Source organism: Ranitomeya variabilis, chromosome 1 (assembly GCF_051348905.1).
Source record: "Ranitomeya variabilis isolate aRanVar5 chromosome 1, aRanVar5.hap1, whole genome shotgun sequence".
Taxonomy (NCBI): Eukaryota; Metazoa; Chordata; class Amphibia; order Anura; family Dendrobatidae; genus Ranitomeya; species Ranitomeya variabilis.
This window is the reverse complement of record NC_135232.1, coordinates 608,065,317-608,137,405: the sequence shown is the minus strand read 5'-3', so window position 1 is coordinate 608,137,405 and position 72,089 is coordinate 608,065,317. Positions and strand designations below refer to the sequence as shown.

General features: G+C 45.6%; 4 protein-coding genes and 1 long non-coding RNA gene across 7 annotated transcripts in view; 3 read left to right on the top strand and 2 right to left on the bottom strand.

Moving 5' to 3' along the window:
- TMEM79 (transmembrane protein 79) overlaps positions 1 to 2,977 on the top strand; it is a 12,224-nt gene extending 9,247 nt beyond the window's left edge. For 2 of the 3 annotated variants that reach the window (XM_077260406.1, XM_077260397.1), the window contains exons 3-5: positions 474 to 1,634; positions 1,790 to 2,003; positions 2,202 to 2,977. In XM_077260406.1, the coding sequence (XP_077116521.1) occupies positions 608 to 1,634; positions 1,790 to 2,003; positions 2,202 to 2,370 (1,410 nt within the window). In that variant the 5' untranslated portion in view covers positions 474 to 607 and the 3' untranslated portion in view covers positions 2,371 to 2,977. The remainder of the gene's footprint in view (positions 1 to 473; positions 1,635 to 1,789; positions 2,004 to 2,201) is intronic. The other variant, XM_077260416.1, reaches the window with a different exon arrangement.
- Positions 2,978 to 29,255: 26,278 nt separating this feature from the next.
- LOC143770627 (uncharacterized) lies at positions 29,256 to 37,197 on the top strand. Its single transcript, XM_077260439.1, has 3 exons — positions 29,256 to 29,628; positions 35,244 to 35,609; positions 35,944 to 37,197. The coding sequence occupies exons 1-3, from the start codon at positions 29,502 to 29,504 to the stop codon at positions 35,991 to 35,993; spliced, it is 543 nt and encodes a 180-aa protein (XP_077116554.1). The 5' UTR covers positions 29,256 to 29,501; the 3' UTR covers positions 35,994 to 37,197.
- A 234-nt stretch (positions 37,198 to 37,431) lies between these two features.
- On the bottom strand, positions 37,432 to 44,157 carry GLMP (glycosylated lysosomal membrane protein). The gene is made up of 6 exons (XM_077260427.1): positions 44,002 to 44,157; positions 39,677 to 39,934; positions 39,386 to 39,589; positions 39,075 to 39,293; positions 38,698 to 38,975; positions 37,432 to 38,475 (listed from the first exon to the last, which is right to left on the bottom strand). Exons 1-6 carry the CDS (start codon positions 44,080 to 44,082, stop codon positions 38,307 to 38,309), a joined length of 1,209 nt encoding a protein of 402 aa, XP_077116542.1. The 5' UTR covers positions 44,083 to 44,157; the 3' UTR covers positions 37,432 to 38,306.
- Positions 44,158 to 44,307: 150 nt separating this feature from the next.
- Positions 44,308 to 61,367, top strand: LOC143770633 (uncharacterized). The gene is made up of 3 exons (XR_013214682.1): positions 44,308 to 44,471; positions 45,383 to 45,690; positions 60,405 to 61,367. It is a non-coding gene; the product is annotated as an uncharacterized LOC143770633 (long non-coding RNA).
- CCT3 (chaperonin containing TCP1 subunit 3) lies at positions 51,225 to 59,018 on the bottom strand. Its single transcript, XM_077260372.1, has 14 exons — positions 58,863 to 59,018; positions 56,535 to 56,596; positions 56,414 to 56,464; positions 56,281 to 56,343; positions 56,095 to 56,191; positions 55,901 to 56,018; positions 55,610 to 55,796; positions 55,385 to 55,534; positions 54,758 to 54,890; positions 52,488 to 52,569; positions 52,226 to 52,406; positions 51,852 to 52,097; positions 51,645 to 51,776; positions 51,225 to 51,566 (listed from the first exon to the last, which is right to left on the bottom strand). The coding sequence occupies exons 1-14, from the start codon at positions 58,888 to 58,890 to the stop codon at positions 51,459 to 51,461; spliced, it is 1,638 nt and encodes a 545-aa protein (XP_077116487.1). The 5' UTR covers positions 58,891 to 59,018; the 3' UTR covers positions 51,225 to 51,458.
- Positions 61,368 to 72,089: the final 10,722 nt, after the last annotated feature.

Sequence of the window (72,089 nt, the reverse complement as noted above, 5' to 3'; positions counted from 1 at the left end):
AGTTATATTCTTGTATATAGAAGCAGTATTATAGTAGTTATATTCTTCTACATAGGGGGCAGTACTATAGTAGTTATATTCTTGTACATAGGAGCAGTATATTATAGTAGTTATATTCTTGTACATAGGAGCAGTATATTATAGTAGTTATATTCTTGTACATAGGAGCAGTATTATAGTAGTTATATTCTTGTACATAGGGGCAATATTATAGTAGTTATATTCTTACACATAGGGGTAATAGGTACATTTTGGTATATAGGGGGGAATGTTGTGGAAACATGCTGAGAGGAGTCGCCCTATGACTTCTTCTATTATAACCTCTGCGCTCCTTCTTGTCCTATCATAGTAAGAACATTCACAAGCAAACCTGATAATATCAGCTGTCACTGGAGTTGGTGCTTGATGCCATGTTGTAAATTAGTTCATGTAATTCAGGAATATCTAATTATTTCCTCTTTTTTTATTGCCAGTTCAGCTGCTGTGAAGAAATCATTGAGAATTGGGACATAATAACCTTTGGGAATTGTCCTAGGACATGTCAGATGTGTCAGCACTTGCGGTGTAAATGTCTTTATGACCTGCCGTAAACATTAAGAAGAAAAAAATGGCCGAAACTCAGAATGTCATCCCAAAGCTGGACTCTATAGAGGAGAGGGGGGTTGATTCTGTAGACTTTCTGACTTTGCAAAAGACTCCAGAGAAAAAGGTTCGAAGTGTTGGCTTTTATGAACTGGATGTCCTAAAGAACACGTCTGAAGATGGAGACCCCACCGCCAATACGAAATCTGAACTTACAGAAGACGAGGAGAAAGAAACCCCGGAAGACAAAGGTGACAGGGATGATGTGCAGGACAGTCAACATCAAGAGAATAACGACCCACCTACCAACTATTTAGACAAGACTCTGCCCTCGGCACCGCAAAATTGTCGAAAACAGAGCAATCCGACGTGTCTGTGCAAGGAATGTGTGGAGAACTACATGAATATGTGCGAGAATGGTACAGAGATGGCACTGGATGAGGAGGAGAAGGAAGATGCCGATGTCACTAGTGATGATGAGAAGTCTGTCAGAAGTGGCTCAGAGACTTCAAGACGCACAAACTTCTCTGAAGACGATTTTGTGGGCACCAAGTATGAAGATGCCCAGGTGACCCTGCCCTACCCTGATGACAAGCGAGCACCTGAGTGTATCGCGAGGTTGAGCAATGCTGGCTTGTACGACCCCAGTGAAGACCTTAAGGAGAAGCAGGAGGAGGATAATACCTCACAGGTGGTCATCAGAGCGGCTTTTTTTGTAGAACACCCACCTTATGAGGAGCAGAAGAAGAATGTCAGTATGGATCTGTGTGAAAATGTGGACGTGGAAAAAGGAGATCCCGAGAGTGAGCCCTTAATTCGTCTCACCCGGAGATCTGTGGAGAGGGAGCCTGAACATCCAGGGCTCTGCCTGTGTCACTTGACCTGCCTGAAAGTTGTAGGATCCTTTGTCCTGTCCATGGTTATTTTCCCGGCCTTGCTGTATGCGGCGTATGCTTGGCTGCCCTTCGATGCTCCGCTCATACCAGATGTGCCGTCCAGACTCGTGTACACCTTACGGTGCTCAGCCTTCGCCTCATTCCCCATCATTCTGGGTAAGGAAATATTCCTGCCAAATATTCTTTCCACCAATGGTTATATTCTGAACACACAAGGCTGTGGTTACACTCTTTTTATTGCCTTTGTATTGTGGCATTATTTCTCCACGAAGACCATAAATTGTCTGTTTTGCCATCTCTTTCCTCTTCAGGTGTTATGATCCATGGGGTTTCGCGTCTTTGTGCTTCTTCTTATGATCCATTTAAACCCAAGGAGCGAGAAGTAACAATACACCGGCGGTTTGTGAAGCAGAGCACCTTTCTTTTTGTCTTGTTCTTCTTCAACCTCTCGGTGCTGGCCACCTACCTGCCCCAGCAGCAGCTGAAGTTCATACCGCTCCTCACCTGTCTCTTCTCTTTATCCCAGTAAGTCCTTTCCCTTCTAGACACATGGGTGACTTACATTCATTGTCTTTCCTGGTTATAATTAGGAATGTAATTAACAATAGCCTATTGATTGAATTGTGTTGTAAATTGATGACTGAGTCATACCTTTATTTTTCTGTACAGTTGAGCATAACTTATTAAATCTTTTACCCTTTTTGTTTTCTGTCCATGTTACAGGCTGATTTACTGGCTCTCCTTTGCCATCGGGCGATCCTTCCGTGGCTTCGGTTATGGCCTGACGTTCCTGCCGCTGCTCAGCATGATGATCTGCAATCTCTATTTCATGTTTGTTATTGAGCCAGAAAAAATGGTCTTTTTGGGTAACAGAGTTGTACCCCAGCATTGATGGCACATCCATGGTCACTATTTAGATGTTTGCCATGTCATCTTCACAGCTTCCTCACCTTAGGTGGCGAGGATGATGGCTGATAGTAAGTCTTTGACTAATGAACGCTACTGCAGGTTTTAAGACATTTGGATAGGGATTTCCTACAGTCACTGCCTACAAACACTTACACATAGTCTTCCTTAAAAGCAAGATGGCACCATCTAGACACTAGTAAAATGCTCTGCCACCTAGCATGACTTTCCTAATGGGTAAATGGATCTTGAACGGGTGGTTGCGGACATCTCATGACCAGTTATGTATGCTGACTAATTCACAGCACTTCGGATTTTGGGATTTGAAGTGTTAAAAAACTTAAAGAGAATTGCAGGTTACGACAGTAACTAACACTTTCACTGAAGGCAACTGTGTGCTCTGCCTACCAGCCTGTTCTGTGGTGGTCCTGATGCTCTGGCATGCAAGGTTTGCGGTGGTCTTTCTCCCATTCTGTAGTAGATATTGCACTAGTTTCATATAAATTAGAAAATTCTCTTCAGACGAAATCACTACAGTTATTTATTAGGAGCCTTCTGATCATTTGTTAATAAAATGTTATTATAATTGTCATGACTGAGTGTTATTACTATCCAACGGAATGTGAATGCCAGAGATCAGCATTGACATCACTGAGAATGCCCCCTATCCATCACTAGTGATCAGCAGTGACATCACTGAGAATGCCGCCTATCCACCACTAGAGATCAGCGGTGACATCACTGAGAATGCCACCTATCCATCACTAGGGATCAGCGGTGACATCACTGAGAATGCCTCCTATCCATCACTAGAGATCAGCGGTGATATCACTGAGAATGCCTCCTATCCATCACTAGAGGTCAGCGGTGACATCACTGAGAATGCCTCCTATCCATCACTAGAGATCAGCGGTGAGATCACTGAGAATGCCACCTATCCATCACTAGAGATCAGCGGTGACATCACTGAGAATGCCCCCTATCCATCACTAGAGATCAGCGGTGACATCACTGAGAATTCCCCCTATCCATCACTAGAGATCAGCGGTGACATCACTGAGAATGCCTCCTATCCATCACTAGAGATCAGCGGTGACATCACTGAGAATGCCTCCTATACATCACTAGAGATCAGCGGTGACATCACTGAGAATGCCTCCTATCCATCACTAGAGATCAGCGGTGACATCACTGAGAATGCCTCCTATCCATCACTAGAGACCAGGGGTGACATCAATGAGAATGCCTCCTATCCATCACTAGAGATCAGCGGTGACATCACTGAGAATGCCTCCTATCCATCACTAGAGACCAGGGGTGACATCAATGAGAATGCCTCCTATCCATCACTAGAGATCAGCGGTGACATCACTGAGAATGCCGCCTATCCATCACTAGAGATCAGCAGTGACATCACTGAGAATACCTCCTATCCATCACTAGAGATCAGCGGTGACATCACTGAGAATGCCTCCTATCCATCACTAGAGATCAGCGGTGACATCACTGAGAATTCCCCCTATCCATCACTAGAGATCAGCGGTGACATCACTGAGAATGCCTCCTATCCATCACTAGAGGTCAGCGGTGACATCACTGAGAATGCCTCCTATCCATCACTAGAGATCAGCGGTGACATCACTGAGAATGCCTCCTATCCATCACTAGAGATCAGCGGTGACATCACTGAGAATGCCTCCTATCCATCACTAGAGGTCAGCGGTGACATCACTGAGAATGCCTCCTATCCATCACTAGAGATCAGCGGTGACATCACTGAGAATGCCTCCTATCCATCACTAGAGATCAGCGGTGACATCACTGAGAATGCCTCCTATCCATCACTAGAGATCAGCAGTGACATCACTGAGAATGCCTCCTATCCATCAGTAGAGATCAGCGGTGACATCACTGGGAATGCCTCCTATCCATCACTAGAGATCAGCAGTGACATCACTGAGAATGCCTCCTATCCATCACTAGAGATCAGCGGTGACATCACTGAGAATTCCCCCTATCCATCACTAGAGATCAGCGGTGACATCACTGAGAATGCCTCCTATCCATCACTAGAGATCAGCGGTGACATCACTGAGAATGCCTCCTATCCATCACTAGAGATCAGCGGTGACATCACTGAGAATGCCTCCTATCCATCACTAGAGATCAGCGGTGACATCACTGAGAATGCCTCCTATCCATCACTAGAGGTCAGCGGTGACATCACTGAGAATGCCTCCTATCCATCACTAGAGATCAGCGGTGACATCACTGAGAATGCCTCCTATCCATCACTAGAGATCAGCGGTGACATCACTGAGAATGCCTCCTATCCATCACTAGAGATCAGCAGTGACATCACTGAGAATGCCTCCTATCCATCAGTAGAGATCAGCGGTGACATCACTGGGAATGCCTCCTATCCATCACTAGAGATCAGAGGTGACATCACTGAGAATGCCTCCTATCCATCACTAGAGATCAGCGGTGACATCACTGAGAATGCATTCTTTCGAGGTCCGGTGTTAGTGGGAGTAGAAGTATTTAGGCTCTTAAAAAAAACTCAAAACGCATCTCCAACTGGAGCATGTGGTTTGTCATATCCTAAGACATCTGGCGCGTTTCATTCAAGGATCGATTTTTATGACTGATTCCTCAACTCATTTGCGTTAGAATTAAGGCTTCAACAAAGTGGGTGAGATGGGGTTGTGGTGACCGTCGCCTGTCAAATTCATGAGGAGCATCGGTGTTTTTTACTCCACAAACCTTACTCCAGCAGGGACTGGAGGATTTAAAGCAAGGTGCATACCACTCATGTGATGCTCCTGAGTGAACAACACTGATCTTGATGAATCTGGTCTGTTTTAGAATTGCTTCTTCTAATAGGCGGTGCTGGTGCAGCGCCCCAGGGTCCTGGTCGTTGCAGTAATGTCATTCTTCCACCAGGGGGAGTGATGTTACGTCTGAAGGCAATAAAGGAGATCTCTTTACCAGGTATCATAAACCATGCAACACACTTCACACTCCAGTCCACCAGTGGGAGCCATGCTCCTATTTATTAGGGCACTCTTTACAATTAGGTAAAACTGGTGGTCTGGATAGGAAGTTAGTCAGAAGCTGGCTGAGCTTCACTCAGTCAGCACCTGTCAGACAGACAGGGAAAGGAGGAACATCGAGAGGTTGCCGACAGGGTGGCCCCTGACAGTGGTGGGATCCTGTCAGAGGCCTAGACTGAAAGGCCACGGAGCTGCGTCGGCCCGACGTACGGCAGCATCCTAAGAAAGAGACACAAACAGCGAATTGTATTGTAGTGGGTGAGAAACGAAGTCATAGCAAAAGGAGAGGAAACCAGGAGTTCTGCCCTGCAAAGGCTGCATCCTGAGGCGCAGGATCCGGTAGCCAGAACACCGAGGGAGCAACAGTCTCTATGCCTTGCTCCAGAGACCGGCAGGACAGTCAATTCCACGTTGGCTGCCCAACCTTATACCCAGGAGGCACGGTGGCAACTTGTGGGGGCTGGGGCGTGTTAGAGTCCCTGTAAAAAGCCTCAGGCCACCAGTCATATGGGTTTGTCCTATCCTTACCATCAGAGGGACAGAAAGAGACATAACATCTAGAACATCTACAGTTGTGAGGACCTTATGAGAGGCTCAGCAGTAAGGTACTACAACACCCAGGCGCTAGAGGAAGGCTACTGATTTCCACCTGGATTAGGGGACTCTGGAACTGCCTTTGGACCGGCCGGACTCTGCCTGCCCTGTGGTCTATACCCTGGACTGTGGATGCTGAAGCCTTCAGTAAAAAGGTAAAGAGACTGCAACCTCGTTCTTCACTGCGCCATTCACCATCTACAAACTGGGAAGCCCTGGGGATACACTTCACCTGTGGGAAGGTATACCATCTAGCTGCCATAACATCACCCCAGTGGACCCCTTAAAGCTGCGTCGGTCACCCTGACTGAATACCACAGGTGGCGTCACGAACATCATCCCTTTAAAGACCTTTCCCCCTTTATTCACAGACGTCCCTAGGGCCACGGACCGGGTCAGCCACCGTGACATCCCCCTTGAGAACCGAAGGACCCTGTACTGAGTACCCCACAGCCCTTGGGGGCGCTCCACTATTGTTCAAATCTTCATCATCTCCGTTGGGACAATTTGCAGATACTTCCCAGAGGAGCATTGCATGGACTAAAAGTCTCGTTATGACAGGCTGACTCCATAAGAACAGATGTTACCTCTTGAACCTTTGGCTCTCCTAGGGATGTGATGTTAACTAGACTGGCTCCTAGTTTCACTTTAGGTGGTAGCCCAGGTCTGATGCTGAGACCAAGACTGGGTATCCATGGCTTATATTGTAGGAGCTCCATAGTTCCTTGTTCTCTCTGGGGCCGTCTGGCTCGGAGGAAAAGGCATGGTTTATAGGGGGCCGTCTTCTATTGGAGTGTGCTGTGATTGACTGCATACTTATTAATTATGCAAAAGAGAATTTGTTTCTTTATTTCCTAGAGGAGCTGTGCTTGGCCTATAAGTCTCCTTATGCTGGCTTTGCATACTTCACAAGGAGGGATATCTTTTAAACTCTTACTGGAGGCACACCATTCAGCCAAATGAACTCTCTTGCTTTGCACCGAGGATGGGCAGACACCATTAAATCAGCCAAATCAGACCTTTTGCTTTGCACCGAGGAGGGTCATATACCCTGAAAGCTTCTTCCAATAGGTGGAGCTAGAATTCAAGTAATCTTTCTTTCTGAAGAGGCAATTTGCATATATAATTTCCCAGAGGAGCATTGCATAGCCTACAAGTCTCCTTATTCTAGTTTGAGACTCTTCATCCCTCTTAAACCCTAGTTGGAGGCAAAGTCAGACCTATTGTTTGTTGAGGAGGAGTAAACACTCTGAAACAGTTGTATTTAGGCAGCGGCCCATTTGTATGTGAACAAGATTTAGTCTCCTTCAAGGGGTTTTCCCACAAACAAAAGTTCATTTTAATCAATAGATCTTGGAATAATAATAACTTCCACAACTGGATGTTTTTAAATAAAATGTTCCTGTGCTGAGATAATCTTATAACTGTGTCCCTGCTGTGTACTGTGTAATGGCTGTGTCTCACCATGCAGGAATATGGTCTGATCATACCACAGCTCCTGGGCAGCGGAGGAAGCAAAAGAGTATACAGACATGACATAATGAGATCACAGCTCCTGGGCACGGGAGGAAGCTAAAGAGAATATACAGACATTATAGCGTGAGATCACAGCTCCTGGGCAGGGGAGAACACAAAAGAGTATACAGACATTACAGAATGAGATCACAGCTCCTGGGCAGGGAGGGAGCAAAAGAGTATACAGACATTACAGTATGACATCACAGCTGATTCTTTCTGTGAGATAAAACATTTCTCTCTTCTTGTTTATATGCAATGTTTTACCTCACAGAAAGCGTCAGCTGTGGTCCCATACTGTAATGTCTGCATACTCTTTAGCTTCCTCCCATTCTCAGGAGCTGTGATCTCATACTGTAATGTCTTTATACTCTTTTGCTTCCTTCCATGCTCAGGAGCTGTGATCTCATGCTGTAATGTCTGTATACTCTTTTGCTTCCTCGCTGCCCAGGAGCTGTGATCTCATGCTATAATGTCTATACTCTTTTGCTTCTTCCCCTGCCCAGGAGCTGTGATCTCATGCTGTAATGTCTGTATACTCTCTTTTGTTTCCTCGCTGCCCAGAAGCTGTGATCTCATGCTGTAATGTCTATACTCTTTTGCTTCTTCCCCTGCCCAGGAGCTGTGATCTCATGCTGTAATGTCTGTATACTCTCTTTTGTTTCCTCGCCCAGGAGCTGTGATCTCATGCTGTAATGTCAGTATACTGTTTTGCTTCTTCCCCTGCCCAGGAGCTGTGATCTCATGCTGTAATGTCTGTATACTCTCTTTTGTTTCCTCGCTGCCCAGGAGCTGTGATCTCATGCTGTAATGTCAGTATACTCTTTTGCTTCCTCCGCTGCCTGTTATGGTTCTGGTGGTAAGAACACATGAACTGACCTGATAGGTAAACCAAAACATAGGACAAGCTCTGGGGATGTGGGAACTTTACTGACCGCAATCCTGATCCTATCAACACACACACTATAGGCAGCAGTGGAGCGTTCCTAACTCGGCCTAGACGCCTCTGCACAGCCTGAGAAACTAGCTACCCCTAGAGAGAAACAAAGCCTCACTTGCTTCAGAGAAATTTTCCCCAAAGTGAGAGCAGCCCCCACAAATAATGACGGTGAGTTAAGAGGAAAACACAAACATAGAAATGAAATAGGTTTAAGCAAATGAGGCCGGCTAATAACTAAATAGTCAGAGGATAGCAAGGAATCAGTGCGGTCAGTATAAAATACTACAAAAATTATCCACGCAGAGAATACAAAAGACCCCCACACCGACTCACGATGTGAGGGGCGCAACTCCGCACCCCAGAGCTTCCAGCTAGCAATCAAATAGCATATAAGCAAGCTGGACTGAACTCATCATATACTGAGAAACATTTTCAAATAGCAATGAGCAAAAATAGACTAGGATGAACTTACCTTCTCCACGAGGAGACAGGTCACAAGGGAAGTCCCAGAGAGATCTGAGCCAGTACTGAATACAACGACAGCAGGCAACAAGTAAAGGTCCAGGTGGAGTTAAATAGGCAGCAAGCCTAGCAGAAAACGAGGCAGCTGGAGTCCAGCTACAGACCAGCCGTAACACTAAAAGCCACCAGAGGGAGCCCAAGAACAGAACTCACAAAGTACCACCCATGACCACAGGAGGGAGCCCGAGAACGGAATTCACAACAGTACCCCCCCCTTGAGGAGGGGTCACCGAACCTTCACCAGAGCCCCCAGGCCGATCAGGACGAGCCAAATTAAAGGCACGAACCAAATCGGCAGCATGGACATCAGAGGCAACAACCCAGGAATTATCCTCCTGACCATAGCCCTTCCATTTAACCAAGTACTGAAGCTTCCGTCTCGAAATACGAGAATCCAAGATCTTCTCCACCACATACTCCCTCCAATTCTCCCTCGACCAACACCGGAGCAGGAGGATCAACAGAAGGAACCACAGGCACCACATACCTCCGCAACTATGACCTATGGAACACATTATGAATGGCAAAAGATGCTGGGAGGTCCAAACGGCATGACACAGGATTGAGGATTTCTGAAATTTTATAAGGACCGATGAAACGAGGTTTAAACTTAGGAGAGGAAACCTTCATAGGAACGTAACGAGATGACAACCATACCAAATCCCCCACACGAAGTCGGGGAGCCACACAGCGACGGCGATTAGCAAAGCGCTGAGCCTTCTCCTGTGACAACGTCAAATTGTCCACTACGTGGTTCCAAATCTGCTGCAACCTATCCACCACAGAATCCACCCCAGGACAGTCAGAAGGTTCAACCTGACCTGAGGAAAAACGAGGATGAAAACCAGAATTACAAAAAAAAGGCGAAACCAAAGTAGCAGAACTAGCCCGATTATTGAGGGCGAATTCAGCCAATGGCAAAAAAGTCACCCAATCATCCTGATCAGCAGAAACAAAACATCTCAGATAAGCTTCCAAGGTCTGATTAGTTCGTTCGGTTTGGCCATTTGTCTGAGGATGGAAGGCCGAAGAAAAAGACAAATCAATGCCCATCTTAGCACAAAAGGACCGCCAAAATCTGGACACAAACTTGGATCCACTGTCAGACACAATGTTCTCCGGAATACCATGCAAACGAACCACATTCTGAAAAAACAGCGGAAACAAATCAGAGGAGGAGGGCAACTTAGGCAAGGGCACCAAATGGACCATTTTAGAAAAACGATCACAAACCACCCAGATGACAGACATCCTCTGAGAGACTGGAAGATCCGAAATGAAATCCATGGAAATATGCGTCCAAGGCCTCTTCGGGACAGGCAAAGGCAAAAGCAATCCACTGGCACGAGAACAGCAAGGCTTGGCCCGAGCACAAATCCCACAGGACTGCACAAAGGAACGCACATCCCGCGACAAGGAAGGCCACCAAAAGGACCTGGTCACCAGATCCCTGGTACCAAAAATCCCAGGATGACCCGCCAACACCGAAGAATGAACCTCGGAAATAACTCTACTGGTCCATCTATCCGGGACAAACAGTCTCTCCGGTGGACAACGGTCAGGTCTATCGGCCTGAAATTCCTGCAGCACCCGCCGCAAATCAGGGGAGACGGCAGACAAAATCACCCCCTCTCTGAGGATACCAGCCGGCTCAGAAACTCCCGGAGAGTCAGGCACAAAACTCCTAGAAAGGGCATCAGCCTTCACATTCTTTGAGCCCGGAAGGTACGAAACCACGAAATCAAAACGGGAGAAAAACAGTGACCAACGAGCTTGTCTAGGATTTAACCGCTTGGCAGACTCGAGATAAATCAAATTCTTGTGATCCGTCAAGACCACCACGCGATGCTTGGCTCCCTCAAGCCAATGTCGCCACTCCTCGAATGCCCACTTCATTGCCAACAACTCCCGATTACCAACATCATAATTCCGCTCGGCAGGCGAAAACTTTCTAGAAAAGAAAGCACATGGTCTCATCACCGAGCCATCAGAGCTTCTCTGTGACAAGACAGCCCCTGCTCCAATCTCAGAAGCATCAACCTCGACCTGAAAGGGAGAGACATCAGGCTGACGCAAGACAGGAGCCGAAGAAAACCGACGTTTCAGCTCCTGAAAGGCCTCAACGGCCGCAGAAGACCAATTCGTCACATCAGCACCCTTTCTAGTCAAATCCGTCAAAGGTTTAACCACACTAGAAAAATTAGTGATGAAGCGACGGTAAAAATTAGCAAAGCCCAAGAACTTCTGAAGACTCTTCACCGATGTAGGTTGAGTCCAGTCATAGATGGCCTGGACTTTAACTGGATCCATCTCGATAGTAGAAGGGGAAAAAATAAAGCCCAAAAAGGAAACCTTCTGGACTCCAAAGAGACATTTAGAGCCCTTCACAAACAAGGCATTGGCACGCAGGACCTGAAACACCATCCTGACCTGCTTCACATGAGACTCCCAATCATCAGAAAAGACCAAAATATCATCCAGGTACACAATCATAAATCTATCCAGATACTCTCGGAAGATGTCGTGCATGAAGGACTGAAACACGGAAGGGGCATTAGAAAGCCCAAAAGGCATCACCAAGTACTCAAAATGACCTTCGGGCGTATTAAATGCTGTTTTCCATTCATCGCCCTGCTTTATACGCACAAGATTATAAGCTCCTCGAAGATCTATCTTGGTGAACCAACTAGCCCCCCTAATCCGAGCAAACAGATCGGACAGCAGAGGCAAAGGGTACTGAAATTTGACCGTGATTTTATTTAGAAGGCGATAATCTATACAGGGTCTCAGAGAACCATCCTTCTTGGCCACAAAAAAGAACCCTGCACCCAAAGGTGACGAGGACAGACGAATATGCCCTTTCTCCAAAGACTCCTTTATATAAGTCCGCATAGCGGTATGTTCTGGTACAGATAAATTAAAAAGTCGACCCTTAGGGAACTTACTACCAGGAATCAAATTTATAGCACAATCACAATCCCTATGAGGAGGTAGGGCACTGGATTTGGGCTCATCAAATACATCCTGGTAATCCGACAAAAATTCAGGGACTTCAGAAGGAGTAGAAGAAGCAATTGACACCAAAGGAATATCGCCATGTACCCCTTGACAACCCCAACTTGACAAAGACATTGCTTTCCAATCCAGGACTGGATTATGAACCTGCAGCCATGGCAGACCCAACACGACAACATCATGCAAATTATGTAACACCAGAGAGCGAATAACCTCCTGATGTGCAGGAGTCATGCACATAGTCACTTGAGTCCAGTACTGAGGCTTATTCTTGGCCAATGGCGTAGCATCAATCCCCTTTAGTGGAATAGGGAATTGCAATGGCTCCAAGATAAAACCACAGCGCCTGGCAAATCCATCAAATTCAGGGCAGCGCCCGAATCCACAAAAGCCATAACAGAGTAGCATGACAGAGAGCAAATCAAAGTAACAGACAAAATGAATTTAGGCTGTACAGTACCAATGGTGACAGACTTAGCGAACCTTTTTGTGCGCTTAGAACAGTCAGAGATAACATGAGTGGAGTCACCACAGTAAAAGCACAACCCATTCTGACGTCTATGATTTTGCCGTTCAATTCTGGTCAGAATCCTGTCACATTGCATAGACTCAGGCTTCTGTTCAGAAAAAAACGCCAGATGGTGCACCGGTTTGCGCTCCCGCAAACGCCGATCAATCTGAATGGCCAAAGACATTGACTCATTCAGACCCGCAGGCATGGGGAACCCCACCATAACATCCTTAAGGCTTCAGAAAGACCCTTTCTGAAAATCGCTGCCAGGGCACACTCATTCCACTGAGTGAGCACAGACCACTTCCTAAACTTCTGACAGTAAACCTCTGCTTCATCCTGACCCTGAGAGAGAGCCAGCAAAATCTTTTCTGCCTGGTCCACTAGATTAGGTTCCTCATAAAGCAATCCAAGCGCCAGAAAAAACGCATCCACATTTAGCAATGCAGGATCTCCTGGCGCCAGGGAGAATGCCCAATCTTGAGGGTCGCCACGTAACAAAGAAATAATAATTTTAACTTGCTGAGCAGGGTCACCAGAGGAACGAGGTCTCAGAGAAAGAAACAATTTGCAATTATTTTTGAAATTCAAAAACGACCTATCTCCAGAGAACAGCTCAGGAATTGGTATTTTAGGTTCTGACATAGGACTGTGAGTTACATAATCCTGAATGCTTTGTATCCTTGTAGCGAGCTGATCCACACAAGAGGACAGACCTTGAATGTCCATATCTGCAGCTGAGTCCTGAACCACCCAGAGATTAAGGGGAGGAGAGAGGCTAAACACACTGCAGAGGAAAAAAAAAACCAAACCTCAGAGCTTCTCTTATCCCTCTTTTGCGATGCATTAACACTTTACTGGCCTGCTGTACTGTTATGGTTCTGGTGGTAAGAACACATGAACTGACCTGATAGGTAAACTAAAACATAGGACAAGCTCTGGGGATGTGGGAACTTTACTGACCGCAATCCTGATCCTATCAACACACACACTATAGGCAGCCGTGGAGCATTCCTAACTCGGCCTAGACGCCTCTGCACAGCCTGAGAAACTAGCTACCCCTAGAGAGAAACAAAGCCTCACTTGCCTCAGAGAAATTTTCCCCAAAGTGAGAGCAGCCCCCACAAATAATGACGGTGAGTTAAGAGGAAAACACAAACATAGAAATGAAATATGTTTAAGCAAATGAGGCCCGCTAATAACTAAATAGTCAGAGGATAGCAAGGAATCAGTGCGGTCAGTATAAAATACTACAAAAATTATCCACGCAGAGAATACAAAAGACCCCCACACCGACTCACGATGTGAGGGGCGCAACTCCGCACCCCAGAGCGTCCAGCTAGCAATCAAATAGCATATAAGCAAGCTGGACTGAACTCATCATATACTGAGAAACATTTTCAAATAGCAATGAGCAAAAATAGACTAGGATGAACTTAGCTTCTCCACGAGGAGACAGGTCACAAGGGAAGTCCCAGAGAGATCTGAACCAGTACTGAATACAACGACAGCAGGCAACAAGTAAAGGTCCAGGTGGAGTTAAATAGGCAGCAAGCCTAGCAGAAAACGAGGCAGCTGGAGTCCAGCTACAGACCAGCCGTAACACTAAAATCCACCAGAGGGAGCCCAAGAACAGAACTCACAAAGTACCACTCATGACCACAGTAGGGAGCCCGAGAACGAAATTCACAACAGCTGCCCAGGAGCTGTGATCTCATGCTGTAATGTCTATACTCTTTTGCTTCTTCCCCTGCCCAGGAGCTGTGATATCTTGCTGTAATGTCTGTACAGGTCCTTCTCAAAAAATTAGCATATAGTGTTAAATTTCATTATTTACCATAATGTAATGATTACAATTAAACTTTCATATACTATAGATTCATTATCCACCAACTGAAATTTGTCAGGTCTTTTATTGTTTTAATACTGATACTGGGGGTTTTGAGTAATGAACCAGGCAGGGAGTTTTTAAAAGCCTCAGGTATCTTTTGCATGTGTTTAGAGTTAATTAGTTGATTCAGAAGATTAGGGTAATAGCTCATTTAGAGAACCTTTTCTTGATATGCTAATTTATTGAGACAGGTTTTTTGGGTTATCAGGAGTTGTATGCCAAAATCATCAGTATTAAAACAATAAAAGACCTGACAAATTTCAGTTGGTGGATAATGAATCTATAGTATATGAAAGTTTAATTGTAATCATTACATTATGGTAAATAATTAAATTTAACACTATATGCAAATTTTTTGAGAAGGACCTGTATACTCTCTTTTGTTTCCTCGCTGCCCAGGAGCTGTGATCTCATGCTGTAATGTCAGTATACTCTTTTGCTTCTTCCCCTGCCCAGGAGCTGTGATCTCATGCTGTAATGTCTGTATACTCTTTTGTTTCCTCGCTGCCCAGGAGCTGTGATCTCATGCTGTAATGTCAGTATACTTTTTTGCTTCCTCCGCTGCCCAGGAGCTGTGATCCTATGCTGTAATGCTTGTATACTCTCTTTTGCTTCCTCCCCTGCCCAGGAGCTGTGATCCCATGCTGTAATGTCTGTATCCTCTCTTTTGCTTCCTCCCCTGCCCAGGAGCTGTGGTATGATCAGACCATATTTCTGTACGGCCAGACACAGCAATTACACAGCAGGGGCACAATTATAACATTATCTCAGTACAGGAACATTTTATCTAAATGTATCCAGTTGTGGAAATTATTATTATTCCAAGATCTATTAAGTAAAATGAACTTTTGTGGGAAAACCTCTTTAAGCTTCGGCTATGAGAGGCCACTGTCTATCGACTCTCGCTGTGGCCTTTTGGTCTGCATTTTGTGGACTTTTCTAAGTGTTCCCAGGGATGAAGCTCTGTATTTGGGCTCTTAAAAAAACATCCTGAAAAACATGTTTACAACTCGCGTGTCTGGTTTGGCTTTCATCCTAAGTCATGTGGCAAGTGCATTAATAGGTCGATATAAAATTTAGGATTTCTACTTCCATTAGGTGATGCTAGAGTTAAAGAAGTCATCGTCCTCTCTGAAGTAGCAATTTGCATATTTAATTTCCAAGAGGAGCATTGCATAGCCAATAAGTCTCTATACACCAGGGGTCTCGAACACGTGGCCCCTGAGGCTGCTCCATGCGGCTTTAAGGCACTGTAGACCCCTTGGCATTCCTGCCCTGTTCAAGGTTTTATTTCAGCTGAATGTGAATCCTTAGACACACATTCAACTGAAATTATGTACCTGCTGTGATGGGGAGGTGGAGGAGCGGCAGCGGCGGAGCTGTGAGTCACAGGAGGCAGCAGCCGCGGCTAACACCGTGACCGCTGATAAAGGGAAATTAATATTCACTGCTCTCCACTCCCATAGGAGTGGAGAGCAGTGGCAGTGAATATTCATTCCCTTAAGTAGTGGGCACACGTGATCACCCGGCTGCAGGAAGTCGGCTACTGTGCCCACTATTAAAGAGAAATGAATATTCACTGCTCTCCACTCCTATAGTCCCGGCGTGGGGAGCAGTGAGTATTCTGGCAGCGGTCCTCTGCTTGTAAGCAGCGCATTATGTCACTGCCATGAGCTACTTACAAGCATACATAAGCTACTGGCATCAGAACAAGATGCTGCGAGGGAAGGTAAGTATGATGGATTTTTTTTTATATTTTTCTGCCGGGGCCATGCATATCAGGATAGGGATGAGGGGACCATGAATACCAGGATGGGGATGAGGGGACCATGCATACCAGGATGGGGATGAGGGGGGCATTTTTACGAGGATGGGGATGAGGGACCATGTATACCAGGATATGGATGAGGGGGCCATGCATGCCAGGATAAGGATTAGGAAACCATTCATACGAGGATGGGGATGAGGGGACCATGTATACCAGGATAGTCCCCTCATCTCTATCCTGGTATACATGGTCCCCTCATCCCTATGCATACCAGGATAGGGATGAGGGGGCCATGCATACCAGGATAGGGATGAGGGGCCATACATACCAAGATGGGGATGAGAGAACCATGCATACCAGGATGGGGATGAGAGAACCATGTATACCAGGACAGGGATGAGGGGACCATGCATACCAGGACAGGGATGAGGGGGCCATGCATACCAGGACAGGGATGAGGGGGCCATGCATACTAGGATGGGGATGAGGGGACCATGCATACCAGGATGGGGATTAGGAGGTCATTCATATGAGGAATGCGATGAGAGGGCCATGCATGCCAGGATGGGGATGATGGGGGCATGCATACCAGGATGGGAGTGAGGGGGGCATGCATGCCAGGATGGGGATGAGAGGGCCATGCATACCAGGATGGGGATGAGAGGACCATGCATACCAGGATGGGGATGAGAGGACCATGCATACCAGGATGGGGATGAGGAGGCCATGCATACGAGGATGGGGATGAGGATACCATGGATACCAGATTAGGGATGAGGCTGCTATGCATACCAGGATAGGGATGAGGGGGCCATGCATACCAGGATACAGATGAGAGGGCCATGCATACCAGGATGGGGATTAGAGGACCATGCATACCAGGATGGGGATGAGGGGACCATGCATATCAGGATGGGGACGAGGGGATCATGCATACCAGGATGGGGATTAGGAGGCCATTCATATGAGGAAGGTGATGAGAGGCACATGCATACCAGGATGGGGATGAGGGGGCCATGCATACCAAGGTAGGGATGAGGAGCCATGCATACCAGGGTAGGGATGAGGGTGCCATGCATACCAGGGTAGGGATGAGAAGGCCATGCATACCAGGATTGGGATGAGGGGCCATGAATATCAGGGTAGGGATGAGGGGGCCATGTATACCTGGATTAGGGACATATATACCAGGATGGAGATATTAGTACAGAATTGACCAAATTTTATGTTTCACTTTTTTTCTATTTTCCTTCTCCAAATACTAGGGACATAACTATAATATGAGGACTTGGATATGGGGACATGACTACAATATGGAGACCTGGATAGGGACTTATCTGCAATATGGGGACCTGGATGAGAATATAACTACAATATGGGGATATTACTACAATATGGGGACCTGGATATGGAAACATGACTACAATATGGGACATGACTAAAATATGAGAACCTGAATGGGGACATAACTTCAATATGGGGATATATACAATATGGGAACTAGATGGAGACATAACTACAATATGGGAACATAACTACAATATTGGGACATATCTACAATACGGGGACCTGAATATGGGGACATATCTACAGTATGAGTACACATTTGTTATCACCAAATCCATAATGACCCAAGCTCTACAAAAAAAAAAAAAAACGGCAAACATGTTCAAAATCTGTATAGAAAAAAAATGGTATCACTAAAAATATCACTTTGTCCTTCAAAGAATGCGGCCCCACAAATTCAATTTTTTTCTATATGCGGACATATACCCAGCCGAGTTTGAGACCCCCGGTATACACCGACTTTGTGCGCTTTCCACAAGACACGTTACTCCTTAGACCCCAATGGGAGACCTCTCATCTAATTGAATCAGATCTCTTGCTTTTCACTGTCGTGGGGTAATCACCCGAAACATGTGTTTGCAATTGGATCGTTTGGTTTACCTTTACATCCTAAATCGTGACAAGACTTGATAAAGGTGAATATTGACTTTTAGAATTGTTACTTCCAATAGACTTAAAGTTCTCTTCTTTTCTGAAGTGACTGAATATATAATATCCAAGAGCAGCATTATGTGGCCTTAGGGTATGTTTCCACGGTAAGTAAACGCTGCTTGTTTGACGCTGCAGCGTCAAACAAGCAGCGTCCAGATGTTCCTGCATAGTGGAGGGGATTTTATGAAATCCCGTCTCCACTATGCGTGGAAACCCGCACGCGGCGGCCCTGCGACTCAGGACATGCTGCGCGTCTTTTCAGATCGCAGCATGTCCGTACACCTTGCAGGGACGCAGCGTCCCCGCAAGGCATATCACAGGGCCCTATGGCGAGGGGTGCGATGATCCCGGATGTGTACTGTACACATCCGGCACCATCGCGTCCCAGAAAGGGGGCGGGGCTTAGCGCCGAGCGGCTTCGCCGCTGCGGCGATACCGCCGCCCCTCCGGACCGTGGAGCCATACCCTCAGAGTCTCCTTACACTGGCTTGGCACGCTCTGCAAGACATATAGTGTGTGACGCTCATAGTTGTAAACATGTCTGTAATCAACCAAGGAGAAAAAGCATCATTCACTGGGTGATTAGATCTAACGTCAATACTCTCCGCAGCACATCACCCGATCAGGACACGTGCTGTCAATAGAATGAACCCTATTTGGGGATAAAATAATCAACTGATGATCATTCCACAAGCACTGAGCGACCTAACTGTAATCAGTAGTAGCTCGTTTAACGATCTGAATTCGGCTTAATTGTTTATTTGTGATGGATCAATAGCTTCGTATTTAGGGGCCCCAATTTGAATTTTAACCTAGGGCCACACTTTGCCAAAAACCGTCTCTGAGCCTATCCATTCACTATAGAGCAGTAGTGTGAATGACCGGCCACCAGGTGGAGCAGTGATTCTCTCATTCTGTTGCATTGTCCTGGCTGATTCTGCAGATTTAAGTACTGAGGGCGGCGTGAGCACAAGTTTAATAATTTTTGGCCTGCAGTGGAAAAAATATTTTCCTATCTCCCTAATTAAATTTTCGATTTCAAAGTGTCATAGAATGTTAGAGTTGGAAGAGACCAACGTGGTCATTATGTTCAACCCCCTGCTCAAAGCAGGATTCACTAACTCATCTCAGATAGATGTTTGTCCAGCCTCTGTTTGAAGACTTCCATTGAAGGAGAACTCACCACCTCTCGTGGCAGCCTGTTACATTCATTCATCACCCTCACTGTCAAAAAGTTTTTTCTAATTTTTAATCTGTATCTTCTCCCTTTCAGTTTCATCCCATTGCTTCTTGTGTTTCCATGTGCAAATGAGAATGAGGATGATCCCTCTATACTGTGACAGCCCTTCAGATATTTGTAGACTGCTATTAAGTCTCCTCTTAGCCTTCTTTTGTGCAAGATAAACCTTCCCAGAGCCTCTATTTGTTCCTCATAGGACATAGTTTGCAGTCCGCTCACCATTCTGGTAGCTCTTCTCTGAACTTGCTTCTGTTTTTTAAATGTCTTTTTAAAAATGTAGTGACCAGAACTGGACACAGTATTCCAGATGAAGCCTGACCAAGGAGGAGTAGCGGGGGATAATTACTATATGTGATCTAGACTTTATGCTTCTCTTAATACATCCTAGAACTATGTTTGCCTTTTTATGCTGCTGCATCACACTGTTGACTCATGTTCAGTCTGTAATCTATTAGTATACCCGTCTTTTTCACATGTGCTGTTGCTTAGTTCTATTCTTCCCATTCTATGGATGCAATTTTCTTTTTTCTTGCCCAGATGTAGAATTTTGCATTTCTCAGTTAAATACCATTCTATTAGTCGCTGCCCATTGTTCAAGCTTATTTAGATCCCTCTGAATCTCTGTCTTCTCTAGTGTTAAGGCCCCGTCACACATAGCGAGATCGCTAGCGAGATCGCTGCTGAGTCACAAGTTTTGTGACGCAACAGCGACCTCAGTAGCGATCTCGCTATGTGTGACACGTACCAGCGATCAGGCCCCTGCTGCGAGATCGCTGGTCGTGTCGGAATGGCCTGGACCTTTTTTTGGTCGTTGAGGTCCCGCTGACATCGCTGAATCGGTGTGTGTGACACCGATCCAGCGATGTCTTCACTGGTAACCAGGGTAAACATCGGGTTACTAAGCGCAGGGCCGCGCTTAGTAACCCGATGTTTACCCTGGTTACCAAAAAAAACAAACAGTACATACTCACCATCTGATGTCCGTCAGGTCCCTTGCCGTCTGCTTCCCACACTGACTGAGCGCCGCAAAGTGAAAGTGAAAGTACAGCACAGCGGTGACGTCACCGCTGCGCTCTGCTCTCACTGTACGGCGGCACTCAGTCAGAGCAGAAAGCAGACGGCAAGGGACCTGACGGACATCAGATGGTGAGTATGTACTGTTTTTTTTTTTTTAACTTTTACAATGGTAACCAGGGTAAATATCGGATTACTAAGCGCGGCCCTGCGCTTAGTAACCCGATGTTTACCCTGGTTACCCGGGTGCTGCAGGGGGACTTCGGCATCGTTGAAGACAGTTTCAACGATGCCGAAGTCGTTCCCCTGATCGTTGGTCGCTGGAGAGAGCTGTCTGTGTGACAGCTCCCCAGCGACCACACAGCGACTTACCAACGATTACGGCCAGGTCGTATCGCTGGTCGTGATCGTTGGTAAATCGCTATGTGTGACGGGGCCTTTAGGTTTCTCTTCTGGGTTTGTATCGTCTGCAAATTTGAGTACTGTAGTTTACCTTCAGTTCCCTTATCTAGCTAATTTATAAAGATGTTGAACAATGCTGGGGCCAGGACACAGCCTTGTGGTCCCCACTTGAAATGGAGAACCTAATGAATTGCTGTTCTATCATTATACCATATGATTTACGGAAAGCCTCTCCTACTCCTCGTCTTACAAGCCCTGTATTCTCTGTATTGTTGATTCACTTGTCCCGTAAACTCCTTCTGAACCCAGTCTAATTCCAAAGTAAATAGGAGGTTTAGGTTTGTTCATTAACCTGCTGATCGATTTTATATAGGCAAAGAATGTACAATACCTGACTCGTTAGGACCGGTTACTATTCAGACGGCTGATAATGCCAGTGGCAGTGATCCTAGTCAACTGCAAAAGTATTGTGAGGGGGTTTTGCTATTGTGTTCCTCTCAAATTGAACTTTTGCCATAAATGGTGACACGAGAATTTTTATTTAGTAAACAGAGGGGATTGAATAATAATTTTTTTCCCATTAATTACATTTTTTTCTGTTTTGTTGTTTCGCTTTCCACCGAAAATGGAGGGCTTCATCTTAAAGATGCATTGTGCAATATCATCGGAAATGTATATCCGTGAAACCTAATATTTGTATGAATAATCGTTCGATTTTCATCTTCTGACAGAGGGGGGTGCATCATTCTATGAGTCCTTGATGTGAGCGCGTGGCGCAGATAAGTTGCCTTGATGTTCCGGGGTCCCCCCATACCTGTTGTGATGGTTCATCTCTAAATGCCATCCTGTGGGTGTTCATAGGAGAGTGTGATTTTCACACAGTACTGTGTTATTGCTGTGTATAGAGCACGCATTCGGATGATCACCTAAGGGGACTAACAAATACAGTAGAAAGTGAAAAAAAATGTTTTACAAAATTCAAAGAAATAAAAAAGGTCAAATCACCCCCTTTTCCCCATATTAAAAGTAAAGTAATACAAATCTTTGGTTTTGCTATGTCTATGAAAGCCAGATCTAGCAAAATATAAAATGAATTGCGGTACCCCCCCAAAAAAAATCTAAACTCCAGAATTACATAATAAAATGTAATAAGAGACAATCTAAGCATCGTATCTAACTCCAAATGGTATCAATAAAAATGTTAACTCAGAGGGGGCGTGGCTATGTAGTCCAGGAAGAAAGACGCACCTTTGGAGAGCTCCGACCATCCTGAATAGATCCTGCCGTGGATTCCCCTGCTATACCGGCTGCACCGGCTGGAGAGGAACCCTCAAGATCCCAGGAGGCTGGCGACCCCTGGAAACGGTGGTTTTGAAGCCCAGAGAAGCTGGGAAGTGAAGTGGCCTGAACGGGCAGTGTGATCCCTGGGCTGCGGCGGCCATCTTGGGCGCGTGTTCCACTATACAGGGACGCGGCGCCGGCGGTTGTTGGAGCCGGATATATCTCCTCTGAAGAGAGCGGGCACCTGCGCTGGGACGGGAGCGCTGTGGAACACTGAAATACAGGTGCTGGGTCCGGAGCGGCGGGCGGCACCTGGGGGGCAGCGGCAATTACTGTGGCGTGCTCTCCAGCAGTGAGGAGAGCGGCGCTCCATATTAAGACAGCGGTGCAAGCTGGGAGGTGAACATTTATAATAATAATAAAAGGGTAGTGCGGTGTGATGCCCTGGAAAATTGGGCCCTGCACCCCCCTTGTCTTACAAGCCCCTGGTTGTGCAATAAACTTTGAGAGGGATTAACCCCTCCCTCTCTGCTGTGCTGCCTGTGGAGGCTGTGGGCTGCTCTGGGACGTAGTGCCTATTAACCCCTGTGCTGCTGCTTTTATGATCATCTGAAAGCTCCCTTGCCTGGCTGATGATCTTCCTAGGAGCCATCTCAGTATTTAATATTGGCAGCTCAGTTATTGGAGAATAGACCAGCTATAACTATATGTGTGATCCTTCTGTGGGGTCCTTCTGCTAACCGCCATGCAACATTCTAAAGGAGCGGGGGCTGCTGAGAAATTAAAGAAATTTTCCAGAGAAGGAACCCCTGATAATGTGCGCACTCTCAGAAATAATTCTACGCAGCACCAACGGAAAAATTATCCGCCTGACAGTAATGAGGAGGGAGAACAGGACGAACTAACTCTCAAACAAGCGTCTGAGCAACTGATGCAGGCCATTTCCCTCACTAGATCCTCTCTTACTGAGAAAATAGAGGATGTACATACTGAAGTTGGTCGCTTGCGACATGACATGCAGGCTATGAGAGGGCGCATCTCGGAAGTTGAAACAAGAGTGTCTCAGATAGAGGACACCATTACCCCCATGGAAGCTAAGTTATCAAAGGCTACCGGGTCCGTGAATGCTTGGAAACAGAAGGCAGATGACTTGGAAAATAGACTGCGCCGTAATAACATTCGAATAATTGGCTTGCCGGAGCGCACAGAGGGTCAGCAGCCTGAACAATTTCTAGAAGACTGGCTGAAAACTTCCTTGGGAGATGGATTCTCCTCAACGTTTTCTGTGGAGAGGGCCCATAGAGTACCAACGAGGCCTCTCCCCGCTGGAGCCCCACCCCGGCCTTTCTTGGCGCGTCTTCTCAACTGCAGGGACAGAGATGCGATACTCCGCCTGGCGAGGCAGAAGGGCCCTATTAAATTCAATAACGCCACTATATCGATTTTCCCGGATTTCTCTATGGAGCTCCAAAAGCAGCGAGTTCGATTTGTGGAAGTTAAGAAGTGGCTCAGGGATAAAAGCATCCTCTACTCCATGCTCTACCCGGCTCGGCTCCGTGTTGTCCATGAAGGTTCTTCCCTGTTTTTTACAGATCCGGCGGAGGTAACCGAATGGTTACGTACATACAAGGCGTCTACTGTGCCGGACTCCTGAGCAATCTCTCTTATCCAATGGCAATACAAATGGAGCTTTCCGTACAAGGTGTTGAGTTTACCAACAATACCAAACGCTGATTCCAGTGAGGGTATCCCCTTTTTTGATTGACTGTAGGAGTGAAGGATTAAACTCCTCTTCTGTTCAAGTGTTATTTTATTTTGGTTTTTATACCAGTTTTGATTTTTTGATATGTTTAATAGTCGCCATTGATAATTCTGTGCTCTGGGTGGTGTTCCTGATCTCTACACAAGCTATGGTGCATAGTGTTCCTTTTCTCAAGTGTGGCTATGGGGTCTGAGATTGTGTGTATGACTTGGAATGTACGGGGAATTAAGACTCCTCGTAAAAAAATCAAGGTATTTTCACAAATTAAGCGATATCACCCCCATGTTGTAGCACTAGTAGAGACACATTTGACCAGGGACACAGCTAAGTGTACACAAAAACCATGGGTGCAGTGGTCCCTTCATGCATTTCATACCAGCTACTCAAGAGGGGTCTCTCTGCTAATTCATAGAAGTGTTAGATGGGAGGCCAGAGAGGCAAGACGAGATCCCGAAGGTCGTTTCGTTTTCGTACACGCTTTTATTAATACTCGGGAATATGTGATATTGTGTATCTATAACCCACCCCCAGCTAGTATATCGGTTCTCCGTATGGCAATGGGATTCTCCCTAAATTATCCTGACGCTAGTATTATTTGTATGGGAGATTTTAACTTAGTCATGGATAGTTCCTTAGATAAATTAAGACTGGGGGAAGGGATGTCTGGAGGCCCTTCTGTTCAATCCTCTTCTCCGTTGGCACTGTTTATGGGTGGTAGCGGATGGCTGGACCTATGGAGAATTCATCACCCTGGGTTAAAGGATTACACTTGCCACTCGTCAACTAGGCAGTCTCTGTCTCGTATAGACTACATATTTGGGTCTAGTGATCTGGCATTAAGGGTAGATAGCATTGAGCATGGCAATAGGGGAATATCGGACCACAGTCCAATTATTCTTAAACTTAAATATGGTCAACCAAATAACTTTATACCCTGGAAATTGAATCCCTTCTGGCTGAAATTAATAGATTCTAGTGATAGAACGGTGGATCAGTTGAACTGTTTTATCCTCACCCACCCGGATCCCTCAAATCTTGGTCTGTTCTGGGATACTTTGAAAGCGTATCTAAGGGGATGTTTGTCTTCCACTATTTCCTATATTAAAAGAATAACGGCGGGAAGGGATGATGAGATGGAGCGACAGTTGAAGGAATCCGAGGCCGCCTATGTAACTAACCAAACTAGTGGCAACAGGGTAGCATGGCTCACTTCCCAAAGACTATATACCCAACATATAGACACAAAATCCAAACGTAAATTGTTTTTTACCCGCCAATCATATTTCGAATTGGGGAATCAAGCCAGTAAGCTATTGGCCTTTTTAGTACGCCAACACAACACATCCAACACAGTATTGCAGATTCGGGCACCTGATGGTTCATTGGTATCCTCTACTGAGGAGATCCTCCAGTGTTTTCATGATTACTATAACTCTTTATATAAGTCTAATAGTGGTTTTGGTGTTCCTGAATGTGCAGACTATTTATCGGACATAGTGTTCCCCTCATTGAGTCCAGTTCAGCAAGCCTTTATGGAAGCTGAGTTTACTTTGGAGGAGGTTGAGCAGGCTATAGTGGACATGGCCACCGGGAAAGCCCCTGGACCTGATGGGTTCCCTATTGAGATGTATAAGAAATATCGAGGTCAATTGGCACCACTTTTATTGAAAGTACTTAGGAGTATATGGGAGGGAGAGACGATGCCCGAAACATTCTATGATGCAAACATTATTGTACTTAAAAAAGAAGGGAAGGATCCTTTGGAATGTGGATCGTATCGCCCCATATCACTAGTAAACGTAGATTACAAAACTTTCACCAAAATATTGGCCACTAGGCTAAATACGCTCATATTGGACCTTATACACCCAGATCAGACTGGTTTTATGCCCGGGAAAAGTACTTCTATCAATGTCAGGCGAGTCCAATCGGTGATTCAGTATAGCTCTCTAGAACCGGATAATAGCTGGGCGCTGGCATCACTAGATACGGCCAAGGCATTTGACTCTCTCGAGTGGCCTTTCCTTTCCGCGTGTCTGCAGAAGTATGGTTTTGGAGGAAAATTTATTAGGGGAATAGACAAGCTGTATAAGAATTCCAAAGCGCGTATAATCGTAAATAATTCCATCTCTGATTCTTTTACATTACACAGGGGAACCCGACAGGGATGCCCTTTATCCCCAGCTCTCTTCGCCCTTGCGATAGAGGCTTTAGCAATACGCATAAGATCCTCCAAGGATATCAAGGGAATAAATATTGCAGATCGTATGGATACCATTGGCCTATATGCTGATGATATGATAATATTTATGGATAAAATAGAAGGAACTCTACCACAAGTGATAGCAACCATAGATAAATTTAGCAAATTTTCTGGCCTATATATAAATTGGGATAAATCTGCCCTGATGCCTCTATCTCATACTGCGGCTCCCTGTCTTGGGATTCCCACGTCGCTACCTGTGGTTTCCAACTTCAAATATCTGGGTATTCATATGTCTCAATACAGTCGGTTAGACCTACAACAAAACATTTACCCACTGCTGGATTTGGTCAAGTCTAAATTTATAACATGGAGTAGACTCCCCCTCTCAGTTGCAGGCCGCATTAATTTAATTAAGATGATACTGCTTCCCAAACTCAATTATTGTTTTCAACATAGTGCTGTACCAATACCCAAGTCATTTTTCGCAAAATTAAACTCCCTAATTACATCCTTTATATGGGGAAAGGCCAGACCCAAACTCAAACTATCTATTTTACAGAGACCGAAAAAGGGGGGTGGAGCGGCTTTACCAGACCTCCATCTGTACTACCTTGCTGGGCAGGCTAAGGCGATAAGTAAGTGGATGCCTGATAGCTCCCTACCTAATTCTGAGAGTCATTTAATTCATTCTGCCCAGATTAATTGCCCACTGGGATTCTTGGAGATGGAGAAAGTTGGTACTTGTCGTCTGTTACCTATGCTCCGGCTGGCGAGACTGATATGGAGACAAATAAAAAGAATTATTAAATTTATGGATATCATAGCCGAGATGCCACTGTGGAACAATGGTTATATACCTGAACTACTAAATCATCCATCCACTGATTTCTGGATCTCTCGCGGTGTTCTCTCGGTAAACGATATACATAACCAGGGGATTTTTGTAACCTTTGAACAACTGCGAAATAATTACAACATCCCTAGGTCTCAATTCTTTAGGTATTTACAACTAAGGTCAGCTTTCCAATCACACATGCGAAATGTGGGTACGGGTCGGGCGATCTCTTCTTTGCCTTTAATAGGTATCCTCAAATCGCAGGATCCTCAAGGACTTATATCCTCTCTATACACATATCTATTATCCATGGGAGATGGGTCGGTCATCGACTCTGTCAAGGGGAAATGGGAGGAACTCCTTCCCGATGTACTGGGAGAGGAATGGGAGGATATTCTTGAATCTTCAACTAAAGTTTCCCCTTCAATCAATAATAGAATGACCCAGTTATATATCATATATCAGGCCTATTTAACCCCGACACGGCTCTTTAAAATGGGCCGCTTGCATTCGTCAGATTGTTTACGATGTCATGCGCCCAATGCTGATTTTGTTCATATGATCTGGAGGTGCCCTGTAGTTCTTCATTACTGGAGAGAGGTGACGACACTATTAACATCGTTATTGTCGATCTCTGTCCCGCTTGAACCGTTGACCTGTTTGTTCGGGGTGTGGGACATGGAGGCCTGGGATCGCTACACCGGGATCTTTCTCCGAGAGACACTCTTTTTGGCAAGAAAGGTATTGGCGTTAAGATGGATGGGTGGCTCCCCCCCGACCCTTAGAGTTTGGATCGATCTGGTGAACTCAATTATCCCATATGAAAAAACAATGTATCAAAATAGAGGATGTCCAGGTAAATTTGAGAAGATATGGGGCAGATGGAACTCCTCTTGTCATACTCTATATAGTCTGCACTGACTAGACATCTACATAGGAGGGTGGGCTTGTGGTGTTTGGGGACATCGCTCATAGAGCAGGATTTAACTCTGTTTTCTTTTGGCGACTTACTGTTACTGTTAGTGGTTAAAGTTAAGTTGTATTATAGGTAGTTTTCTCTTATAAGTAACTAATGATTTACCATGCACATTTCATTATTCTGTAACTTCTGATATGATGTTGCTCTACAACTATTTGTATGTCACGGTATAATTGATGGTAATTGCAAATGTGTGCACTGTTTGTTTATACTGAACTAATAAACGAATTAAAAAAAAAAAAAAAAAATGTTAACTCAGGCTCAAAAAAGTAACCCATCACACAACCCATCAACCAGAAATTGAAAATGTGAAAAGGTCTCAAAAAATGGCGACAGACATAAGAGAATGTTTTGTCAACACTTACATTTAAAAAAAAAAGCTATAGGTTTGATATATCCATACTCGTACTGACCAGGAGAATCATATTGTCAGGTCCTTTTTCCATATAGTGAACATGGTAAGCAAAGAAAAAAAAAGCAATTGTGGAATTGCAATTTTTTTGTCTGAATTTTCTAAGATACTTGGCGTGTCTTTTCTGTAAGGTCCATTTGAATAAAGGTGGCATTTTAGTAACCACTATCTACAAGGGTACCAACACTCGATATGTAGGTAAATAGTTTTTTTTACTTCTTCAATGATTGTATATACACACTAAGTTATCAAGAGTTTAGCCAGTATACTTAAACAAAACTACCTATGGGATCGCTATGGGCTCCACAGCCACCCCAGCCTGTTTAGGGTAATTTAGTGGTACACACACGGATCCGCAGCCGTTTTCCATGCAGGGTACAGTACAATGTTACCCTATGGAAAACAAAAACCGCTGTGCCCACTTTGCGTTTTTCCGCTTGAAAATCAGCGCGGATTTTCTGCGGAAAAAAAGAAGTAGCATGTCAATTCTTTCTGCGGATTCCGCAGCGGTTTTCCCCCTGCACCAATAGGAAAGTGTAGCTGGAAACCTGCAGTGGAATCCGCAGTTGAAACCGCACAAAAAACCGCAGTGAAAACCACCGTGGTTTTGCACTGCGGTTTTTCCAAATCCGCAGCTGAAAAATCCGCAGCAAAAAAAGGAACGTGTGAACAAGCCCTTAGACTTAGTGAGCGACTTATCCTTTCTTCCTCTTCTCTCTCCTTCCTTTTCTGTGCTTCTCTATTCTAGTTTCTGGGCATATAATTTTCCCTGTCTCTATTTTTCAACCATGTTAACTCTTCTTTTTTTTTCTTTACCCACCTCCAATCTGTCTCTTTATCTCTGGTTCTCTCATAGGCTCACACTATATTTTGCTGTCTCTCTCTCCTTGTACGGCAGCTTACTATTGGCTTACAATCCCCTGGTTTTCTCCATATTTCTGATTTAGGCTGCCTCTGTGTCACTTCCCTCTACCTGTTTCTCTCACCACCTATTCAGGACCCCACATATGTGTATTTCTCTGCCTCTCCCTCTTTCTCTCTCCCTCACCTTGTTCTCTATAATAGAGTAGATAATCAGCTGCTTTAGTTCCTGTCAGCTGTCACACAACTACATGACTCCACCTTCCACCTCCAATCCAGGAAGAGAGGACAGCAGAGCAATCTGATAGCTCAGTGATGGCTGCAGAGCGGACTCCCAGCAGGAGAAAGCAATGCATTTTTAGGAGGACTTTCCAGAGATTTCCCTTTGGGAAATGTGAGCGCAGATCCCGCAGCAGCAGCAGCAGCAGCAGCAGCAGTTATGGTGAGTGGGGGTACCACATGTGGTCACTACATTGGCAACAGACAGCTTTACAGTAGAAGTGGAGGTGGGGTTTTGTGTGTTCATCACTGTGGATAAGGAGCTTAGTGGTTAACATTGTTGTCATGCAGCATGAGGGTCATGAGAGTGCACAACTGCAATAATACCCCTGACATTACAGAATCATCACACCCCAAACTACAGTATTCTTCCACAGATTTACATTGTGAACTCTATTGACCAAAGTAAGTAAAAACTGCCTGCACAGTATTACATATGACAGGCATGATATTCCTGTTCATAAACTGTAGTATTATAGTGGTTACATTCTTGTACATAGGTGGCAGTATTATAGTAGTTAAATTCTTGTACATAGGGGGCAGTATTATAGCAGTTATATTCTTGCACATAGGGGGCAGTATTATAGCAGTTATATTCTTGCACATAGGGGGCAGTATTATAGTAGTTATAGTCTTGTACATAGGAGCAGTATTATAGTAGCTATATTCTTGTACATAGGAGCAGTATTATAGTATATTCTTGTACATAGGGGGTAGTATTATTGTAGTTATATTCGTGTACATATGGGCAGTATTATAGTAGTTATATTCTTGTACATAGGGGGCAGTATGACAGTAGTTATATTCTTGTACATGGGGCAGCATTGTAGGAGTTATATTCTTGTACATAGGAGCAGTATTATAGGAGTTATATTCTTGTACATAGGGGGCAGCATTATATTAGTTATATTCTTGCATATAGGGGAAGTATTATAGTAGTTATTTTCTTTTACACAGGGAGCAGTATTATAGTAGTTATATTCTTGTTCCTTGGGATCAGTATTATAGTAGTTACCGTGGGTACGGAAAGTATTCAGACCCCTTTAAATGTTTCACTCTTTGTTTCATTGCAGCCATTTGGTAAATTCAAAAAAGTTAATTTTTTTTATCCTTAATGTACACTCTGCACCCCATCTTGACTGAAAAAAAACAGAAATATAGTAGTTTTTGCAAATTTATTAAAAAATAAAAACTGAAATATCACATGGTCATAAGTATTCAGACCCTTTGTTCAGTATTGAGTAGAAGCACACTTTTGAGCTAGTACAGCCATGAGTCTTCTTGGGAATGATGCAACAAGTTGTTCACACCTGGATTTGGGGATCCTCTGCCATTCTTCCTTGCAGATCCTCTCCAGTTCCGTCAGGTTGGATGGTGAACGTTGGTGGACAGCCATTTTCAGGTCTCTCCAGAGATGCTCAATTGGGTTTAGGTCAGGGCTCTGGCTGGGCCAGTCAAGAATGGTCACAGAGTTGTTCTGAAGCCACTCCTTTGTTATTTTAGCCGTGTGCTTAGGGTCATTGTCTTGTTGGAAGGTGAACCTTCGGCCAAATCTGAGGTCAAGAGCACTCTGGAAGAGGTTTTCAACCAGGATAACTGTACTTGGCCGCATTCATGTTTCCTTCAATGACAACCAGTCGTCCTGTCCCTGCAGCTGAAAAAAAAAACCATAGCATGACTTTGCCTCCACGCTTCACTGTTGAGATTGAATTGGGCAGGAAATGAGCAGTGCCTGGTTTTCTCCACACATACCACTTATCACCAAAAAGGTCCATCTTCGTCTCATCAGACCAGAGAATATTATTTCTCATAGTCTGGGAGTCCTTCATGTGGTTTTTAGCAAACTCTATGCAGGGTTTCATATGTCTTGCACTGAGGAGAGGCTTCCATCAGGCCACTCTGCCATAAAGGCCCGACTGGTGGAGGGCTGCATTGATAGTTGACTTTCTGGAACTTTCTCCCATCTCCCTACTGCATCTCTGGAGCTCAGCGACAGTGATCTTGTGGTTCTTCTCCACCTCTCTCACCAAGGTTCTTCTCCCATGATTGCTGTTTGGCTGGACAGCCAGGTCTAGGAAGACTTCTGGTGGTCCCAAACTACTTCCATTTAAAGATTATGGAGGCCACTGTGCCCTTAGGAACCTTGAGTACTGCAGAAATTCTGTTGTAACCTTGGCTAGATCTGTGCCTTGCCACAATTCTGTCTCTGAGCTCCTTAGCCAGTTCCTTTGACCTCATGATTCTCATTTGGTCTGACATGCACTGTGAGCTGTGAGGTCTTATATAGACAGGTGTGTGCCTTTCCAAATCAAGTCCTATCCGTTTAAACCCAGCTGGACTCCAATGAAGGAGTAGAACCATCTCAAGGAGGATCACAAGGAAATGGACAACATGTGACTTAAATATGAGTGTCTGAGCAAAGGGTCTGAATACTTATAACCATGTGATATTTCAGTTTTTCTTTTTCTATTACATTTGCAAAAATTTCTACATTTGTTTTTTTCAGTCTAGATGGGGTGCAGTGTACATTAATGAGAAAAAAATGAACTTTTTTTGAATTTACCAAATGGCTGCAATGAAACAAAGAGTGAAAAATTTAAAGGGGTCTGAATACTTTCCGTACCCACTGCATATTCTTGTACATAGGAGGCAGTATTATAGTAGTTATATTCCTGTACATAGGAGCAGTATGATTGTAGTTATATTCTTGTACATAGCAGTATTATAGTAGTTATATTCTTGTACATAGGGGCAGTATTAGGGTATGTGCACACGATGCAGATTTAGTGCAGAATTGGTGCAGATCTGCAGCAGATTTTTCTGCTGCAGAACTGCACTGTGATTTACAGTAAAATGTAAATCAATGTGGAAAAAAAAAAGCTGTGCACATGGTGCAGAAAAATCTGCGCAGAAACGCTGCAGATTTCAAAGAAGTGCATGTCACTTCTTTTGTGCAGTCTGCAGCGTTTCTGCACCCCTCCATTATAGAAATAAAATCTGCACAAAAAACGCAGCTGCGGATTCTGCCAGGAGCAGATTTTGTTTAGAAAATTCTGCACCTCTTTTCTTACGTGTGCACATAGCCTTATAGTAGTTATATTCTTGTACATAGGAGCAGTATTATAGCAGTTATATTCTTGTACATAGGAGCAGTATTATAGTAGTTATATTCTTGTACATAGGGGCAGTATTATAGTAGTTATATTCTTGTACATAGGAGCAGTATTATAGTAGTTATATTCTTGTACATAAGAGCAATATTATAGTAGTTATATTCTTGTACATAGGGGTAGTATTATAGTAGTTATATTCTTGTACATAGGGGCAGTATTATAGTAGTTATATTCTTGTACATAGGGGCAGTATTATAGTAGTTATATTCTTGTACATAAGAGCAATATTATAGTAGTTATATTCTTGTACATAGGGTGCAGTATTATAGTAGTTATATTCTTGTACATAGGAGCAGTATTATAGTAGTTATATTCTTGTACATAGGAGCAGTATTATAGTAGTTATATTCTTATACATAGGAGGCAGTATTATAGTAGTTATATTCTTGTACATAGGGAGCAGTATTATAGTAGTTATATTCTTGTACATAGGGACAGTATTATAGTAGTTATATTCTTGTACATAGGGGCAGTATTATAGTAGTTATATTCTTGTACGTAGGAGTAGTATTATAGTAGTTATCAAAATTTTGCCTCTAATTTTAAGTTTTTACCTTTATCAGTGCTTTCAGTGTTTACACTTTTAGATAACTGTTTTTCCATCCAGAATGACCCTTGGATACAACACGGAGCTGCTGCCTGGATACAGGTCTATCAGAAAACAGCAAATTGCACATTACAGTGTGTGTAGCACCGAGTGTTTCACTGTGTATCATATGGTGTATGTATATGTAGCATAGAGTGTGTATATAACACATAATGTAACACAGTTTGTGTGTAACGTTGTGTAGTTGTATATAACAGTCTGTATGTAGCAGTGAGTGTTTTTATAAAAATATGTGTATCTGTAACAGTGTGCGTAACATTGTGTCTACAACAGTGTGTAACATACAGTGTGTTGCATTCAGTGTGTGCATGCGTCCTATCCATATAAATATACCGGCTTTGCAGATGAGCATTTATAGGTTAATATCTGCATTTGCTGAACATCAGAGTGACCTGCTCATTCATCTGGTGATTGGATCTTTTATGTCGGAACAAACATCTTGGTTCTCGGCTGCACATTGCTTGTTGTACACAGGTGTGCTGTCAAATAACGCTGCCGTATGGGAACAGAGCAATCGCATTGGCCTTCGTTCTGTCCCCATCTCTCCTCGTCGCACTGTAAGGCTTCTTTTACACTTACTGGGTTTTCAAGGTCTGCCGCAATATCGGACCACAAAAAACTTGCGGATCGCCGTTTTTCAGGTTCCCAATACTATAGCAAAAGTATTGGAAACCCCCCCCCCCCAAAAAAAAAAACAGGGATCTGCAAAACCGGAAGTGACGGCGCACCGCACAAACAACCTTCCGTTGTTTTTGCAGCCCCATTGATTTACAATGGGGGCCATGTCCATAAGCCGTGAAAAATATCTCGATATTTTTTCATGGCGGTAAATACGGCCCTCACAGACATAAGGCACACCTGTGATTTTTCGCAGCCCGTTTTTGCGGCTCCATAGAAATCTATTGAGGCCGCAAAACTACGGCAAGTGTAAAAGAAGCCTTAAGAGGCCGGATAACGAGTGCAACCAGCACTTAACGGTCTTACATTTGGGCCCCTCTTTTATGCTTTGCCAAGGGCCACACTTTACCTCTGGATCTGGGGCCAGTTGTAGATAAATAGACAGATCTGATGTAATATTTGCAGCGTTCCCTCACATACCGTGATATTGTATTCCTTAGTCAGACAGGTTGGGGCAGATCTAAGACTATAAAACTTCTCTCCCTCGGGATAAATCTAGGGGGTGCCAAGTGTCCGTTGTGAGCCGCACCTACCAGGTGCTGTACGCTGTGGGTAGTATAGGGGCTGGGCTGTGGGAGGCTCATTAATGGGCTTAGTGAACCAGGGTGACGGGGTGCGAGTTGCCGAATTGCAATACCCGCTGGCAACTAATAGGTGGCGTAACATGAATTCTTGTACAGAATATATAAAATCCTACTGGATGTAGGACAATAAACAGTTAATAGAGCACTCTCAGTCCTGGCACTGATTCCTTGTAAAAGTAGTTGGACTGGTTTTTCCAGCTGTGATCACAGACACAAAAAAAAAAAAAGATTTCCATTAATCGCCCCAGCCAGAACATACAGCTATCATTGCGTGATTGTCATCTAGTCACCCTTCTCTTTTATATGCCATCGTTGGCTTTCAGTTGCAATACCAGGCCCAGCCTATCAACTGGTGTGGCGCTATTTTTCACATTCTGAAAGATCTTTCAAGAAGACTTAAGAATGCACATAAGTACACGATGCAACCTTATAACAACTGCTTACATTAAGTGTCCTGAGAGTGACCTCCACAGGCAATGCCCCTCATAAACAATACTCCTTCACCCAAGGAAAACTGCCTCCTGACACCACTAAGGGAGCTCACTTCATACCTATATATACAGCTGGAAATTAAAGCAATAAAAGCAGTATAAATACATATGTGCCCCCAAGTGGCACACTAGACAATCTGGGAAATAGGCCAGTATAAAAAAAAAACATTCATCTCAATGCCACAGATTTGGAGCTTGAAATAAGATATTCTGTATCAGACTAAGCAATGACTTCTGTCTTCTAGATGTTCACCACGTTGATGTGTTACCTTCGAAAAACAAGGACAAATGGTCACCCACCTACCCCACAGTTTCCACATTTAATGTAGTGGAACAAACAAGTAGCAATGAGTCCCAGATGACAAACGCCAACATTTTCAGTGGTGGACTTGACGACGGGGTAGTGCTAGACCCATTGCCAGCCATCCATCCTGTGTCTGACCTGCCGCTGTCTCCAGATCTCCCCCTCCCTCATCAAGTCATAGACTCTATACAGATCCATGCAGACCTAGACCGAGGCACAGATTCTGCTTATTCTTCTGTGTCCTACCGTGAGGCACCACATCAGCGTCACTTGATATCTCCTCCTTCCCCCAGCATCTCCAGCATGGGTAAGTCTACAGCATATGGATGTTGATTTCTATAAATAATGTTTAATCTGCAGAATATTTATTTGCATCTGTCAAAGGAAAGAGACAAGAGCAATGCTGTGCAGATCTCAAGAGGTTACTGGTGTAATAATCTTTAGAATATATTAAAATGTATCTGTCAGATAAAAAAATTATGCATCTCATTTACTGATGTTCAACACTTTATATTTAGGGCACTGTAATGGGGTCCACTTGCACCCCTAGTCAGGTTTTTAGGCCGTTATCCGCTTTGATTTCTTCTGTTTTATAACTTATTATTTGTTACTGTCTAACCAATTTTTTGCTGGACTTTTAGAGACAGATGTGGGAGTTGATCCTGAGACAGGGGAACGCGCCATGGAATAACAGTGAAATGCAGGAAAGTTAGATGAATATCAAGAACAACATTCCTGGGCATAACATTCAATGAGACTTCAAATATGATGATGCAAGAACATCCACCTGCAAAGGAACGATGGGTACAGCATTTGCTTCTTGGGAGTTGCCATCTTCACACACTGGACATTAATCATCTATAGGGCAACAGACAAATTTTACCCTTTAAGGAAGCGGTTTCCCCATTAGACGGTAGAAGGAACCTTCAAGATGTGCTTTTTCTAAGACTTTGTTACAGATGATCTTTAGGTAGCCATAAACTAGAATAATGACCACAGTCAGACGCGTTTACATAGGAAAATGGAGTGATAGTAAATAGGGCTCATGTATATGCACTACGTCAGGGCAGAAATGGTCCTTGTTGCCCAAAACCAGTCAGTCAAATTTTCATGAATTCTGGTTACTGTGAGTGGTAAGACTTGGACAGAAGCTGTCACCTTGTTGAGCATTTTACTTTGAGTGGACAGAAGATGAGAAGATTTTCTAAGGGCTCATACAAATCTCTGTTGATCTCGGTTTGAGCACAGACTGTTTGCGGTTCTCACTCACGCTTTGAACTTGACAGTATCTTAAATGCCTGTAAGGGCGTGTGTCCACGGGCCGGTTTTACATCCGGATTGGATGCTGTGCACAACCACAGGGTTCAACCCGCAGCATCCAGATGTTACAGCATAGTGGAGGGGATTTTATGAAATCCCGTCTCCACTATGAGTGCAAACACGCACCCGGCGGCCCTGCATTTACAGACATGTGGAGCGTTTTTTTAGAAAGCAGCATGTCTGTTTACCTTGCGGCGACGCTCCATCGCCGCAAGATAAATCACAGGGCCCTATGAATGGGGTGCGGAGATTCCGGATGTGTGCAATGAACACATCCGGAATCACCGCGCGTTCAGAAGAGGGCTGCGCTTTGGGCGGAGCGGGTTTTCCGCTCCGTCCAAAGCGCCGTAAATCCGGACAGTGGACACGCACCCTAAGACTGTCAAGTTCGGGCAGGAAACTAACAAACAGACTGTGCTCAGACCATCAACTCTTAAGTTTGTTACAAAAATCAGGCGGACGGCCTATATCCATTTATATCACAAGACTAAAAGGATTTCTCTCGTTTTATATATAATTTATTGAAACAAGCACATCCGGTCATGTTATTTTGTGCTGCAGATCCTGTGGGAATTTGAACTATGGGGAGCGCTATGGGCACCAATCTCACATCCAGGTGTGCAGATTTCAATCAACGTGTGCAAGTATTTTCCAATTTAAACCATAGATTAGTTTGTTTGAATTATTTTCACCACTGTTTAGCAAAACTGACGGTTTTTCCGCTTTTCAAGAAAGCAAAGTGTCAACGCTCCCTGACTGGTAACTTGTATTTTATGCTGTATATCGTTTAACCCTAGTATTTATAGAGGGGAAAAATAAAATATTTTACCTTATGAAGCATTGTATAACATTTTTTTTTTTTTTTTTTTTTAATCTCCGAAATGTAAAAACACATAGAAAGATTTACACCTATTCTTCTACTCCAGTCACACCCAGAGCTGCAATCCAAAATTTGCCAGCATGCTAATATAACAACTACACATACAAAATGGCAAAAAGTCATGTGTGACTGCAGCTCTGGATGGGACTGGAGCAGAAATTGGTCAGCTATTGAAACTTTATGTGCCTTCGAGATTGGCAACCGAAACTTTAGAAACTTCTCTTTTTTATTGAAAGCAAAGTTTAAAAAACCCTAAATCATCATTTACAGACAGTCAAAACCACACAAAAAAAAATTCAAGTAAAAGGATGTTAAAAAAAAAAAAAAAAAAAAAAAAAAAGAGAATTAAACATTAGCAATGAAAAACTCTGAACAGTGCAATAATTGGGGGGATATCAGTGACCGCCTTATTTTAGAAGGCTGGAATGTCATGTGACAAAGATGGAGAATATTTTACCTACAATGTATTGGTAACATTATTCCTACTTCAGTCACATCCAAAGCAAGTACGACGCTGAGGTCACAATCAGTACGCTCCAATGCATTCTGGGAAATATCTCATAAATTGGCGGCTGTATGTGCAAAACTACAGCATGAAGGAAGGCAAGATTACTGGAAAATGAAAGTAATGGATGGAGCAGCCTCTTCTGCGTCACCTGGGAGGTCACAACAGATGATTCTACTAGTCATTACAATTGTCCCATCCGGATCGTAGGTCCCTGAATTGGCGCCACCAGACCTGGGTTATTGCTGTGTGAACGTCAGTATGTGCAAATGATGGGAGGAGTTGTCCCTCTCCGGCCTCTAGTTAATGGGCTCATAGCTGGAGTAAACGCTTTTCTTCTTAAACGAGACAACGATGGCTCCAACTATCAACAGCAGCAATGGGGTCCCCAGCGCCACCGCCATGATACAGATCACCAGGATGGAGAAAGAGTCACGAGGCGGAACGCCGTATCCCACCAGAGCCGACCTACAAGCAGGAATCCATCAGTACGAGGCATGTCACAGAGACCACGGAAGGAGGAGAGAAGGAAGGACAGCAGAGGCCGGGGTCAGGGGAGGCAGGACGCAGAAACTGAGGTCAGAGAGGGGGAAGACAGTATACAGAGACTAGAAAAGGCAGGACACACACCGAGGTGGGGTAGGATGTAGGACACAGGTCAGGGGGTTAGGACAAAAGGGGTACACTCACCACCCGAGGAACATGTTTTTATCGTAGAAGTCGCCTTCTGCGATCCCGAAAGACACATTCAGAACTTCCATGTTATACTGGTGGATCAGCTGCTCCCCATAGAAGGCCTGGATGATATGGGGGACACCCAGGGTCCCGTTCACGCCCTTAGGGTCATACACAACACATGGGAGAGAGTTTGACCTGGTGCCATTCACTGATCCATACGCCACCGATTTCCATTGGAAATAGCCCTGAGCATGGCTGGCATTGGGAGCGTTGGGCACCAGCTCCATCATCTGGGGGTGAACAGAGCAGAGACGCACATGTCAACATCATACACTGACGTCTGCCCATCCTCACCCACTTTCTACTTTGGAGCTGGTGATGCCTCATACCTTAAAGATGGTCGGCGTGTACTCATCATCGATGGACCGGACAGACCGTAACGTCTTACGTCCTGACTTCTTCTCCAGTGTGACCATCTCTACAGCAAACCGGGACTGATTTCCCCGAGGCTGGACCCCCGAGATGCTGAACTCCAGCTTTGTGCAGTTGGCGGTGTGGAGGAGCCGTGGCGCGGAGGTGTCCCGTCCGGATCTGTCGTATGCAGAAACCTGAGGAGACAAGCGTCAGGTATTGTGATTCTTAAAGGGCCACTGCCCTAAAGTGAGCTGTATGGAGGAACATAGCCACCATCCCCACTCACCCTGAAGCTGACACTTCCATTTCTGAAGCTCCCTGTGGGATCAGATGCGTCCACTCCAGACAGGCGGAAAGAGAAGGAGGAGGAATTTAGGGTGTTGTTGGCGTTCTCCCAGACAAAGTTGGACAGGTCGTAGGCAGGGTAGAAATACCGCTCTGCTGTGCCGGAGAAGTTGGCCGTGTTGTTCACGTCGTTATACTCAAATATCTGGGAGAGATGCCGCACACGTAAGCAAGCAAAGCATCATGGGAAATTACTTTTAAGGGGGCGTACTAAGAATTCCTGGTCACTTACCCTAGTGAAGGTAAGCGCGGTGGAGTAGAGCACGCTGTCAGCTGGATCCATAGTGATGGCTCCGGAGGGATCTGCCGACAGCAGCTTGGTCCAGTTGATCCGCAGCTCGCTGTGCTCATCCTCCGTGTAGATGAGCAGCACAGTGGGGGCCCCGATGGTGCTCCAGATGTAGTGGATTGTGCTGCCATTTCCCACCGCCCGGGTGTGCAGCAAGTTCACAGAGGAGTTGGAAAAGCCGGGGTTAAACTGCAGGTAAATCTGCAAGAAAGGAAACCATCAATATGGAGGAAAGGAAGAGGAGTGATGTCCGACAACTGACAGGAGCAGGATCTGTCATTGCAGAGAGAGGATCCCCATCAGTAATGCCCCATAACTAGAGGAGGGAAGCGGATCCCCATCACTAATGCCCTCTAAATCAGAGGTCTGAAACTGCATTCCTCGAGGGCCAGGTCGTTTTCAGGATTTCCTTGTATTGCACAGGTGATAATTTAATCACCTGCACAGAATGATTCCAGCACCTTGTGGAATGCTAAGGAAATCTTGAAAACACGCATGGTTTGAGGCCCTCGAGGAATGCAGTTTGAGACCCCTGCTCTAAATAAAGGAGAGAGCGGATCCCCATCAGTAGTGCCCCATAACTAGAGGAGGAGAGCGGATCCCCATCAGTAAAGCCCGTAACTAGAGGATGGGAGCGGATCCCCATCATAACTGCCCCATAACTAGAGGGGGGGAGCGGATCCCCATCAGTAATGCCCCATAAATAGAGGAGGGGAGCGAATCCCCATCAGTAATGCCCCATAACTAGAGCAGGGGAGCAGATCCCCATTAGTAATGTCCTATAATTCATGGACTGATAGCAGATGCCCATCAGTAATGCCCTATAATTAGACGATGTGAGCGGATTCCCATCAGTAATGCCCATAACTAGAGGAGGGGAGCGGATCCCCATCAGTAGTGCCCATAACTAGAGGAGGGGAGCGCATAACTAGAGGAGGGGAGCGCATCCCCATCAGTAGTGCCCATAACTAGAGGAGGGGAGCAGATCCCCATAAGTATTGCCTCATAACTAGAGGAGGGGAGCGTATCCCTATCAGTAATGCCCCATAAATATTTTTCGTCTTTCCCCCATCTCACGCGACCCCCCCCCTCCCCCAACGAACCTATCCATCACAGTAAACGGCTGCCCACTCTCGCCAGTCCCACAAGCTCGCTGCCTTGGGGTAATCCTTGACACTGATCTCTCCTTCACACCACATATCCAAGCCCTTTCCACTTCCTGCCGCCTTCAACTCAAAAATATTTCACGGATACGTATATTCCTCAACCAAGAATCTGCACAAAACCCTAGTCCATGCCCTCATTATCTCCCGCCTTGACTACTGCAACCTCCTGCTCTGTGGCCTCCCCTCTAACACTCTCGCACCCCTCCAATCTATTCTAAACTCTGCTGCCCGACTAATCCACCTATCCCCCCGCTATTCCCCGGCCTCTCCCCTCTGTCAATCCCTTCACTGGCTCCCCATTACCCAGAGACTCCAGTAGAAAACCCTAACCATGACATACAAAGCCATCCACAACATGTCTCCTCCATACATCTGTGACCTCGTCTCCAGGTACTTTCCTGCACGCAACCTCCGATCCTCACAAGATCTCCTTCTCTACTCCCCTCTTATCTCCTCTTCCCACAATCGCATACAAGATTTCTCTCGCGTATCACCCCTACTCTGGAACCCTCTACCACAACACATCAGACTCTCGCCTACCATCGAAATCTTCAAAAAGAACCTGAAGACCCACCTCTTCCGACAAACCTACAACCTGCAGTAACCACCAAAACTGCACGACCTCACATGTAAAGCTCCATGGAATAAATGGCGCTAAAATAATAATAACTAGTGGAGGGGTGTGGATCCCCATCAGTAATGTCCTCTAAATAAAGGAGGGGAGCGGATCCCCATCAGTAGTGCCCCATAACTAGAGGAGGGGAGCGGATCCCCATCAGTAATGCCCCATAACTAGAGGAGTGGAGAGGATCCCCATCAGTATTGCCCCATAACTAGAGGAGGTGAGCGGATCCCCATCAGTAATGCCCCATAACTAGAGGAGTGGAGAGGATCCCCATCAGTATTGCCCCATAACTAGAGGAGGGGAGCGGATCCCCATCAGTATTGCCCCATAACTAGAGGAGAGGAGCGGATCCCCATCAGTATTGCCCCATAACTAGAGGAGGGGAGCGGATCCCCATCAGTATTGCCCCATAACTAGAGGAGAGGAGCGGATCCCCATCAGTATTGCCCCATAACTAGAGGAGGGGAGCGGATCCCCATCAGTAATGCCCCATAGAGGAGGGGAGCAGATCCCCATCAGTAATGCCCCATAAATAGAGGAGGGGAGCGAATCCCCATCAGTAATGCCCCATAACTAGAGCAGGGGAGCAGATCCCCATTAGTAATGTCCTATAATTCATGGACTGATAGCAGATGCCCATCAGTAATGTCCTATAATTAGACGATGTGAGCGGATCCCCATCAGTAATGCCCCATAACTAGAGGAGGGGAGTGGATCCCCATCAGTAATGCCCCATAAATAGAGGAGGGGAGCGGATACCCATCAGTAATGCCCTCTAACTTGACTGGGGAGCTGTTCCCTATTAGTAAAGTCCTCTAATTCATGGACTGATAGCGGCTCCCCATCAGTAATGCCCTATAATTCATGGACTGATAGCAGATCCCCATCAGTGATGCCCTATAATTCATGGACTGATAGCAGATCCCCATCAGTGATGTCCAATAATTCATGGACTGATAGCGGATCCCCATCAGTGATGTCCAATAATTCATAGACTGATAGCAGATCCCCGTCAGTAATGCCCTATAATTCATGGACTGATAGCAGATCCCCGTCAGTGATGTCCTATAATTCATGGACTGATAGCAGATCCCCATCAGTGATGTCCTATAATTCATGGACTGATAGCGGATCCCCATCAGTGATGCCCTATAATTCATGGACTGATAGCAGATCCCCATCAGTAATGCCCTATAATTCATGGACTGATAGCAGATCCCCATCAGTGATGCCTTATAATTCATGGACTGATAGCGGATCCCCATCAGTAATGCCCTATAATTCATGGACTGATAGCAGATCCCCATCAGTGATGCCTTATAATTCATGGACTGATAGCGGACCCCCATCAGTAATGTCCTATAATTCATGGACTGATAGCAGATCCCCGTCAGTGATGTCCTATAATTCATGGACTGATAGCGGATCCCCATCAGTGATGCCCTATAATTCATGGACTGATAGCGGACCCCCATCAGTAATGTCCTATAATTCATGGACTGATAGCAGATCCCCATCAGTGATGCCCTATAATTCATAGACTGATAGCAGATCCCCATCAGTAATGCCCTATAATTCATGGACTGATAGCGGATCCCCGTCAGTGATGTCCTATAATTCATGGACTGATAGCGGATCCCCATCAGTGATGCCCTATAATTCATGGACTGATAGCGGACCCCCATCAGTAATGTCCTATAATTCATGGACTGATAGCAGATCCCCATCAGTGATGCCCTATAATTCATAGACTGATAGCAGATCCCCATCAGTAATGCCCTATAATTCATGGACTGATAGCGGATCCCCGTCAGTGATGTCCTATAATTCATGGACTGATAACAGATCCCCATCAGTAATGCCCTATAATTCATGGACTGATAGCAGATCCCCATCAGTGATGCCCTATAATTCATGGACTGATAGCAGATCCCCATCAGTAATGTCCTATAATTCATGGACTGATAGCGGACCCCCATCAGTAATGTCCAGCACCTCAGGAACAATCTTCCCATGCTCTAGACTGCCACCTTTAAGTTCCAGTATCGGGGTCAGTGGGCTCCTTGGCTCGTTTCCTGTACACAGCACCAGACGATCTCATTTCCCCTTGTTTTGGGAGAGGTGGGCGGAGTCACCAGCGGTGGGGGAGGGGGGTCACCAGTGATTGGGGTGGGGTTGCTGAGTGAGCTTTCAATTCTGGAGATGAGTCAGGCTCAGATCCCTCCCCCTCCTCAGCAATACACCCTGTAGCTGTAGCTGTGGTAGAACTACAGCTCCCAGCATCACCACAGCAGGACTGATGCCTTATACACCATGTGTTACCCCATGGTCCCTCAACAACAGCCCAGACGTGCAGAGAACCACAAGTCCCATCAGCACGCGCTACACAACAGCGAGGCAGCGGTTCTGCAGCCACTCCGGGAATCCTGGGAGTTGTAGTCTCCCCACAGTTCACTAAGGGCTCATCACTCTCTCACCTGCCGGGTCTCCTTGTCCTCACGGGTCCCCAGCGCCGCGACCACCGCCAGCAGCAGCTGCAGCCAGATCGCCGCACACATGACTGCGACCGAGCACAGCACTGCAGCAGCTTCCGGCTGAGCCACGTGACTCCCAGTCAGCTGATCACTGCCGAAAGGAGCCAGAGCTCTTAAAGGGGCCGTGCGCATCTGTGAGGGGAGAGTTACTACAGTAAACAGCTCCCTCTGGTGAGCAGTGAAGCTCATTACACTGAATGACCAGCAGAGGGAGCCATTCTCTATCCACACGTCTGGTCTTTTCTATTCATCACTCAGGACGACAGAATGGTCACTGAGGAGGTATCATTCCTGGCGCAGGACGACTGTGACGGATCGCACAGGGGAATGGGTGTGTAGTCTTCCCTCACCTCTGGGGAGGGGAGAGAATAACCCAGCAGGGATCGGCTCTCTGGTGCCACCATGTGTCCCAGGTCAGTCAGGGAACTGCACTGAGGGCAAATAGTCACTAGAAAGGCTTCGTTATAGGTACGAGTTATTGAGGTGCTCCCAGTGAGGGGGGATATACATCACCAGTCCGGCTAGGGACATATATGTAAACCTCCCGGCCGTCGCTGTCAGAGTTCCTCACTAACACAGTATGCTGCCACCAGTTCCTCGGTAGATATAAACCTGTTGTCGGACGGGGCTTATATCGGGTCAGAAACCAACCTGGGAAGCGTATAATAACCAGCTGAGCGTGCGGATGTGGGGATTTGTGAATCGAGATAAAAGGGCAGCTCAAGATTAATTTTATATTTAATTGCCGAAAAGGCACAGTAGAAAGATAAGAAAATGTCCAGCTTCACCGAATCCGTGAAAAAAAGTTTTCTTTATTCACAAACTTAAACATGGAGGATACAAACTTCAGCACAAGACATATGGGTAAGAATCTCAACGCGTTTCTGGAGACTAAGCTCCCTTAAACATGACATCACAATCTTGTCATGACCAAGGGAGCTTAGTCTCCAGAAACGCGTTGAGATTCTTACCCATATGGCTTGTGCTGAAGTTTGTATCCTCCATGTTTAAGTTTGTGAATAAAGAAAACTTTTTTTTCACGGATTCGGTGAAGCTGGACATTTTCTTCTCTTGGATTCTACACGCCTGGACACAGCGGGTCCGTGCTCCCGAAACTCAGCTTATGCATCACGGGTGAGCTGGTTAATATTCCTACACTAGAAAGATAAAGGGATATATATAAAGAACAAATATACAAGTATACAGTAAGGAGTATAGTACAAGGGTAAGGTACAGATAGATTACAATTACCGTGTGCAGCATGTGACCACAGGGAGGCGCTGATGGATCACAGGTCCAATTCTTTGTTACGTGGTTCCCTTAGGCAATTCAGGTATCGGGCTTTCTGCCAGTAGAGGAACTGAGTCCACAGCTTCAGGAAGATAGCCGTATGGAAACTGGTGATGCGCTCGCCGTTGCCACTGGACCACGGTGTGGACACCAGACAACAGCGTGGATACCAGACAGCAGCGTGGACACATTTCTGCCGCCAGTATCCTGAGGAAGGGACCCTGCTCCGCTGCATCACCACCAACACTGGACCCGCAGCATTGCCCCACTTCTGCCGCAGCTGGCTTCCTGAGGAAGGGACCATGCCTCCTGTGACCCCGCTGTACCACCACCGGCCCTCAGGTAAGATACCTTAAATTTGGACAATAAGACCATCTCATAAAAATCTTTTTACTTCTATTTTCCACCCCAAAATTTGGGGTGCGCCTTATAGTCTGAAAAATAAGATAATCACAGAAAAAGGTGCACTAGAAAAATACAGGTACAAGGGTAGGGCAGATAGGTTACTATTACCGTGTAATGTAGCATGTGACCACAGGGAGGCGCTGATGGATCACAGGTCCAAATCATAGTTACGTGGTTCCCTTGGCCGCGTCATCCTTGTTGTGCCACAATGGCAGCCGAGTTAAACAAAGGAAGCCAGTTGGCTCCTAGCTGCACAAGAGTTCACACCCTTGTGATAATTGCTGTGGACACAGAGTCTATGGCTTTCAGTCCCCCTCTGGAGAGAGTTTCAAAAGACTTGTTGCTTGGGTTAATTAAAGAAAAACAATGAATAGTCTTGTGGAATCCCAAGGTTGGGGGCCGAGTTTTAGAGCACACATTCTGGGGCAAAATGTATCTGACCGGGACTTCCGTCAGATATCAAAATGACATCAATTAGATATCATTTTCCCATATCTCACAATGACAGACCGGTCAACGACGAGATATCAATCCTGGCACAGGACTACAGACTGGTTACTGACGAGATATCATTCATGGCACAGGAGTACAGACTGGTCACCGACGAGGTATCATTCCTGGCACAGCACGGCAGACTGGTCACTGACGAGACATCATTCATGGCACAGGAGTACAGACTGGTCACCGACGAGGTATCATTCCTGGCACAGGACAGCAGACTGGCTGACGATGAGATATCATTCCTGGCACAAGACGGCAGACTGGTCAATGAAGAGATATCATTCCTGGCACAGGACTACAGACTGGTCACTGACTAGATATCATTCCTGGCACAGGACGGCAGACTGGTCAACGACGAGATATCATTCCTGGCACAGGACTACAGACTGGTCACTGACTAGATATCATTCCTGGCACAGGACTACAGACTGGTCAACGACGAGATATCATTCCTGGCACAGGACGGCAGACTGGTCACTAACGAGATATCATTCCTGGCACAGGACTACAGACTGGTCACTGACTAGATATCATTCCTGGCACAGGACGGCAGACTGGTCACTGACGAGATATCATTCCTGGCACAGGACTACAGACTGGTCACTGACTAGATATCATTCCTGGCACAGGACTACAGACTGGTCACTGACTAGATGATATTCCTGGCACAGGACTACAGACTGGTCAACGACGAGATATCATTCCTGGCACAGGACAGCAGACTGGTCACTGACTAGGTATCATTCCTGGCACAGGACTACAGACTGGTCACTGACTAGATATCATTCCTGGCACAGGACAGCAGACTGGTCACTGACTAGATATCATTCCTGGCACAGGACTACAGACTGGTCACTGACTAGATATCATTCCTGGCACAGGACTACAGACTGGTCACTGACTAGATGATATTCCTGGCACAGGACTACAGACTGGTCAACGACGAGATATCATTCCTGGCACAGGACTACAGACTGGTCACTGACTAGATATCATTCCTGGCACAGGACTACAGACTGGTCACTGACTAGATATCATTCCTGGCACAGGACTACAGACTGGTCACTGACGAGATATCATTCCTGGCACAGGACTACAGACAAGATATCAATCCTGGCACAGGACTAGACTGGTCAACGACGAGATATCATTCCTTGCACAGGACTACAGACTGGTCACTGACTAGATATCATTCCTGGCACAGGACTACAGACTGGTCACTGACGAGATATCATTTCTGGCACAGGTCTACAGACTGGTCACTGACGAGATATTCCTGGCACAGGACGGCAGACTGGTCAACGACGAGATATCATTCCTGGCACAGGACTACAGACTGGTCACTGACTAGATATCATTCCTGGCACAGGTCTACAGACTGGTCAACGACGAGATATCATTCCTGGCACAGGACGGCAGACTGGTCACTGACGAGATATCATTCCTGGCACAGGACTACAGACTGGTCACCGACGAGATATCATTCCTGGCACAGGACTACAGACAAGATATCAATCCTGGCACAGGACTAGACTGGTCAACGACAAGATATCATTCCTGGCACAGGACTACAGACTGGTCACTGACTAGATATCATTCCTGGCACAGGACTACAGACTGGTCAACGACGAGATATCATTCCTGGCACAGGACGGCAGACTGGTCACTAACGAGATATCATTCCTGGCACAGGACTACAGACTGGTCACTGATTAGATATCATTCCTGGCACAGGACGGCAGACTGGTCACTGACGAGATATCATTCCTGGCACAGGACTACAGACTGGTCACTGACTAGATATCATTCCTGGCACAGGACTACAGACTGGTCACTGACTAGATGATATTCCTGGCACAGGACTACAGACTGGTCAACGACGAGATATCATTCCTGGCACAGGACAGCAGACTGGTCACTGACTAGGTATCATTCCTGGCACAGGACTACAGACTGGTCACTGACTAGATATCATTCCTGGCACAGGACTACAGACTGGTCAACGACGAGATATCATTCCTGGCACAGGACAGCAGACTGGTCACTGACTAGATATCATTCCTGGCACAGGACTACAGACTGGTCACCGACGAGATATCATTCCTGGCACAGGTCTACAGACTGGTCACTGACGAGATATTCCTGGCACAGGACGGCAGACTGGTCAACGACGAGATATCATTCCTGGCACAGGACTACAGACTGGTCACTGACTAGATATCATTCCTGGCACAGGACTACAGACTGGTCAACGACGAGATATCATTCCTGGCACAGGACGGCAGACTGGTCACTGACGAGATATCATTCCTGGCACAGGACTACAGACTGGTCACTGACTAGATATCATTCCTGGCACAGGACTACAGACTGGTCACTGACTAGATATCATTCCTGGCACAGGACTACAGACTGGTCACCGACGAGATATCATTCCTGGCACAGGTCTACAGACTGGTCACTGACGAGATATTCCTGGCACAGGACGGCAGACTGGTCAACGACGAGATATCATTCCTGGCACAGGACTACAGACTGGTCACTGACTAGATATCATTCCTGGCACAGGACTACAGACTGGTCAACGACGAGATATCATTCCTGGCACAGGACGGCAGACTGGTCACTGACGAGATATCATTCCTGGCACAGGACTACAGACTGGTCACTGACTAGATATCATTCCTGGCACAGGACTACAGACTGGTCACTGACTAGATGATATTCCTGGCACAGGACTACAGACTGGTCAACGACGAGATATCATTCCTGGCACAGGACAGCAGACTGGTCACTGACTAGATATCATTCCTGGCACAGGACTACAGACTGGTCACTGACTAGATATAATTCCTGGCACAGGACTACAGACTGGTCACCGACGAGATATCATTCCTGGCACAGGACTACAGACAAGATATCAATCCTGGCACAGGACTAGACTGGTCAACGACGAGATATCATTCCTGGCACAGGACTACAGACTGGTCACTGACTAGATATCATTCCTGGCACAGGACTACAGACTGGTCAACGACGAGATATCATTCCTGGCACAGGACGGCAGACTGGTCACTGACTAGATATAATTCCTGGCACAGGACTACAGACTGGTCACTGACGAGATATTCCTGGCACTGGACGGCAGACTGGTCAACGATGAGATATCATTCCTGGCACAGGACTACAGACTGGTCACTGACTAGATATCATTCCTGGCACAGGACTACAGACTGATCAACGACGAGATATCATTCCTGGCACAGGACGGCAGACTGGTCACTGACTAGATATCATTCCTGGCACAGGACTACAGACTGGTCACTGACTAGATATCATTCCTGGCACAGGACTACAGACTGGTCACTGACTAGATGATATTCCTGGCACAGGACTACAGACTGGTCACTGACTAGATATCATTCCTGGCACAGGACTACAGACTGGTCACTGACTAGATATCATTCCTGGCACAGGACTACAGACTGGTCAACGACGAGATATGATTCCTGGCACAGGACGGCAGACTGGTCACTGACTAGATATCATTCCTGGCACAGGACTACAGACTGGTCACCGACGAGATATCATTCCTGGCACAGGTCTACAGACTGGTCACTGACGTGATATTCCTGGCACAGGACGGCAGACTGGTGAACGATGAGATATCATTCCTGGCACAGGACTACAGACTGGTCACTGACTAGATATCATTCCTGGCACAGGACTACAGACTGGTCACCGACGAGATATTCCTGGCACAGGGCTACAGACTGGTCACTGACTAGATATCATTCCTGGCACAGGACTACAGACTGGTCACTGACGAGATATCAATCCTGGCACAGGACTACAGACTGGTCACTGACTAGATATCATTCCTGGCACAGGACTACAGACTGGTCACTGACGAGATATCAATCCTGGCACAGCACGGCAGACTGGTCACTGACGAGACATCATTCCTGGCACAGGACTACAGACTGGTCACTGACGAGACATCATTCCTGGCACAGGACTACAGACTGGTCACTGACGAGATATCAATCCTGGCACAGGACTACAGACTGGTCAACGACGAGATATCAATCCTGACACAGAACGGCAGACTGGTCACTGACTAGATATCATTCCTGGCACAGGAAACACGGCTTCCTGATACGCACCGGCCAATCAGCGCCGCAGCTGCATGTGTCACGTCTGTGGGAGTCATGCCACATGCATGGATTGCCCAACAGGCTCTCCATGCATGTGTCGTGACTGTGACACAGCTGCAATGCGGATCAGATCGACCGGCGCGATCCAGGAAGCAAGGTTTCCTCTGCAGCTTATTTGGCAAGTGCTATGGCTTGCTGAATAAGAGGGAACGTGAGAAAAGTCGCTCATCTCTAGTCGAGATATTCCTGGCTCAGAACAATGAGATTTTACATTTCACAGGGATTGAGTTTTCCTGGATTCCCAATTCACATGGCAATATTTGACCTTCATCTTGCCCACGCTGGGGTTTATTTATTATGCATTGCTTATATAGCGCAATCATATTTCACAGCGCTTTACATACATTATCACTGTCCCCGATTGGAGCTCACAATCTAAATTTCCTATCAGTATGTCTTTGGAGTGTGGGAGGAAATCCATGCAAACACAGGGAGAAGATGCAAACTCCTTGCAGGTGTTGTCCTTGGTGGGATTTCAACCCAGGACTCAAGCGCCACAAGGCTGCAGTGCTAACCACCGTGCTATCCGGAGGTTACTATCCTCTGTGCTGTACTTGGAGGTCACCGCTTTTGGACGCTCAGTATGGGGTTCACTTCAAATCAGACTTTTTTTTTTTGTTAAACAGGCCAGGTATCCACCTTTTGTGGCTGATAACAGAGAATAGAAGTGCTGGCATTAGGAGCTGTTATGAAGCAGCACCCCCTGGAGGAGTAATGAGGTTACAGTAGAGGAACCAGATCTCAGACAAACAATTTGAAAGAAAAGTTTTATTTTCTTTGTAGCAGGAGATGGCCGACTTATGAGGGCCCTGCTCCACTTCATCCTCCTGGACAGCAATAAATAAAAAAAAAACTAGACTCCCCACCAAAGCACAGCATACAGACAACATGCCAACGTGTGTGACAACTGCCGAGATGTCTGAAGTGCTAGACGTACTTCCTGGGTGATCAGCACGCCTTGTGTCCTGCTTCCCCGCAGGGAGGTGATCACTCCTGGGGGTTCCCTGGAGCTGCAGCCGGTGCCTTCCCCTGATCGTCTCCCTTCCTCTTGTGACCGGATACAATGTCATCGATGCGGAGCAGTAAGATGGCGGTCTATGGGCAGCAGAGGACAGCATATCACTACAGGCACGAGCAAAGGTCTTGGTGAGTAAGGCGGTGCCTCCTTCTTACCTCCACAGCCGTCTTGTATGTTTGCAGCTTGACAGCTAAAGGCTCCCAGATCCCCAGGTCTTTCATGTTCACCAGCACGCCGGTCTCGCCGTCCACGCCCCAGGTCTGGCAGCCTTCCTGCGTGTGTTTTGCCTGTAGAAGGATAATGAGCATTGATTAGCTTTGTTTCCAGCTGTAGTTGCCCACGCCAGGACTTGGCCATCGTACCCGCAGTGATGTCAGCACCCGGATAGTGCTGGCTCCGCAGTTCTGAATCAGGGTCCTTGGAATGACCTCTAAGGCCTGGGCCACAGCGCGGTACGGCCACTGCTCCACTCCAGTCATGGTCTTGGACTTCTCAGTCAGGACGTGGGCAACGCTCATCTCGGCAGCTCCACCTCCCGGCACCAGGAATGGGTCAATCATCACGTTGCGGCACACCTGCATGGCGTCCTGGAGGTTGCGCTCCACTTCCTGTAGGGATCACAAGGGATGGTCAGGATTGCTGGCGACGCTCACTACTCAGCCTTTCAGGAACTGATAGAAGACGTGACCATACTATGATGCAGTATGTTGGCCACTCCGGCCCCTGTGACACTCACCGCCAGTATCTCCTTACTGGCTCCGCGCAGCATAATGGTGCAGGCCTTGGGGTCTTTGCATTCTGTGATAAATGTGAAATACTCATCACCGATCTTCTTGACCTCGAAGAGCCCGGCACCTGTCCCAACGTCCTCGTCGCGGAGCTCATCTGTGCGGCTGGCAATATGAGCTCCACAAGCCCTGGTGTGAAGAGAAGATATCATCAGCGTCCTCACCACACGGACTTGTCCACCGTCGTTCTTACAAGACCGCACACGTTACCTGGCTATTCTGTTGTTGTCCGTCTTGCGCACTCTCCGAATGGCGGTGATGTTGGCTTTGATCAGGTAATGCTGAGCAAGATCTGGAACAAGAGTTATAGCAGGAGCTCACGTGTACTATGAGAAGCGGTACCACTTTAAAAGAGACTCCACACACAGTCGCCCTCAATCATAAGAATCTCTCAATCCAAGCAGCTTCGATCAGTAGTTCGTAAACTAAGACCAGGGCGTCTAAGTCACCAGTCGTATCGTGCAGTCAGCCTGATAACAGAAAACACTAGACGCAGGGCCGGCGTTAGAGGCAGCCAGACCAGGCAGCTACCTGGGGGCCCCCGCTCCCCCAGGGGCCCCCAGCTAGCGGCAAGTCACGCAGCCGCTATGGGGCCCCTGTGAGGCAGGGGGGCCCGCCTGCCGTCAGCGCTGACTCCCCCGCCGCATTGAACTATATCGGCGTCTGCCGGTACAGTTCAAAGCAATGATGGAGGAGAGATCGTCACCTGATGCTCCCTTTCCCATCATTCCCCGCTCTGCCTCTGACACAGCGGGTGCGCGTCATCGCGTACTCACTGTGTGCCAGGCAGTGCGGCGGTAGCCGCCGACACAGGAGCAGGGAGCAGCGCGGGCTCGGGGAGAGGTAAGGAGCTTTTTTACTGGACTGTGCGGCCATTCTCGGAAGGAGAGAGGCGGGGAGGGAAGGGGTAGGGATGTGGGCTGCGCTATACACTACTGTGTGGGCTGCGCTACACACTACTATGCGGGCAGTGCTTTAAACTACTGTGTGGGCTGTGCTATATACTAAGTGGCTGAGCTATATTATATACTACGATGTGGGCTGTGCTATATATTACTATGTGGGTATATTATATTCTATGGGGAAGGCTGTGTTATATACTATGTGGCTGTTATATATTTGGGGGGTACGTTATACATTATATTCTATGGAGTAGGCTGTGTTATATACTATGGGGGGCTGCATTATATTCTGTGGGGGGCTTTATTAGATTTTATGAGGGATGATTGCATCATACCCTTTGATGGGGCTACATTATAGTCTAAGGGGAGTTGGGTTGTATTATATCTTGTTCGGGGCTACATTATATTCTATGGTGGGGGGCTGTATTATATTTATATTCTATGATGGGTGATTGCATCATACTCTATGAGGGGGCTACATTATACTATATGGGGGGGCTGCATTATATTCTATGGGGAGGTTACATTATACTCTGGGGTGGCTGCATTATACTCTGTGGGGTGGCTGCATTATACTATATGTGGGCTGAATTATACTGTATCGAGGACTATGGGGAATACATTATACTATATGAAGAACTATGGGGTGCATTATACTATGGGAAGTGAATTGTACTACATGGATGACTATGGCGGTGCATTATACTATATGGAGCACTGTGAGGAGTGTATTATGCTATATGGAGGACTATGAGGAGTGTATTATACTATATGGAGGACTATGGGAAGTGTATAATACTGTATGGAGGACTATGAGGAGTGTATTATACTATATGGAGGACTATGGGGTGTGCATTTTACAATATGGAGGACTGTGGTGCACATTATAATATATGGAGAACTATGGGGTGTATTATACTAAACAAGCAAAATGCTGCATATTCATTGGGTGATTGGATTGTTTATGATGGAATAAAAATCATTGTTCTTAGCAGGACATCGCCGGTGTAAACTGTAGATGTGCCGCTGATAACATGATACTGTATGGTGATCTATTAGTGATCGTTCTGTCCCCTTCATTCTTTCTCAGACGGTGGAAAGAGGCCGGGAAACAAGCGTCCAACGACTTCAGTGTTGTCGATCACACTCGTTTAGCGGCCTGAGATCAGCGCATGTAAATACACCCGAAATGCTTCTGTATGATGTGCAATATGTTCGCATTTGGGGCTTCATTTTAAACTTTGCCTAAGGCCCCACTTTGCCTAAAACCGGCCCTGACTAGACGCAGTGTCTCCAAGTACAATAACCAATGTCCCAAATAAATAAAGCTGGCACTTCCAAATGCAATGTAAACACCAATAGTCACCCTAAGGAGTAACCACCATGAAGAGATCCAGAGTAACAATAATTAAGGCTTTTATTGGAAAAACTTCATATAAAATGCATAAAATGCATTTTATATGAAGTTTTTCCAATAAAAGCCTTAATTATTGTTACTCTGGATCTCTTCATGGTGGTTACTCCTTAGGGTGACTATTGGTGTTTGCAGTGTCTCTTTAGTAGGGATCCTATTCTTACCGGAGATTCCTTTCTCTGTGATCACTAGGTCAGGCTTGAGTCTGATGATGTCTTCACAGATCTGCTGGATGTATTCTTCCTCCATCTGCAGGATACGAGCAAAGTCTTCCTCCCGGGTAATCTCGATCTCAGTCTGTGGGAACACGTAGGAGAGGAGTCACTGACCAGTGTCCAAACCCAATCTACCAACCTCAATCTCATCACTCATGACTGAACTGTTACCCAGAGCCACCACTAAGAGATTCACACCATTACCCACAGGATAATAATCATCTTTATTTTTATATAGCGCTAACATATTCTGCAGCGCTTCACAGTTTGCACACATCATCATTTATCACTGTCCCCAATGGGGCTCACAATCTAAATTCCTTATCAGTATGTCTTTGGAGTGTGGGAGGACACCGGAGTGCCCGGAGGAAACCCACGCAAACACGGAGATAACATACAAACTCTTTGCAGATGTTTGAACCCAGGACTCCGGCGCTGCAAGGCTGCAGTGCTATCCACTGAGCCACCGTAAAGCCCGATGAATTGCTAATCTGGGACCCAGTGAGTCCCAAAGCCCCTTGTTTAGACACCCCCCTAGAGGGTGCCCCTAGTGGTGTCCTGCATCATACTCTATACCTGGCTCTCTCCCTTCTTGTACTCCAAGGAGCAGTCCAGGAGGACAATGCGTGGGTTCTTAATTAACCTCTTCATCTTGGGGTGTGTGATATCCTTGTTCACCATGACGCCTCTCAGGACACAGGATTCCTCAATGATCCCACCTGGAATCTGGTGACAGCAGGAAACGCAAGTCAGAACTGGAATATCGTAACCGCTAAATCCGATGGAGGCAGCGGGACTCACCTTTTCCACTTTGGCGTACTTCTTGATGTCAAACTCCTTCCTGCCATTCTCCTCAAACTCCACAGTCTTGACGGCATCCAGGGCGATGTTACAGGCCATGTCCGCCCAGCGCTTAATGGTCTTGGTGTTGATGGCGCTGTTGATGATCTTCAGCATGAGCTGCCGGTCACTTGTGTCCACAGGAGTGCTGCAACAAGAGACGAGGATTCAGCCTAAAACACCCAACACTCTTCATCTCTCCTGACATTTTACAGTTTTGGCCCCATATATCCAATTTATCATTGTAGTCACCTGATCTCCTTCAGGATGCCAATCATGTCATCCAGGGCCTTGCGGTAGGCGCTGATCACTACGGTGGGATGAATTTGCTGCTCCAGGAACTGCTCGGCCACAGACAGCATCTCCCCGGCTGTGGAGACAGAAGCCAGTAATGAGGACGGGAACCGAGGACTATCGATACCCAGGAAGGTACCCGCAAGCCTCACCCAGGATGATGACAGATGTGGTGCCATCTCCAACCTCTTCATCCTGTGTGCGGCTGATCTCAATCATGGACTTGGCAGCTGGGTGCTGCACCTGGATCTACAGGCAACAGAGGAAGAATCATCACCATCTATCTCTGCCCACACAACGTGAATAACGTCCCCCGGGGTTCTCGCCCTATCACCCACCTCTCGAAGGATGGCGTTTCCATCATTGGTCATCACAATTCCTCCCATGGGATCCAGTAACATCTGTAAAGTAAGAAGCGTTTACTGCAGAGTCAAAAGAGCTGACAATCTACAGGAGGGGGGAATCACTCACCTTCATCATTGCACGGGGTCCCAGGCAGGTGCGGATAATGTCTGCGATGGTCTGAAAAAGAGGGAGATAAGTCGGAGGCTCATCTGAGATTAGGAGGGTGCACTCACATCTGTGTACTTACCTTAGCTGCGTTGATATTCCCGGCCTGGACCTTCCTCCCAGACTCTCGCTTCATGTTCTGACCTGAGGCACAAACATCGCACTCAAAATTATTGGGGCAGGATCTGACCCAAAATGTGTCTCCCCACCTCCCGTTTCACCCCCACAGTCCAGAATACTGGAAAGAAATCACTTGTTCTACCAATGTAGAGCCTGGCAGACATTTTTCTTGCAGTGGCAGGGGCATAACGACCGCGATCGTAGAGGTCAAAACCTCGTGGGCCAGCAGAAACTTCAACTGGATGTATGTTCTCGGACGCACATCTAGTGCAGGTCCGTGCATGGCAATACATGCTGCCGACCAGAGGCCAGCCACTAATGTTAATGTTGTGCACGTAACTGGGGCCGCATGGCACTGAAGTCATGTACTCCCATTGCTTGCATGCTCAAGTCAGCTGCCGGCCTCAGAAGAGGACACCATTCAGCGGGGAGCGGAGGGAAGATGAGTAGTTAGTTTAAAATCAGTGAGCACAAGGTGGCCATATTACTACATGGATGACTATGGAGGGTGCCTTTTACTAAATGGAGGACCGTGAGGGGAGGGGGTGCCTTGTACTGTATGGAGGACCGTGAGGGGAGGGGGTGCCTTGTACTGTATAGAGGACCGTGAGGGGGAGGTATGCCTTCTACTGTATGGAGGACCGTGAGGGGGGGGGGGGTGCCTTGTACTTTATGGAGGACTGTGAAAGGGAGAAGTGCCTTCTACTGTATAGAGAACCGTGGGGGGAGGGGGTGCCTTGCACTGTATGGAGAACCGTGGGGGGAGGGGGTGCCTTGCACTGTATGGAGAACCGTGGGGGGAGGGGGTGCCTTGCACTGTATGGAGAACCGTGGGGGGAGGGGGTGCCTTGCACTGTATGGAGAACCGTGGGGGGAGGGGGTGCCTTGCACTGTATGGAGAACCGTGGGGGGAGGGGGTGCCTTGCACTGTATGGAGAACCGTGGGGGGAGGGGGTGCCTTGCACTGTATGGAGAACCGTGGGGGGAGGGGGTGCCTTGCACTGTATGGAGAACCGTGGGGGGAGGGGGTGCCTTGCACTGTATGGAGGACCGTGGGGGAGGGGGTGCCTTGCACTGTATGGAGGACTGTGGCGTGCGTGTGCCTTGTACAGTATGGACGACCGTGGGGGGTGCACTATACTATATGAAAGACTATGGGCTGGGCATTATACTATATGGAGAAGTATGGGGAGCGCATTATACTATATGGAGGAGTATGGGGAGCGCATTTTACTGTATGGAGGAGCATGGGGAGCGCATTATACTGTATGGAGGAGCATGGGGAGTGCATTATACTTTATGCAGGACTATAGGGAGTGTATTATACTACATGGATGACTGGGAATGCATTATACTGTATGGAGGAGCATGGGGAGTGCATTATACTTTAGCAGGACTATGGGGAGTGTATTATACTACATGGATGACTATGGGAGTGCATTATACTGTATGGAGGAGCATGGGGAGTGCATTATACTTTAGCAGGACTATGGGGAGTGTATTATACTACATGGATGACTATAGGAGTGCATTATACTGTATGGAGGAGCATGGGGAGTGCATTATACTTTATGCAGGACTATGGGGAGTGTATTATACTACGTGGATGACTATGGGCTGGGCATTATACTATATGGAGGACTACGGGGAGTGCATTATACTTTTTGGAGGACTATGGGCTGGGCATTATACTATATGGAGGAGTATGGGAGTGCGTTATACTGTATGGAGGAGTATGGGGAGTGTATTATACTTCTGCTATGGAGCCCCATGATTTCCATGTACGCCCCTGGTGAGTATAATTAATTTTCTTATATAAATTATAGAGCAGCGACAGAACGGGGGCCATATGCCAGGATATGAGAGAGAGAGCGAGCAGGATAAGGGATATATATCAGGATGAGGCACATATATACACTAGGATGGAGCCAGCATAATGAATCTACCAGGATGAGGGAGATTATATATGGCTATGTAATTAAGATGGGGGGCGGTGCTAATCTTGCATATGGGCCCATCACACTAGCTACACTCCTGTGCACCAGTCACACAAGTAGTCACCTGCCACACATGACAGCGGTTGCTAGGTAACAAAGGAAACTTTATTGAAGTATCAGTCTCTTAGCTATTACTAATGATCTAATTAATATTCAGCGCCATTTGCATAATTACACCCTGCGATAACTGCACTGATTAACATTACTGACAGGAGAAACAGCACTGACAGTGTTTGTGGCCCTCAGGGGCCCAGACTATGACTGAGCGGATTCTCTCTCCGTCCATCACTCACTTAACACGAGTACCGGGCGGCCCATCATCCTGGCGGCGGCAGAGGAGAGCAGAGACCACGGAGCCGGCAACGGGGAGAGAAGATTCTGGAGAAAGAAAGAACAGGTCCACCTCCTGAGCGCACACTAACCGGAAGATGCAGGCCGTGAGGCCAATAGCGGAAGCAGCAGCTGCGCCTCCACCAATCCCCCACTGTAGAGGGCGGGGCGAAAAGGGCTAGGCTGCGTAAGTTTGGTTGGCGCAACACTACCGTTGAAGCCACATGGTAGCAATTTCGGTTGTACGCATGAGCGGCGGTAGCTATTTTATCGCACAGCTTGCCGGGAAATGTAGTCCATGCTCTTGGTTCTATGTTTACACAGCGCGCAAGCGCCTGAATCCACTCCAAAGAGAAGCCATAGGGATTCGCGATGCATGGTGGGAGTTGTAGTTTTCTTTCTGGATACTCCTACATATGACCAAATTAGGCAAAGATACTGTAATCAGTGTGTGATGGCGGAGAATTACAGAGAGCAGCTCAGCAGCAACACCCAGTGGTCATATTGTTAAATGCAGTGTTGTTGAGTCTGCAGGGAAATTGTAAGGCGAAGTCATTTCAAGCTTCTGCACTGTCGCCCGTGCGTTGTTACTGTCGCCCGTGCGTTGTTACTGTCGCCCGTGCGTTGTTAGGCTAGGCTCACATTTGCGGTTGAGTCCACAGCGTATCATCCACAACCGCGAACGCATGTAAAAACGCATGCAAACACATGATAGCGCAGCGTTTTTTATCCGCATCAGCTTACGCATGACGGGAAAAAACGCAACGTTTGCAAGCGGTTTTGCATGCGTTCGCGTTTTTTATGCGCATGCGTTTGACAGGAGAAAAATTTTGAAGGAGAATTTCCTTGAAACAAGCCACACCAAATGGGCGTGGCTCATGGGATTTCTGTATATAAACCATGTACAGATGAAATCCTCACATTTGCTCCTGTATCCTGCACCAAGATGGATCTTCGCATGGAGAGTTTCTATCGGAATCTGGATTTGGATGTCAGCTTGTTTCTTTCCTTTGCATTTACTTGTGAGCAATAACGGAACAGAGAAAAACAGAGAAGACGGCGTCGGCGCTTTTGGCGGCACCCGATTGTTGAACTCCGACAGAGCCGTGGAGCCTACCACTCCTTATTCAGTGAGCTCCGTGTAAACCCACAGAACTATTTCGAGTACACGAGGATGTCTCAAGACAGATTTATGGAATTGCTGGGCCGTGTACAAGGAGCCATCATCAGGCAGGACACCCAGCTCCATAGAGCGATTCCTGCTGAGGAACGTCTGCTGGTGACACTAAGGAACATAACATTTAAACATTAACGCCTGTCATAATTCTTATTGTTCTGCAATGTACTTAATATTTTTCCCTTTTATTGTTTCGCAAAAAAAGTCCTAAATATTATTATTGTTCTAAAAGCCATGTCCTTTTCTTTCTTTTTTTTTCTTTCTCTGTTTTGCAAAATCCCTGTCATAAATAATATTGTCCTGAATTTTTTTTTCTTTCTCTTTTCAGCAGATTCTTGGCTACCAGAGAGAGCCTCTCATCGCTCCATTTCCAGTTCCGGACAGGAATTTCCACACTATCTGGGATTGTCGCAGACACCTGCCTGGTTTTGTGGGATGTTTTCCGTGAGGAATTTATCCCCCTACCCACCACGGAAATCTGGCAGCAAACTGCAGACCAATTTTTTTACGTTTGTAATTTCCCCAACTGTTTGGGAGCAGTGGATGGAAAACATGTCAGGATTACCAAACCGGCTGGAACTGGATCCGAGTACTTTAATTATAAAACATATTTTTCCATAGTGCTCATGGCAATTGTAGCTGAGGACTGTAGGTTTGTCGCCGTGGACATTGGATCTTTTGGCCGTGGTAATGACTCCCAGACATTTAAAAACTCAGACATGGGCCAATGGTTGTATGGGAATCATTTTAATTCCCCCCTGCCATTACCTCTTCCCAACACTCAAGGCCTGCCAATGCTATTTGTTGTGGTTGGGTATGAGGCCTTTCAGATGTGTGGAAACCTCCTGAAACCATACTCCAGTGGGGACTTGACACACACAAAAAGGATTTTTAATTACAGACTGACCAGGACACGAAGAACTGTTGAATGTGCCTTGTCTCAAAATGGCGCATTTTAGGGACAGCCATTAATCTCAAAATTGAAACAGTAGATGAGGTGGTCAAAGCCTGTGTGGTTCTGCACATCTACATAATGGCTAAAGAATGACCCATCGTTGAACTTGATGAACCTGTTTGTAACCCATTGCCAGATTACCATCATCACCCTCTCAGGACAACAGTTGAAGTTGCCCAAATGAGGTATACATTTGCGTCCCACTTTGTTTCTGAGAGTGGATGTCTGTCCTGGCAAGATGAAATGGTTTAGTGTTCTTGTAATGTTGTGTAATGTTATGTACCTGTAATTAATAAAATCTACTTTAATGTTTGCTGACAATAAAACACCTCTAGTTAAAAACCTGTTCCAAGCGCCCTCAATATTAGAATCATTTTTTTTTAAGTTTAATAAGGTGATCACTGGTTCAAAACTACAGTTTTTATAAAATCCACTAGCTGTATCATGCAGATTGCATGATACAGGGATTGGATTATAACCAAATTGGGTTATGTAACTCATGCTTTACACTACACCTCTTCTCTCTGAGGTCAGTGCTATTGTAGGTGATGTTGGATTAGCTCCATCGTCTCTTCAGTCTGCATTTCTATATATTAATGCAGACTGAAGAGATGGAGCTAATCCACCTCATATCTTTACTCACCTGCCCGTATGTCAGAACTAGGGCACTCAGGATGCAGTAAACACTGCATCCTGAGTGCACTAGGGCTGACACCTGGCCAGGGGAGCATTGTTGACCCCTGACATTTTTTTGCTGTATTAATATATATTTTTGGAGGATTTTCAGACCTCTGTGTTTTTGCCACCTCATAGCTCCATGACAGACACAAGAAGCAAAGCTGCAGTGTAAAGCAAATAAAGAAGAGGGGTTGTAGATTGTCATGGAGCTATGAGGTGGCAAAAACAGTGTGTGTACACAGCGACATGTGTGTTGACGGCGCATGGTGTGTGTTGCAGGCGACGAAAGAGACAAAGATCAAGCAGTAATTGGGGAAAAACAACACAAATTTATTTATTTATTTTTTTTTAATTAACTTTTACAAACCAATGAGGGGGAAATGTTATGGACCTGGAGGGTGTGGAGCTGGGAGGATTGGCTACAGGTGGACGATTAAGGGGTTAGAGGGGAAGGGCTAACTAAACTTGTGCGGTCTGGGAGGTCAAGGATGGAAGTAGACACATTAGGAGTGGAAGCATGGGATGGGAGAGACACATTGGGAGAGAAAAACTGGACGACACAGACACATTGGGAGGTGAGGGTGGAGGTAATACGACACTTCTGCTGCCTTTAGGCCATGTGCACACGTTCAGGATTTTTAGCGTTTTTTTCGCGTTTTTTCGCTATAAAAACGTGATAAAAACGCGAAAAAAACGCTTACATATGCCTCCTATTATTTACAAGGTATTCCGCATTTTTTGTGCAAATGTTGCGATTTTTTCCGCGAAAAAATCGCATAGCGGAAAAAAAAGCAACATGTTCATTAAAAATACGGAATTGCGGGGATTCCGCACACCTAGGGGTCCATTGATCTGCTTACTTCCCGCACGGGGCTGTGCACACCATGCGGGAAGTAAGCAGATTATGTGCGGTTGGTACCCAGGGTGGAGGAGAGGAGACTCTCCTCCACGCACTGGGCACCATATAAGTGGTCAAAAAATAAGAAATAAAATAAAAAACAGTCCTATACTCACCCTCGATGTCCAGCGCAGTGTTCCCGCCTCTGTGCTGCACGCTGGCTGGTTCCTGTAGCTGGTGTGCGGAGAAGGACCTTGCCGAATGACGTCACTGTCCTGTGATTGGTCGAGACCGCTCACGTGACCGTGACGTCATGGAAGGCCCTGCGCGCACACATCAGCTATAGGAATGGACGCCGGTGAGGAGATCTGATGTCTGCGGGTGAGTATAAGCATTTTTTTTATTTTTTTTATTATTTTTAAACGTTCTATCTTTTACTATAGATGCTGCAAAAGCAGCATCTATAGTAACAAGTTGGTCACACTTGTCAAACAGTATGTTTGACAAGTGTGACCAACTTGTCAGTCAGTTTTCCAAGCGATACTACAGATCGCTTGGAAAACTTTAGCATTCTGCAAGCTAATTACGCTTGCAGAATGTTAAAAAAACGCAAAAAAAACGGAAAAAAAACGCAAAAAAAAAAATGCGGATTTCTTGCAGAAAATTTCCGGTTTTCTTCAGGAAATTTCTGCAAGAAATCCTGAACGTGTGCACATACCCATAGTCCTTTTGGCTTTCTGTCCCGTTTTATGAGGCAGCTTCCTTTATTTGTGTCTCCTTGGGAGGGTGGGAGTGGTAGGGTCAGCAGATTGTGCAGGAACTGGACCCGGCCTGGTGGTGGTGGTGGATAGCCGTGCAGGTTCTTCAAGCGGCCTAGTGGTGGCGGCGGTGGACAGCCATGCAGGATCTGTAGGCGGCCTACTGGTGGCGGTGGTCAGCCTTGCAGGAGCAGAACTCAGCGTGGTGGTGGTGGAGTGGCTTTCAGCAGCACCCGGCATGGTGGTGGCGGTGTAGTGGTGTGCGGCAGGACTGGGCATGCTGGTGGCCGTACAGTGGTATGCAGCAGAACTCGGTATTGATGTTAAGCGTGTAATTGATGGCACAAGTGGAAATACCACCTCTGGCTGGTGGAAGTACCGAGTCTGCTGCATAGCCTGAACGTAAGCAGCATTGCAGGCCTTTATCACGTTGAGCTGGAGTTCAGGCTAAGGTGTTCCGACATGCCCTGCTCTATCACACAGATGTCTCTGTGTTTGAACTGTGCTGTGACGTGAATACGCTTCTGTCTAGTAAAGTTAAGCTGTTAGAAAAAGACCTCGTCTCTGAAGTGATTTGCGGAGCTGATAAATGCGGAGCCGACATGGCAACAACTGAGGGGAATCTGACAGAGCCTGTGAGTGTGCTGTGGTGCATTCTGCACATGCAGCACAAGGGAATTTATTTATCTTTTTATGTACAAAGTGCCAGGGTGCTCACTGACTGTTGCTTTGTGAACTCGCCCACGACTACCACCCCGTGCCACCTTGTTACATCTCTGTCCTCCCCTGTTCATCTACACATCCTGGTTCTGTAACTTCCAGGGTGCCCTGGTTTCTTACTTTGCTTGCAGTTGTTTAGATCCTCACAGTTCTAGGTGCTCTCCAGCCTGCTGTGCCAGTATCCCGTTTGTGGCTTTACTTGAACCTGTGTCTTTGTGAATCTTCCTCACCAGGTGAGACTAACATGAACAATCTGCAAGCCATTGTACGGAGTTGGCGGGGACCCTCAGTTACTCCTTCTCTCCTTTATGTCGGCACGTGTTCCCCAAGCGTTGCTCTGATAGTTTGGCTATGTATCAATGTATTACTGTTATGAACTACTTTTTTATTGCTGTACGTGTACTGTGTAATGTATACCTGATTTCATATATTTGTATTATATTGCATGGGAGCACAATATACCCCCGAAGAAGAGAAAGTACTACCAAAGGACTGCTAGGCAGCTGGAACGGGCACTAGGACTGAGGATGTGCCCTCCAAAAGACTGTTAGCTCCCAGAAGTCAATTGGGAGCTGATGCTTCTGCTGCTGCTGTTGCTGGTGGAGCAGAATCTTTGCCTAGGGACAGCTCAGGAGTTATCATCTCTTCCTTCTCAACGTGTTAAATTTTTGCCTTGTTGGATTCGAAGTGTGACGTGTGCTGCATCCAGAGGATACTGTTCCAGTATGGAGAGCAACCGTGTGCCAGAGGTAACCAACTATGCCATAGGTCTGGGAGTAGAACTGTCTTTTCATGTGCAAGGGGCCGGGGTGATCACTGACTGTGACTCAGTAGACTCGTCCACGACTACCACCCCGTGCCAACTTGTTGCATTTGGCATAGTTGCCAGGATCGAACCCAGCAGCCCTGAAACCCTAAGACTGCCAGAGAAGGATCCGGGGTCTACGATCGGGGTGGGAGCAGCTGAGATGGCGCTCCCATTACCTTTCCCAATTATTGTATTATATTGCACTGTATTGAACATGACTAGTTCAAGGACAGTAAGGGCTAAACAAGGGGCTGGGTTAGCAGCCTGGAAGAAGCAGCAATTTCTTGCTTCTGCAGCAGAGCCTGAGCAGGTTTGCCCATGGGAAGATGTGCTCCTCTGATGTGAGCATAATATACCCCTGGAGGGGAGAAAGTGCTGACAAAGGACTGCTAGGCAGCTGGAACGGGCACTAGGACTGAGGAGGTGCCCTCCAAGAGACTGTTTGTGTAACGGGGTCTACTGTGCTGTAGTACCTCTTTCAGTACCACCCTGTGTATCAGGAGGTCCACTCTGCTTTGGCTGGATTCTAAATGAAGGACACGGGCTGGAATTCCTGGGTTACATGGGTGCATATAAAATCTCACTGCTTCTCCACGTATTTCCAGTCTAACAACACTTTATTCACAGGACACAGAATATATAACAGATACAGAGGGCAGGCCAATAGAACAGCAGCAGGCCAGACATACATTACAATAGCCGCAGGTGGCCGGAGCCTGCCGATATTTACTGTGGGAATTACAAAGGTGGGGGAGGACAGAAGGAGAATATCTTGTCCCATCTGCTCAGGAGCGCAGCCTGTGGGCTGATGCATCTCACATGGAACCTATTATACATATATATAACGGCCCAACATATTCTGGGTGCTGGGGGGATTCTGTAACAGTTAGTTCCCAGGAACTGATTGGGAGATGATGCTTCTGCTGCTGCTGTTGCTGATTGAGCAGCATCTTTGCCTAGAGACAGCTCAGGAATTATTATCTCTTCTATTTCGTTATTAAAGTTTTGCCACTGTTGGAACCGAAGTGTGATGTGTGCTGCATCCAGAGGATGCCGTTCCAATATGGAGAGCAACTGTGTGCCAGAGGTAACCAACTATGCCATAGGGCTATCACTGGGACTGTCTTTTCATGTGTAAGGGGCCGGGGAGCTCACTGACTGTGACTCAATAGACTCGCCCATAACTATCACCCCGTGCCACCTTGTTACACCATCACTCGGTTACCCCACTCTGTAAATTTATGTAGTCTCCAATCAATTGTTAAGTTGATGTGATTCCTTCCACTTCACATGGAGGAGCAATATATAAAGGAGTACAGCAGGAGCAGTACATGGAAGAGTATAGAAGGATCAGTACATTAAGGGGCACAGCAGGAGCAGTGCATGGAAAGGCATAGCAGGAGCAGTACATGGCTGAGTACAAGAAGAGCAGTACATGGAGGAGCACAGCAGGAGCAGTATATGGAAGAGCACAGCAGGAGCAGTATATGGAGGAGCACAGCAGGAGCTGTATATGGAGGAGCACAGCAGGAGCAGTATTTGGAAGAGTACAGCAGGAGCAGTACATAGAGGTGCATAGCAGGAGTAGTACCTGCAGGAGCAAATCAGGAGCAGTAGGTGGAGTACAGCAGGAGCAGTTCATGGAGGAGCACAGCAGGAGAGGTACATAGAAGGGCACAGCGGCAGCAGTACATGGAGAAGCACAGCAGCAGCAGTACATGGAGGAACACAGCAGGAGCAGTACGTGGAGGAACACAGCAGGAGCAGTACATGGAGGAACACAGCAGAAGCAGTAAATGGAGGAACACAGCAGGAGCAGGAGGAGCACAGTAGGAGCAGTATATTGAGCGCTTCAGCAGGTGCAGTATGTTATGAAGACAAAATAAAATCCATAAATACCTCTCCAGAGAAGTGACATATCACCCTCACATTGAGCATATGGGATTATAACTGGGGAAGTGAGAAAGTGCTGAAACTTCAAGCTCATCTGAAGTAGAAACCTCCTGCAGTGACCAGGTAATGACTGCAGATATCTGCTATGAGAGCGAGACATTAAGCCTGGGATTCATTTATCCAGAAGCGAAGAAGTACACTTCCAAGACATGAGCTTCCTGTGATCAAAGCACTGGTCCCCAGACTTTTTGGAGCCAGTGGTCAGTGATGATTATTGGGAGTGGCATCGATCTGATACTTATGGAAGATATATTTTTGGCATCGCAGCATAAGGATGAACATAACACATTTACTTACATCACCGTAAGGCAATCAGAACCCACCAACTTAACATTGATCCTTGATCCAATGGATGATGCTTTAAAAACAGCGGTAAAATCACAATAGGAAACATAACGACAATATCTACCAACTGGGACCTCGAGAAGCAAACATATCCTTAAAGTTAGAGATCTCATAAAATGCTAACAAACCTAGCACATCCCACAACCATCCCAGATATGAGCTTACCAAGGGGGAGGTATGAGGGCATAACCATGAGCTAATAAAAATCCGAGTTTGGGTTTCTGCCATTTTTCATTCTGGAAGACATAGTTCGCTATGAGTGTGTTCCATTTTCCTAATCAGAGCACTACCCTCCATAAAGATAAGAGCCATTCATGCAACATCAAGTTTACTTATTGTTAAATACTTATTTCGGATATTTATTTATTCAGGACTTCTTACCAAATGCGATACTCTAAAGAAAATGTCATGATATTTCTTATAAAAAATGTAGTGGTTACTGGATTGTCCACCAAAAAGCATAATTGCAGCAAAACCTAAAATAGGTGAAATTGTTACAAAGAGATTGTCCATTTGTTCATATCAAATTTTGATATGAAAGGTAGCTAGCGTCTGTCTCTGTCAAAAGCATCTCTGAAAGAAACACGTGGTTATCTCAGCACCTGTCTGTACAACATGGTGTCAATGTAAAGTGTGTGCGAAGTGAACCCCCTTTCCTGTGGGTCATGTGGTTATATAATTCCCACAGAGCACGTGTTCTCTCTATATGGTGTTACCATCTACCCTGAGCCAAATATATAGGAATGACACATGCAATTTCAGTGAAACCTTCCACAAGGCAATGTGCTCAGTACAGAATTGAGAATAAGAATAAATCAATAACCAATAATAAAAATGTTAAAAAATCCCCCTTTTTTAGGGTGACAGACATTAATTGGACCTCTCAAAGTAGATAAATTCATCATAAGATAATTTAATGTCTATAATAATAACAATAATAATATCAGATTATTGTTATGCGTACTCAGTAACACAATGATGTGAATTAATGTTATGGTAAGCCAAGACTAATATTGATATAAAATGTATAATTATACTTCCCTAAATCTAAAAAGGAAGCAAACACAGGTCCAATCATAATCATCTGATGTCATCTGGTCTTCATCTTGATATCTTCTTCTGGCAGCTAACCAGGCAAGAGGAGTCTCCGGTGGCTTTGTAGCTTGTTGGGCACAGACTGAACCTGTGCTTCTCCAGAGCGGGGTGCCACGTGCAACATATGGACTGTGTTGCAGCATTGTTGTTTTTTTCTTTTTTGCTTGTTTCTGTTCATGTTTTAGCCAGAAAGGCTGAGTTTTGTTCGCATGAGTTGGTTTATGCTGCCTGTTTTCCTACCTCTCTGTGTCGCCATGTGAGTGAACTGCGACAAGTGGTGTTTCGAATGTGGGCAACGTTCCAGGAGCGCCAGTAGCAGTCATGGTCAAAACCGCATGTCCTGGGTAGAGGACCTCCTCATCATCTGGTGATCGCACAGCAGCAACAACAGCTAGCTATCAGGAAACGAGTAAGTTGCTCGAGAAAAGTGTTCACATCCATCTTTATTACTCAAACTTTATGAATAGAATATATTTATTAGACCAATAATACCAAAGAATGTATTGCCATTAACCAAAACAAATGAATATATGAATTAATAAATTGTTGTATTTACTCAGAATTTAAACATTTTTTTCTTTATTGTTTTTTTTCTTGATTGAGATAAAAAAATAAAAACTAAGAATTAATAATAAAAATAATGTAAGAATAAAAATTAAGAATGAAAAACAAAAATAAGAATAAAAATGAAAATAAAAATAAGGCCTTTATGTGTTGATGACAAATGCAGAGTAGTTATGTTCTCAGTAACACATACCCTTAAGGCTATATTTCCATTATTTGGATGATTTCATATTTGTCATAGCCTTGTATTACCAAAATATTCAAATGATGGAACTTTGTATGCAATAAGCTTCTTTAGTGTAAAGAAATAACTTTTATTATACCCAATAGTTTTACAATTGTAATGTTATTTATATTTAGTTTTTATTAAAATGGGTGAAGAAGAGGTATTGATGAAATGTGATGATATGATCAGGATCAAAAACACATTTCCTCCTTAATAAAATATATTATTTTATGAAATAATTCATTTATCAAAACCAAAATTAAAAATAATTAGTTATTTTAGAAATAATCTGTAAAACTTCTATATCAGCTTTATAGAAACTGAACAAGAAAACGTTGGACTTATTGTCTAAAAGGAAATACCAGGACTAACAAATATTTGAATAAAATTACTTTTATTAAACAGAAATGGTAAACGGTAGTACTACGTAAAAAAAAGTGCCTGTACTCAGAATATAAAATTAATAATACAAACAAAATATATAATTAAAAACATACAAAAAGGAAGGACAGCAGACCAAAAAGTATAAAAAGATAAATGATCACATATCAGTTATGGCCACATGAATAAGGCCCCAAAGAAGTTAAAAGAGGGGGGATGGGAAAGGGATTGTGTATATCATCAAAAAATGTGAAATCCCTAAGAAAACGCAGAATACTCAGGTAAATGCACTAAAAGTAAGTCCAAAAGAGGGCATGTGCCCAAAAAGTAGCCCTGCATTGGTACATAGACAAGAGAGCAATAGAATATACAAAAAAGTGGTGCTAACACAACAAAAGTGCAGTTGTGGATAAAGTGCTTATATGCAAAAGCAATGGTGCACGGGCAATAAAGCACAATAAAGTGCTTATGTGCAAAAGCAATGGTGCACGGGCAATAAAGCACAATAAAGTGCTTATGTGCAAAAGCAATGGTGCAGAAGCAATGAAGGGGGCCTGTACCTTTAAGGTCCGCCGGTCCAAGTACAGCGCACACCCCAATGCGCTTTTCGGAATGAATTCTTTCATCAGTGGGTGAAGTCCTGTCAAAATTGAGCGCTTTAAATAGGGGAACGTGTGGTGCCGATAGGAGAAGACCAGAGCAGGAAAGGCGCATGCGCCACCAAGAGGACCCAGAAGTCCACAGTGCTTGCATCATGTGATCGGCAGGTCAAACACCATGCGAGATGCTGAGAGACCAGGACAAAGGCTGTGCACGCGCACATCTCCTGCCAAATCATACGGGCTGTATGTAAATCGGAATGAGGAGGTTTCAGTAAAGTTAATGGTGGTCAGAATGAATGGCTGGTGGAACAAATGATAAGGCTCGACGAGCTATAACTAATATACAGTATAATGAAATATAGATATATAAGGGCAAGGTTGTTGGTGGTAATAATAGATAACTGGGAACAAATGAGGAAGCACAATAGCTGCAAATAACGATGGGGCAGATAAGGAAAATATAAGGGGAGAAGAAAAAGAATATAAACATTATAATAATAAATGACAAAATAACAGGAAGTGAAAAATATGCATGTTATATGTGGAAAAATATAGTGGGGAAAGGAGCTAATGAATAGTTTAAAGTAAAATATAAACAATAATGAATAAAAATATAACAAATAAATAACCAATATTGTGATAATAAAGCCAATGCATGTGCGCCACATGAAGGTATGCATCCAGACAGAAGCGCACATGCACTGGTATGAACCCAATCCAATAAAAAGAGGAATTGTGTATAATGTGCTAAAATACTGAAACAAAAAAATACAAATATATATACATATATATATATATATATATATATATATATATATATATATATATATATATATAATATACAGTATATATACATACTTCACCACAATGGTCATAAGAATATAGATTCAACATAAAATGCAGACTATGATAATGCAGCAAACCACAGTCTAATATTGTCCAGTTTTCAGAAATAGGTAGATTTTGAGATAGAGATCACGAAAGTACACTCCCTGACAGAATTTATGTCACTTATCAATGTCATGTAAATTAAAGCTTATAAACTGATGTTAAATTCATCCATTGGTTGTATAAATTATTATTTTGAAAGCTGAAACTCTCCGAAATGTGGTTTAGGTTAACAAAATAAATTGGCATCAATGCAGAAATATTGATCAGTTAATGGACACAGAATGGTCAGATTTTGGCAAGACAAAAGTTTGGTCTCCCACAGAAAGTAATGTGATATTCAAACAAATAATTAACTTAAAATACAAATATATGTTGCATACCATTGGTGAATGAAGTTGTGGTGCTATTAGAGTCATATTTAATATTTTGTGTGACTTCCATGAGCTTGAAGGACTGCATCCATGCGGTTCAACAATGATTCATACAATTTATTCATGAAGTCATGCAGTCTTACATGCCTTCCAGAGTTCATCTAGATTCTTTGCTTTTGTCTTCCAAGCTTCCTCTTTCATCCTACCCCAAACATGCTCAATGATGTTCATGTCTGGTGACTGGGCTGGCCAGTCCTTGAGCACCTTGATCTTTTTTGCCTGGAGGAACTTTGTTATAGAGATGGATGTATGAGATTGAGCACCATCCTGCTGTAATTTGGAATATAAGAGGTAGCTAATACTTCTTGACATTTTAGGCTATTGATATTGCCTTCCACCTTGCAAATGTTTTGCACATCCCCATACTGAATGTAACCCCAGACCATGATCTTTCCACCACCAAATTGAACTGTTTTCTGGGTGTATTTTGGATCCATACGGGCTCCAGTAGGTCTCCTGCAGTATTTGTGGCGGCTGTGCTGTAATTCTACTGAAGATTCATCAGAGAAATCCACCTTCTGCCACTTTTCCAGGGTCCATCTGTTTAGCAGGCTGTGGGACTCTGCAAATGCCACATGGTTTTTTATTTGCCTTTTTGTTTACTGCTGGTTTCTGGGCACTGATTCGACCATGGAGGCCATTTCGAGGCAGAATCCTACAAACTGTTCAAGTTGACACAGGGACTTGAGGTGACCAGGCCTGTTGGAGCTCTGCTGCCGTAGAAGAGGGGCTTGCTTTGGATTTTCTAACCAACAAACATTCCTCCTG

Coding starts and splice junctions, on each gene's coding strand:
- LOC143770627 (XM_077260439.1), top strand. CDS start 29,502: ATGGCTGCAGAGCGGACTCCCAGCAGGAGAAAGCAATGCATTTTTAGG. Junction 29,629..35,243: donor CAGCAGCAGCAGCAGTTATG/GTGAGTGGGGGT, acceptor TCTGTCTTCTAG/ATGTTCACCACGTTGATGTG. Junction 35,610..35,943: donor CCCCAGCATCTCCAGCATGG/GTAAGTCTACAG, acceptor CTGGACTTTTAG/AGACAGATGTGGGAGTTGAT.
- GLMP (XM_077260427.1), bottom strand. CDS start 44,082: ATGTGTGCGGCGATCTGGCTGCAGCTGCTGCTGGCGGTGGTCGCGGCG. Junction 39,935..44,001: donor AGGACAAGGAGACCCGGCAG/GTGAGAGAGTGA, acceptor CCTTTCTTGCAG/ATTTACCTGCAGTTTAACCC. Junction 38,976..39,074: donor ACACGCCGACCATCTTTAAG/GTATGAGGCATC, acceptor GTTCACCCCCAG/ATGATGGAGCTGGTGCCCAA.
- CCT3 (XM_077260372.1), bottom strand. CDS start 58,890: ATGATGGGCCGCCCGGTACTCGTGTTAA. Junction 56,597..58,862: donor CCGCCCGGTACTCGTGTTAA/GTGAGTGATGGA, acceptor TTTGTGCCTCAG/GTCAGAACATGAAGCGAGAG. Junction 56,019..56,094: donor CACATCTGTCATCATCCTGG/GTGAGGCTTGCG, acceptor CTGTCTCCACAG/CCGGGGAGATGCTGTCTGTG.